The sequence below is a fragment of the Phaseolus vulgaris genome, chromosome 2, assembly GCF_051622355.1.
Source record: "Phaseolus vulgaris cultivar YP4 chromosome 2, ASM5162235v1, whole genome shotgun sequence".
NCBI lineage: Eukaryota > Viridiplantae > Streptophyta > Magnoliopsida > Fabales > Fabaceae > Phaseolus > Phaseolus vulgaris.
The window spans coordinates 42016266-42088354 of NC_143499.1; the positions used below are offsets into that span (position 1 = coordinate 42016266).

Sequence of the window (72089 nt, forward strand, 5' to 3'; positions counted from 1 at the left end):
TTACTCAACACAAAAAGATTTCAACATATTCTACAAATCAACAACTCGAACCTCAGAAATAAATATCTAAGCTAATTTAATGTATACAAAAATTTATTTCATATTTTTTTTAATAAAACTTTTTATAAGTCAAGCATATTAAATCAGTGCGAAATATAAAATGTTGGTAAGTTTTGCTAGAGAAATTAATTTAGGATAAATAACACTCAGATTATATTCAAAATTCACGGTTGAGGCTTGGAATTGGGTGTAGGAACATGTTTAGCCAATTTTAAGTCTGTTTACTTAATCTCTATTTTATTTCACTCTCTCATTTTCTTACATGTTTTTAAGTGGTTAAATAATTTTTTAGGTCTATCTACATCCACGCCCGCATGGAAAAAGTGAAAATAAACTATTTCAAATAAATTAAAAGTAATATTTTGGTAGATTAAATTGAGAATTAAAAATATTTTTTCACATTGAAAAGTTCTATAGATTTTAAAAGGTTTTACAAGAATTTCTTATTGAATTTTTTATTTATTTAAAGGATTTGTAAAATCATAAGATTTGAAATTTTTTTACGTATTTACAATCAATTTAAAGGATTTTATGGATTTAAAAAAATATGAACATATTGTATTTTACATTTTACAGTTAAATGTATATTTGCCTATTATTCTTTTCTACAAAATTATGTGGATCTTAATACATTTTAATGGCACCCAGTAGTGATATTATGGTGGATTATTTAAGACAGCCAATGTTTGATATCTTACTACACTATTATCAACTTACCTAAAACTGTACAATAAAACTTGTTGAACTACACGACCAAGCCAAGCTTCTAAACACACCCCACCCAACTCTCATCTTATCTCACTCATTCCCACCCTACCTAGGCCGAATCTACCAACACAAAAGTAGTGGGGCAGTTTCTTCTATACCTCCATAACTTTTTGGCTAATTCTCTCTACACTAGATCAATTTTTTATTTGAACCCATCATTTCTTTTTAAACCTCAAATTGCCTTTGTCATCTTTTTTGGATTTTCGCATCCGGGATGAAAAAAAAAAAAAACTTCCAGATTTTAACATCCATAAGACATTACGAATTGTCATATCCAGAAGATACATTTCAGTTCTGAATTTGTATATCCGAAACTGTCTTATTTGTGTTGTGGATATAAATATAAAAAAAATAAGAGTAAATTAGACATTTTCTTTGTAATGTTGGATGTAGGTCATAATTTGTCAGGTAGAATTAGCCTAACTTTTTTAGTACTCTCATAAATCAGTTAAAAATATCATTTTATCCTTATACAAATACATTCTAAACTATATATATAATCTAAAAATGTATTTTTTTTTCTATTTACACCTTACAAATTGAAAAATTTGTATTTCTAAAAAAAAATTCAGATTCAACCATCTGAAATCTTTTTTTTAAAAAAAAATAAAAAATTTCATATTATAAAATCCATAAGGTATTCTTGGATTCATAAATACTTTATGGATTTTATAATCTAAAATTCCAATTATATAATCCAAACATACCTTCCCAATTTTATAATTTATAATTTATTTTTTAAAAAAAATTATTACGGATTATAAAATGCAGAAGATATTTTCAATTCAAAACTATTTTTTAAATTCTATAATTCAAAATTTTTCTAAATATTTTTAATATTTTAATAAGTAGTGGGTGCCACAGAAAATTATGAAGTTGCAGGAAAAGAAAATTATGAATTTGCAGGAAGAAAGAACCCAAGAGGTAGTTGTCCCACCACCCTCACACACCATCAACCTAACCCAACGTTCCGAAAGACATAGAAAATCATGAAATAGAAAACAATTTTTAGATACCAAAATAATTAGTTGTAATAGTAACTAAATTAGAGACCATTTTATAAACTAAAAAAAAAATTGATTTCTAAATTAGTTTCTATTATTGTTAAATAGTTTCTACATTGGTATCTAATTAACAACCAAGATTTTAAAAACCAAATTTAGAAACTAAATGATTGGTAGTTAAAGCCTTGATTGCTAATTAGATACCAATTTAGAAACTATTTAACAATAATATTAAACTAATTTAGAAACCAATTTTTTTTTAGTTTCTAAAATGTCTCTAATTTAGTTATGTTAGATTGTTTCTTTCTACAACTCTATGTTCTTTTGCCACTTCTATATAAAACATAAAAAATATTCTTTTATCCTTCTTGTGCCACCCTTATGTTTTGGATTACATAATTCGAAAGTTAATATTGAATTCAAAAATAGTTTACGGATTATATAATCTGAAAGTCTGGACACACATTTGAATAAAAGCTTTCGAATTATATAATTCAGAAACTAATCTCATATTAAAAAAACTTTCGAATTAAATAATTTGGAAACTAATCATGAAAAAGGGTTCCAAATTATATAATCCAAAAATTAATTATAAATTTAAAAAAAAACTTCTAAATTATCTAATCCAGAATATTTTAATGACATTTTTAAAGATATGAAAATTTAGAGAAAAACATATCCAGATAGAAGCAGTCCACATATTACAACAATGTTGGCCTAATCAATTATAGTGAAACCAAAAAGACAACTAAGCAAGAAATTATATTTTTTAATTAAAAGCTAATATTTACAATTATATAATTCATAAATATATGAAATAAGTTATAAACAGGTTAAGATCTTAATAATTATCTTTAGTTAATTAAAAAATTACACTCTTTATTCACTTTGGATAAAGCGTTGTCATTTATTTTTATTTTGGAAAATTAATTAATTTAATTCATTCATTCATATATAATATACACACACATAAATTAGTTGTTGTATACAATGGTAATGGTTAAATATACCAATTGTAACATTGTTGTGAATGACACTATAGAGATAAATGAAGATGAGTTAAATATGGCACTGTATATATTAATGATAGAATTCAAAATAAAATTAAAAAAAAGTCTAAATTTTATTGAGCTATAAGTTTCCAACTTCTTTACTTGACACTTGAGTCTACCATGTTTGTACTTAAAGCACTATAAGCATTATCTGCGATGGCTTCGTTGATAACCTCAGAAGGATGAAATGCATCAAAATATGGAGATTTGTTTCTGCTCTCGCATGGCTTCTCATTAGGGATGCACTGTCCATCAGGCCCAACTTTGCAGCATACATAAGCATCAGGTTTATATTCTGCCACCAACCAAAGTTAATAATGTATATATATCTACTTTTACTTTTCAATTTTTCTGAAATGATCACAACATAGTTTTATATGTATGTAAATGGTGGGAGGTAAGAAGAAAAAATGGTTACCTTGTGCCATTTTTGCAGTGGTGTCGGTTGACAGGCCAGGAATAAGGACAAATTTAGCATCAGGGAATTGTTGATTGAAACGTTGAACTAATGCTTTAAGCTTGTCGTTTAAAAGGGTGACTGCATCATTTTCCGCTTCAACACAGAGTGATCCAGGTTTTCCATGTATAGAAACTTCGTGCGGAACGCAGCCTAAGGGGCCTACAGCAGACAAAGCAATCTTCCTTGCTCCAAGTATATACAAGACCTGCACATAGAAACAAACAATGTATAACATGTCCTTTGGTGCAGCGTGTTATAATTAATGTTGTACCTTTAAATGCTTTGAATATTCTTCGGTAAGAATCTGGGCAAACTGGTCGGAAGAAAACTTCTGACTTGATTGGTAATGGTCGGGCATGAAGTAGTTGTTTACATAATCATTGCTGCCTATATTAAGATAATATAAGCATTCGTTTAGGTGTTTGTTCGCTTTCGTAATACCCTGGAGTTGCTTACTGATATCGTAAACTATGATTTTGTGGTTTTGTATTTGCTTTTCCAACCCAATATGCTCACCCTGCAATACCGAATTAACTAAAAGTAGGTTTTCACTCTCAGAACACAACCAGAACTTCGATCAAATATATATTCAATAGGACACACTGCAAGTGTACAAAGCAAAACAGGAGTAGAAAAAAATAAAAATTCGAAAAATTTACGTGACAAGCACATGGTGAACTGAACATCCACCTAAATATGTCCCTGCATTAACCAAATCTCATGCCACAACCCAACTTAGCATAAACTTCCTAATTCCTCTCGGTCCTTACAAAATAGATAGTAGCGGTGATGTATAAATAGATATTTATATTGTGTATATATTACAACAAAAATAGATATTTAATGTCGATAAAAATATAACACTAACAAATAAAAACGCATGCTAAGTAGTCAATAATATTGAATGTGTGTGACTCTAATACTATCGATGCTAATTCATTAGATTCAGGAAGTTGTACCTTCAAACATTCCTAAAATATCCCTTTTAATCTAATTAATTTTATTCTTTACTGAAAAATAAAATAATAAAATTAGATTCAGACTTTAACTAGTGTTGACTTAGTGAACACTAATTCATTATTATTTTTTAAATTAAAATTTTTTTCATCAGTCAACATTCGTTTGCTAATGATAATAATTTATTTCTTTTTATCATAAAACACTTTTGTCTTAAAAAATATAATATAAACAAAAAAAATGTAGTGGACAGTGGAGATTAATGTTGATAAAGTATACATGTCTCAACGAAAGAGACAAAGAGAAGAGTGTGGATGAAGAAGATGAATGTGAATAAAAAATATAAGAAGATTTATACAGAAAGTAATAGAGAAAAATTGAAAATTTAATCACTACTAACATAATTTATGAATATAAATACTAAACATAAATAAAATTATTATCAACTAGATAGAAAATAAATCTTATTTATTTTAGTCGATATAGACTAAGCCAACAATAATCTAACGCAAATAAATAATTTTACTTATTAAGAAAAGTTAAAAAAGAGTTACGGTCGTTAAGTGAATTATCTTAGCGGCAGTTAACATATATTAATCCAAAACTACCACCAATATTTATTTATTAAAAAAAATAAAAAATAACATTTTGTGTCACATTAAAATGGACTCTATTAAGATATAATTTTAAAAAAAAATATTAGTGTTAGCTAAGCCGATATTAATTCAACACTAACACAAATATTTATTTTAAAAACTAATTTTACAACTTTTAATTTTTTTTAAAAAAATTAATTTTTTTTTTGCATTATAATCAATTTAGTTGACATTTTTTTTTATCTATAAATAAATGTAGAGCATTTTAGCATAGTCCACATTAATATTAATATTAATATTTGAAAGTTAATTTAATTTTTTTTATATTTTCTTATAATAATATGTAATAAGTACATATTACTTAGCAAATTATTAATATATTTTATAATTTACTTCTTATTCCATAATTTGTTATTCTTTGTTTTAAAACTTAAGAAAAAAATAGAATGTATGAAGCTTCAAAAGTTCTCCATCTTAATTTCTTGTAGCCATCTCAGTCATACCAACTATTCTAGTTCTCCACCTCCATGTTATCTGGGTTTTGGTTAATCCCATAACAATGGTTACTTCCATTGATACTTATTCCAACCATTTCGTTTATCTATGGTTTTCCTTCCTCGCTTGGTTTGACAGTTTCCTCTCGTGTCAGGAACAAATTAGTCTTCTCAGGCAAAGCTGTCGAGATGAGATGGAAGAAGAAAATGTTCAACGATGATGAGATATCACAAGGATTACATTGATGGCTTTAACGATTTTGGGATTTGCGAGCTTGAGAATTACCATATCGTGAGGGAAACACGGTCATATAGGTGATAGTTTTTATGAATTTATTTTTTTATTTTCTATAAGAGTTAAATCATCTAAAAATAATTTTTATTTATTTATTTATTATTTTCTACAGATAAAAATAATGATTATATACAACTTCGTAAGAATATCGATGAGTTTGTTCTCGATGCAAGTAGAAACCGTGATATCGAACGAAGAAGAAAGAAACATAAATGAGAGTATTGGATTGGATGAGTATATGATGGAAGTAACAATTATGATGGAGTTAACCAAAAATCCACATAAAACCGAGGTGTGATTAATGCGGGAAGAGGATGAAGGGAAGGTTAAGAAATAATTTAATTTAAAAAAATGAAATAAAGAAAAAGAATTAAAAAATATGAATAATTATTTAATAAGATGTTATTTAGAGAAAGTAAAAGAGTTTGACTTATACCAAATGGTTCCCGGACTCTTCGAGAATCCCCGCTGAACCTGATGCATAATTGACACCTTTGAGTATGTCTGAACCACTCCTATTTGCAAAGGGGGGAATATATTCCTTGAATCCCAAACGCTCACCTGCACTTAAAACATCTCACATTAATCTATTCAATTCCTTCCTTTCAACTTATCATTCTAACATAACATCTCTACTCTCAGACAAACTATGTCTGTGTTTTACCGATTATGTCAACGATAGTACGGCCGTTGGTAAATCTTCCAGTAGGGCCTTGTGGGAAATCAATCCCATAAGGCAAGTGATTAACTTTGGCCTCAGTACGTAGATTGTTGTTGTTTCCACAATCTGCTAGAGAGTCTCCAAACACGAAAAAACCAGCTACTTCCAGATTAGGCCCACCAATGCAATCTTGCATCAGCAGAAAAACACCCACTAACCATAACTTGCTTTTACAACCCATATCAAACAAAATCAAACACAAGACTTCAAACTTCAGATCCAAAGTTTTAGGGTTTCCACACAACTCACAATATATATATTAGAGAGAAGAGAGAGAGAGATAAAACAGAGGCTGGTATGATCCAATTTTGTGGACAAATTTGGTTGAAAATAATTTGTCTGAGTAACACATTGGAAAGCCATATATAGGTAGATTTTAGAGAGTCAATTTGATGCACACACTGTTAGAAAATGACTGGACCCTAAATCAACAAAAGAAGGTCTAACTAGAAGTTCGGCATGCCATGAGACTTAAATTGCCTTAACAATCTCACTTTTCTATTTTCACAAAATTAAAGTTAAAATCACTTACTTTTAATCTCCCAAATTTAGGGGGGTTGGGGTTTATAATTTGAAGACTTAAATGACTTCAATAACTTTAGTTTTTTTGATTTGCTATCATTGTTCATTACAATATAATTGCATACTCTCCTTGTTTCTTCTTCTTCTCCTCCTGAACGAACTAATTAAGGAAAGAGAATTTTCTCTAACCCTTTCTTGAACTAAATCAAATAAGGTGACATCAAATAAGGTGGAACTCTTTCCTTAGTTGAAAATTTTCTTCTTCTATAAAAGTATATTTTAAGTTTAATTCATCCTTACAAGACCGACTCATAAAATAAGGTTAAATTTGTATCTACTTTTATATTATAAATATTTTATATTTAGTTGATTTAAGATCTCTAACACATCCTCTTATGCGTCAAGATCCTGTGAGATTATATATTTATGGATTATCCAATAGTGGGTGGCCTGATAAATCCAATAAATTATCGTTATGATAGACTTTAAATGACTTTGATACCATATCGAAAAAATGAGCATTAAGTCTAACTCAACCTTATAAAATTGGTTCATAGTAGATAATTTACACTCACTTATATATTGTGAAATGTTTTTAAGTGTGTTTTGCCCCCCTTTTGTTTTAAAGTTTAGTTATAAGGATCCTAATAGGGTATAGTTGATGTTTTCTTTTGATATGGTTTACCATTCATTTTCATTATGGATGATTGGTTGGATGGTTTATAGATCCTGAAGATTGTAATAAGTCAGGTGTTGAGCAGATTGGCTTTGATCATTTTTATATAAAGATTAAAATATTTCTGAAGTGTCTCATTTTATTTTATTTATTTATTACTGATAAAAAAGCCCACACAAATTATCTAAAATTCTATAATACATATTTGTAAACACTAAAAAATTGAAGTTTTAGTGAGAGAAGTTGTGGAATTAATTTAGACAAAAGAACTTAGAAGTTTTTGTGAAAGGATAATAATACATTGACAACCCACAATATTTTATACAATCACATTATAACTTCACAACAAGAAAATCATGAAATAGAAACCAATTTTATAAATAAAAAATAATTAGTTACTATAGTGATTAAATTAGAGACCATTTTAGAAACTAAAAAAAAAATTGGTTTCTAAATTAGTTTTTATTATTGTTAAATAATTTTTAAATTGGTATCTAATTAGCAACCAAGTTTTTGCTACCAAATTGGTAGTTAAAATCTTAGTAGTTAATTAGATACTAATTTAGAAACTATTTAACAATAATAAAAACTAATTTAGAAACCAATTTTCTTTTTTAGTTTCTAAAATGGTCTCTGATTTAGTTACTATTACAACTAATTATTTTGGTCTATAAAAAATTATTTCTATTTAATAATTTTCTTGTAGTGTTTCCAACACTATTATTTTAATTTTTTTCATATGATTTAATTTCAAATTTATCTTTTATTATATATTTATTTATTTTTAAATTCATCACACCAAGAATTATATACAACTCTAATATTCTAAAATTATATTTTTGTTTGTGAAAAGATTGTAATAGAAAATTAGATAGAGCTGACAACAGGCGAATGAGGATTGTGAAGGCGAAGAAGATGTCTGAATCTGAGTGAATATATATACTGTGGACATCCTGTCTCTTACTCTCCCTTTCAACCCTTGGCAATGGAATAGGATTTCGCCGCCATCAATCATGCCTCTTATAACGATCAATGATACTGCTCTTCGGAAGATGAAAGGAGAAACAAATTTGTTGGAAAATTGGGTTGTACATGTGATTACTGTAGTTGAAGGATGTCAGAATGCCAGTCACTACCTATGCAACAACTACATGTACCTACGAAAGCTCTTTTTTTTAAAATAAATATACAAAAAGTTACTGTATAAATTATAATTTCAAATATGCAACGTACTAAAAACTCATAAAATATAAAACAAAGAAAACATTTGCAACATACTAAAACATCAAGTGACTTATAACTTCATCAAGCGACTTTTCATTTCCACCACATGCTATATAACTTAATATAGCTTCAATCCTAGTTATTTTTATAGAACTTATTATTATTGAGAACAACTATTTTTTTTAAGTTTTGTAAATTTTTATAACCATTGACGGTTATGTGATTGGTGGAATTAGCATTTAATTCATTATCCATTCAACATATAGCTAAATATTTTAGGATGTTTCATAACCGAATATCTCTTTTTTATTAGATACCGACAACAATCTACTAAGTGTATTATTTCTTACGTTGCTATTATTTAATTACCATTTCTTAACTTTGATTTCAAATTCTTGTGATTTGTATTTTCGCATCAATTTTGCATTTAACTCTTTCGAGTTAAGATAACTTTGATTTTTTTAAGAGAGTCAATTGTCTTAGACAATAAACACAATGATGATAATATATGATCTTCGTCGTTAATATGTACACCAATATTAATCTAGAATTAATTTGTTGAACATCAAGTTGTTTGTTAATAACCTTTTCACCACTCATTTTATATATATATATATATATATATATATAAAACTAGCTAAGGAGTTCAACATATATAAGCTCTCAAATTCATGCACAATATTGTTATTATTTTTTTTAAGACTTGTCTCAACACCTTATCACTAAAGCTCAAGACAATTTCACGATGAACATTTTCCAAAGGTATTTTTTTATTCTTCTAAGCCATAAAAACATGAAGTTTGGATTCACCTTCCAAAACTTTACAAGGCCTTTGTAAACCAAAATCACACATATTTAATTGTCACAATATGAAATCATTAACTCTGATCAACTTCTTAATCTCATACTTAGTAGAAGTAATTATTATTGAACAATTCCACATCCACACCAATTTGTTGTGGAATTTTTCAAAACAAGTTTATCAAAAAACACATAATTATCACATAACAAAATCGAAATAAAGGATTAAGAAGGAAGGGAATTAAATACAAAAAATTTAACATGGTTAAGTTAAACGTTAACAAACTTCAATTAATGTTTATTCAATAATTAAGTTACAAGTTACATCATGATTTTGAAGATATCTTTTGTATAGAACTAGACAATAACTAGCTTTATGCACATGTGAAACATATGTTTAGTGCTTAACACAAGACACAAAATCCATTGAAAATCGGATAATAGTAGATACAATTGATTGTATAAAAAGTTCTTTCATCATATAAACTTTCAAGATATTCTTCATCAAACAAGATACTCCTTGCTAATAGATAAAACTTTACTATCAAACACTATTATTAGAATTATTATCCACATACTATTATTAATAATAATATTACTAATATTATTATTGATATTAAAATTATTAATATTAATATTAATAGTAATACTAATAACATTAATAATAAACAATACTTATTTTGTTTAAAATCAAATTATCTTAAAAATTAACTTTTATTTATTTTTCTTTAATCAAACTATCTTTTCCTTTTTTTTCTCTCTCTCTTTTATTTATTTCATTTATTTCCTTTCATTCTATTTTTTTTCACTGATCAAACAATATAAAGAGAGGAAGGAAAACGAGTAAAAAATTGAGTAATTTTTTAGTTGTTTGGTAAAAAAAAAATGCAGATAAAGAAACATAGTAATATTCCTCTGTTGTGATTTAATTTGTAGAGTTTAAGTTTATACACAAACCTTTTATTTATCTGTTGTAACCTTGACTTCTTAAGCTATAAGTTTCGTGCAAGTTTTAAAGTAACTAAAACAAAATTAGAAATAATAAGTTAACTATACGTGACTGTTTCTTTGGTTAACCAAATCATTATATATTTGAAAGGCTACTATTTTGAACTTGTTTATTTCTGGTTTTACTTGCTTTCAACGTTTTGTGTTCTCATACTACATTCACTCTTCTACTCATCTCCAACCAAATACACTTTTTATATATATACCTCTACAACCTTCATTCATGTATTTTTACTATACACACTTTCAATCATTAATTCAGATTTAATAATTTTTTAAAATCATAATTAATATTAACAAGAAGCCAGACACAAAAACCTTAATAATTTTAAATAAAATTTCATCAGTACACATTACTAGCATTTTTTATTTTTACTCTTTGGTGGTACCTGGTTAAGCATTCCATGCATATAATACAGTAATTTTATGGTATACAAGAAAATTTAAGGTTTTAATACTGTTTGAGAAATTATCTCTTCTTCCATTTATATGTCAAAACTCATTTAATTAATCATAGGAACAAAACACTACTATACAAAAATCTTTATTTATTCCTTGTGCATCCTTCTAAAAACATCTTATACCTCATTACTTTTTTTTTTTAATTTTTAACTGTTTTATATATGAGTTTTGGATTAATCTTCTCGTATTTACTAGCATTTCTTTTTTTCTTTTTTTCTTTTTATAGTAATATTTTTTTTTATGTGGTAGAGATTATTGTTGTTACTTGAGGTGTAAACATAGTTGTGATGTCAAGTTTTATAGTGATGTCTAACATTAGAGTTTTTATATATAAAAAAAAACTAACACTACAAGAAAATCATTAAATAAAAACTAATACTAAAGACCAATAATTAGTTATTATTTGATTAAATTAGAGTCCATTTAATAAACTAAAAATTATTAGTAACTAAAGTAGCTTCTATTATAAATAAAAATTTATAAAATAGTTTCTAAATTAGTAGCTACCAAAGTTTTAGTTACTTATTACTTTATATTTTAAATTAATCTTTATTAGTCTTTTAGAGACTAATTTAGAATCTAAAATATTAGTCTCTAAAACTTAGGTAGCTAATTTAGTTACAAATTTAGAAATTATTTTATAAATTTTTTATTAATAATAGAATCCACTTTACATATAAATAATTTGTTAGTCTTTGAATTAGTATCTAATTTAGTTAATATAGTGACTAGTTATTTTTTATCTCTAAATTTGATTATTATTTAATAAATTTATTGTAGTTTAACCTAGATATATATGCATTATTTCTTGTATATACTCTAAAATATGATATTAGACAAACATTACTAAAAAGTCCTTAGAGAATTTAATGTCTTAACTAGAGAATTCAATATAAAAATTGTAAATTGTGATTCCAAGGATTTATCTATAAGCTCTAAAACACTTATATATGGTTTCTTATTGGGAAGGTGGACCTTGTAAGATAAGACAATACGTAATTGTAGAGTTAGGCTTCCAAAGTTAGCTTCATGGGGTGAAATACAGCTAAAAATGGTACATTTGTGAGTCAACTATAGTTAGTGAAATCTTAAATACTATACTTTAATGTGAGGTCTTCTTTTGAATATCGTGTGTTAAAATTTTGTAATTCTCCAAATCTTCAATTTCATGTATCTCCCGATTATTAAATACGTAGTTGGTTATATCTAATATGTGAGCTAAATGTTTACCAATATACAAACTTTAGTCTTTAACATAATTAAAAGAATATCAATCAAGTTCACGAAATATGTATTAGTTTAAAAGTATTCTTAAAAATATAATATAATATTCATATTTCATAATTGTGTTTTAAATATTAAAAAGGTGTTTTTATAATACGCATAGATAAAAGTTTATCATAATCATACATTGTTAGAAGAATGTCTATTTCTTATGCATTCAAAAAAACTATTACAAAAAGAGATATTTTAAAACAATCATTTACTCCATAATCAAAATATCAAATTTTTAAAATAGTTAATTTATATATAAAAGTAATTTTGAAAGAAATCACTATAAGAGAAATATATATTAGAGTTGGTCAAAAAATCAATACAGATAAAGAAAAGCCAACATTAATTAAAAATTAGCGTCAGTTGTGGATGACATAAACAATTATTTTTATTTTAAAATTTATTTAATTTGATATCAATTTAATCATATTAAATAAAATTAATTTTTAATATTAATTAATTTTTTGTCGGTTTTTTGTGATAATAATTAAAAAAAACACTTGTAATATTTTCATATTCAACAAAATAAAATCTCATTCTGAAAATTCGATTCCAAAAAACTCTTTCTGAAATGCATTTCATGCATTATGAAAAATTTATTATAAAAATTCTATTCCAAAAATCTTGTTTTGAAATTTCCCGAAAACTTATTTTAGAAGATTTACAAACAGGTATTTCAGAAGTTACTTTAAAAGGATAAAATTGTAGTTTTAAAAGTTATGTGGGTACAGTTAGAAATCATGGAATTGTAGATGAAAAAACTACATATCTATTGTATCACCCCTATAGAATGAGGCTTTTCTTCCTGCAACCCCATAATTACTAACTGCGAATTTTGGTTTTGGAATATATATATATATATATATATATATATATATATATATATATATTATTTTTAAAAATTTGTTCTATAATGCATCTCATGTTGTGGAAAGTTTGTTCAAAAAAGTTTGTTTCATTCCTGAAAGCATCTCACATATTCTATATTCTAGAAATTCTATTACTGAAAGTTCATATTCCATAATGCATTTTATATGTTCCAAAAAACTTGTTCTATAAATTCTATTTTGAAAATTTAAAAAAAAAATTGTTTGGAAAGATTTCTAGAACAGATAATTCATAAGTTATATGAAAGATAAAATAGCCATTTTAAAAATTATGGCACTTAGAAATTATTGGAGTGGAGGAAAAAAAGTTGTAGAATAATGACAATAGGGTCAAAGATCCATGGTCCTTTTTTTTCTTTTTCTTTTTCAATTACAATATTAAAACCATTTATCAATTATCATCATGAAGATGGAGTGAGTTCGTCATGTTTGTGAAAAGTAACTCGAACATAGTCACATCGTCTCTCTTTGGATGTTGGCACTTATAGTGCATTTGGTTATTCAATTAAACAAGTTTTAATACATGTAAGCAAAAACAAAATATGTTTGTAAATGTTTTGGTTTTCGACCAGGAAGAAAACAAACATGTGCTTATAGTTGTCTTTTTAAATTTTTCTTTGGTAGATACTCTTAATAAGAAGGGAAACCTTCTTAGCTCCGCCCCAATTAAAATGAAAACGTGTTTTCATTTTATATTTTATCCAAATTTATGTTAATTTTAAAGGAAAGGTTTTTTTTTAAAAAAAAAAGTAATCATCAACCAAAATAGTAAAGTAAATTTTTGACCTATAATTCTTAGGTCGTCTAACTTGTCTAACACAGACACATGAGGTTGGACCAAATTGGTACCTTCATACTTTCTTCCTTTACATACATAACTATGACAAAAATCCAAATTATCTTTGGTTTGCAAGCATTTTAAATTGTACATTTTAACACTCAAAAGTGTATTATAGATTAAACAAAATGTATAATGCAATCTAAAAATATATTTTAAAACTTAAGATGTATTATGGATGGTATAATTTTAAATATATTTTTGAATTTTAAAAATGTATTTTAAACAATCTAAAAATATATTTCACATTACGTAATTTAAAAATCTAAAAATAAATTCTAGATTACAGTAATTCAAATGTAATTCAAAAATGTATTTCAAACTATATAATATATAATATATAATATATTAATATATTATGTAATATGAAAATATAAAAATTATTATGGATTTCGTGATCTATAATACATTTTCAAATTACACAATTTGAAAATTTAAAAATATATTATAAATTATGTAATCTATAATACATTTCTAAATTATTTAATCTGAAATACATTTTTACGATTATATAACCGAAATATATCCTATGTAATTCGTAACATGTTTTTAATTCCACAATCCAATCATGAATATTTTAGACATTTCCAATACCCCATAGAAGTACAAGTAGTAACCATAGGAGTACGAAAACTAATTATTTCTTTTAGGTCAGAACTTGGAAATATGGTCTTGTGTTATCATGCTCAAATCAAACCGGTCCATCCAATCACTATTCAAATTGAGATCAAAACATTCAAAATTTTGGTCTTACATTATGTATAAAAAAAAATTAAATATATTTTTCATCTGTATTATAACACAAAATTGATTTTTTTTTTCTGATCTATATTTTAAAACATTTAAATACTTGTAGTATAAAAATTATTAAAATAATTTTTTTATATATAAAATTAATTTAATTTGATGTTTTAATTCATCAATCCATTGAAAATAATTATAATGTACATCGATCTACAATCAAAACAATAATAAATTTTAAAAAAATAACAATTTTTGAAAAAACTAATAATCATTTCACATTTTAAAAAATTTATTCCAATTATTTTTATACTATAATTTAAAGTTTCTGGTCTAAACAAAACTTAATTTCATGTTATAATATAATACAAGCACGAAACACATATTTAACCACAAAAAAAATAACTTAAATATATTATCTTGGATACGTAAAAAGAAAGAAGATTAATATTTTAATATTACTGAATTTATTTTAATTTCCTAAAAATCAAGATTAATATTTTAATATTACTGAATTTATTTTAATTTCCTAAAAATCGGAAAGATACATGCATCGTTGTAATTCATTAGGTACAACTTAATGTGGGATTCAACTGTATTGAAATATGAATTGAAAATGTAAATCTTTATTTTATTCTCTTTGTAGACTTTTAGCTCTAACAAATGGTACTTTCATCAACCTACTCCCTTCTAACTCACCACGACCATGAAAAAGGTTTATTTTTATCACCAACAAAAGCTGAGTAATATAGACATGGAGAAAGACAAAAAAATGAAACCAGAGGGCAGCGGAAACTGAAGTGTAAAATTTATAAAATCATTAGGGTTGAGGTTAATGCAGGTAAAACTCAATCAGTTCACTTTCTGAAAAACATTGCCGAAAAACACCAAACATGCACCTCCACATTCATCTGTCTAACGAGCAATCCATCTAACTTCAAAAATGAAACCAATGTCAAATGAACTTCTTTTCTATTTCTTCTAATTTGGCAGGTTTCTTTAACAGCCACTGCTTTATATTGCAGGCAAGAGTTACAAGAACAAACTGAGAGAAGCACAGATTCATAATAATTGCTTCAAAAAGGAAAGGATACTTCTCAGGAGGATGCATGGTCAAGTAAACTATGTGAAGAACAAAATAGCAACATAAAATAAGGAACATGGTGGCTGAGCCCATATAATTACTCAGGTGATTACTCTCTCTCACTCTGTGTTGAACAGGCGCATTGAGTATCAGGAAAAAGAGAGCAAGCAAAGCCAAATATGCAACAACCAAGTTATCCCGACATATCAGAGGAAACATGGAGAGCATGGCGAATTGTGTGAGCCACTTGAAAATAAAAGGCTCTTCAACAGCCAGAAGGGTTGCTGGAAGAAGTGGCAGCAAAATAGACTTCTCATGCACTGTAAGGGAAAAAAAAGGGGAACAGACAAATTTCTCATAAGGTTTTTCATAACAATCTTTTTTCATAATTCTGGAATATGAAAGAAAAGAAATACTACCAACCTTGAAAAGAAAACAAGTAAAACGAGAAAGAACTATTAAGCAGCGCATAAAGGAAACCTCGGTGGCTGGGAGACCTTATTTGTTGAATCATTGAAGGAAGACAGGTTATAACTGTTGCAGTGAAGCTGATAAGCTTCAGAGACTCGGTTGTGAACAGTCTTTTCCACTTGACGACAACTGAAGAGGCACACCAAAAGTTGGCCACGTAATCCTCAAATAATCCCCTTTCAAATGGAGCAAGACGCGAGAGGACCTGTGTTACAAGTGCCACATGCAAATAACAAGGGTCCTTTATAAGGATCAGAAAATAGTTGAGAAGGCATCTCTGCTGTTTAATTTAATGTATCAATCAACACCCACGGCTAAGTTTAACTTATACTACGGCCATATCTACATTGAAATCCCTCAGACTTTAGACCTATTGCTCTCTTATCAAACAATCAATTTCTAATACCTCATTTAAGGCTTCACATTCATAGCTTTAGTTGCAAATTTTCACTTTGCCAAATTCATCTATGAATATCATACTTGGCCAAAGATTAATTTTTCATCTTCATAATACTCCCTAAACTGTAGCCTGTATTAGTGGAACTTATACAAAATACTAAAGCAACAGAAGTTTTACTCTTGGAAGAAAGGTAACACAATTTCAAACCATAAGCATGCCTAGCATTCAAGAATGATAGAGATTCTTTCACGGAGGTGACTAATTTGTTGAAATGAAATTATGGCTTTTAAACATGCAGTAAGTGGTTGCATGTTTTCCAAATATCAAATAAAGAATACAATGAGTGAAACAGACAACATTGTTTAATTTGCAAGCATGCTGTGTAATGATGTTTAAACTACGGTGCATAATGATTTTTAAACTTTCCGTGCATTCACATACATTGATTATAAAATTATAAGAGAAATACAAAGCAGGAAGATCAGGAATCCTCACGAGAGCACTGAAAGAAATACTAAAAACACTTAAGGAGAGATTAAACAATCAAGTGTAATGAAGACACCACTTAAAAAAGTAGGGGCATAAACCACGAGGAAGATAGAAAAAATATCATGTGATTCCTATTCTGAAAAAATTTCACATGTATAGACTAGCAGCTTAAAATTCTAGCACTTTGCTCCAACCAAATAAACCTCAAATCTACATTCAACTCATTTCCCAGAACCATAAGAATAAAAAAAAATATCAAGGAGGACAAACAATGGTATCATCAACTGTCTAACAGACTCAACACAACAGGGGAATAAGTAGCTTACAAACTCCTATAATTATTACCTTACACAACATTGAAGACAGAGCGGGATATGAGCTATGCATTTGAGGATTAAATGTTGAGTGTTAATCTAGAAATTTCATAGATCTGCTCCTTTATTTGAAAGATTCACCAAATGACATTAATACTTCATCCGTGTTCTAGAATGCATGAAAACATCCCTTCTAATAGACATATTCAAGGCTCGTGTTACTTGTTTAGTTCTGATGTCCAACTTTTTTATTACTTTTATTCACAAGTAACTATCCAAACCAAGACAATTCTTAATTAGTATACTGATTACTGACTACTCAGCAGACAGCACAAAGGACAAATACTATTATCAAATTACTAAATAATAAACATAAAGAATTTTGAATGAAAATCAGGAAACAAAATAATTTTTAGGATAATTAGTTGATTCCACAAGTGGCACACAGGCCTCAAAGATGTAGCAAAATCAGGAATATGCACACATAAAGTCCAGATCATATGGTCCTACGAGATAGATAGGAAAACATGATCACACAGTCAAGATTATGTCATACAAATAAATTAACCAATTATATATCATCATTGAAAAGCTTTCTGACAGTACAGATACTAAATCAGTTTACAGTAGCCTTCAAGATGAAATCCATTCATGAGGCATTTAGTCTAGCCCAAGCCAGATTTCACCCAGGTCGGATGAATACCATAAGCAAAAGGCAGGAGCAACATAAATATTTTGACTACAAAATGCCCTACCAATTTCTGAACGATCAAATGAAACTTAAATGAAGGTAAAAATTCTAAAGCCTTTGTTCAAGGGAAACAAATACGATAAAGGTAAGAATATGAAACAAAAATACAAGTTCAGAATACAAATGCACTTTGTACCAGGCAATGACAACATTGTTACCTCTAAAATGGATTGTGTTGAATATAGATAAGGCCACCACACAGCTGCAAACGTTCCTAAAACAAACAACCCAAGTTTTAACACCTCAAGGATTGGATGTTTCCGCCTCAGGCATTTGCCTAGTAGATGGCTGAAAAATGCAGGTGCAAAATATGCACTCATCTGAAAAAAAATGATACGCATAAGGTAATTAGCAATCACTGCTGGAGAGTAAACCACAAAATGAGACCAGATGCAATCATCACTACTTTGGATACAGTACATTCTGTTCTTAGCTTATTAACAGCAACCTAATCCATTACTTTCATTTGCCATTTCCTGACAACTATATGCTATTTTTTTTTTATCAGCAATGAATTAATAGAATTTAAAAGAAACACTTTAGGGGTGTTCCAACCCTTATACATAAAAACTCCTAATTAAGCATTCAACAATTAGATCAAAGTTAAGCGATACACCACTTAACTCAAAACCTTAAACTAGTTAAAGATACTCAGTCCCAAAACCTGAATCTGCATAAAACCAGCACACAACAAAACCAAGCCTGGTGGCGAGGGAGAACTGCTAGAGAAAGCAGCATATGCCTCAAACCAAAGAAATAAAACCGAGTGCAGTGTTTTTATAGCAAAACCAGCATATCAACAATGCCAATACCTCCAAAGTTCATACAAGAGCTATTGCAAAATCACAAGCCATGATGACCTGGACCGGTATAGTAACCACCAGCTCAACCAAGCCAAGGGTAACCTGCCTGTCACCTATACCTTCACCCCTCCTTACAATGGCAGAACCGGCCTTTGATAAAACAAGCCTCTAAGCTTCCTCAACAACACCACCTTGAAAACGAACAAACTCCACACTCCATGCCTGTAACCGAGCAACTACCACAGATCCAGGGATTGCCTCTTGACAGCAGAGTGCTTCATCTATAACTCTTAACACATAGCTCAGGGTTTAAGATCCAATCTGAAAATGAGAAGTTAAAATTGTGTACTCTGTTTTTCAACCAAAGCCAAGAGTTGAGTTGTGCCCGGTGAAAGATCTCTTCCGCATCAGGCTTCCCCTGCTTGAAAATGACTAGGTTTCTTTGTTCCCATATTCCTCTCACAGCTGTCACCCACAAACCTTTCCACACAAGGTTTTGCTTTGTGTTCAAGTGTACCAGGTGAAAGTTTTCAAAGTGAACCTTCAAGTCCTTATGTTGGACAAACAAAATCCCCATCCACCTTAGACACAAAAACCACACCTGTTGTGCTACTATGCATTCCAAAAAAAGGTGCTACTATTCAGATTAAACTCAAAACTATATGCTATTGTCAACTAAGGATCATATTCAACTACACAACCAAAAAATTACTGTTATTATGACTTATCACTCTGATCCATACAGACAATAGCAAAGTCACAAAGTCATTAAATTGACAGTGTAAAATATTTAGAAATTCCAATTGAGTTTGAAGTAGTGTATAGGCTGATAAGTATACCAGCAAGTTAGGATTTAGGACATGCAAACTAATTAATAAATTATTATAATTATAGAAATAAGTAGCAGATTCTATATAATTCAGAATATCTTAAGTTATATATCTATAGTTAAGAACATTTTCATTTATTCTACTATCATCTTTATTATTAAAGGATATCAAATCTCCTCTATTTATATGAATCGCATGGACTGTGTAATCTGAAAATGAGCCCACTTGTGTCCTGTTTTGCTACCTTAACCCCAAATTTTTTGCATAATCATTTTATTCACCCAAGTCTAGCCAAGTTTAAATTAATAGCTCCTAGTCTTAAGCAACTTCAAGTGTTAGAACGTGAATTATGTCAACTAGAAAACATGTTAGGCCACCATTTCCCAAACAAACTGAAAAAAGATGTAACTCAGTTTTTTCTCCAATTCATTTAGATATTTACGGACCTAGTCATGTCACATCTTTTGGCTTCAAATATTTGGTAACCTTTATTGATGAATTCTCCCATTGTTTTGTACATAATGTATCTCCAAGCTTAGACTAACTCTTTGCAAAAGCTATTAAATGTATTTTTTTATGGGATATTTTCACCTTAAAAAATGATACAAATGCTATTCTCCAACAACCAAAAGATATTTTATGTCAGCAAATGTCACCTTTTCTAAGGATATGTCCTTTTTCTCGTCCTCTGTGGAAACTCTTACTTCCATGCAACAGGTTCTCCCTGTGCCAACCTTTGGTCCTTTAAAGATACCAACTTTTGTTAACTCCAGCCCAAATGAGAACCAAACCGATATTGCTCCACCACCTCTCCTTGCATACCAACACAAGACATTGAGAAGTCCGCATACTCTTCCCGAAGTCTCTCATGATTCAAATCTCTTAAAAAAAGGTATTTGATTTACTACTAATCCATATCCTATTTACAATTTTTTGACTTATCATCGTTTGTCTCCACCGCATTCTTCTTTTGTGTTTTCTTTGTTTGCCACCACTATTCCTAAAACTATTCGCGAGGCACTTGATCATCCTAAATGGCGACAAGCCATCATGATTGATGAAATGTGGACTCTTTCATGCAATGACATGTGGGAGATTATTATTCTTCTTCCTTTTGGAAAGAAAACAATTAGTTGAAGATGGGTCTATGCTCCTAGAGTTGGGCCTAGTGATTAAGTTGATCTCCTTAAAGCTTGGTTGGTAGCCAAAGGATATACGCAAATTTATAGACTTGACTACTGTGACATTTTTTTCTCTTGTGGCCAAGATTAGCTTAGTTAAACTTTTTTCTTGCAATGGCGGCTATTCGCTATTGACCACTTACCATCTTGTCATAAAAAATGTTTTACTTCATGTGATTTTGTGAAGGAAATTTACATGGATCAACCTCTTGGATTTGTTGCTCAGGGAGAGTCTAGTCTAGAGTGTAAATTATGTCACTCTCTCTATGGTTGGAAGGAATCAACCTGAGCTTGGTTCAGTATGTTCAATCATACTACGAAAGTTCTTAGATTGAAATGAAGTGATGCAAATCATTCAGTTTTCTATTGTCATACCTCTCTTGGGAAGAGTGTTTATCTAATAATCTATGTTAATGACATAGTTATCACAGAAAATGATACCACTAGGATCTTTCAACTGAAGGAGCACTTTTTAGTCATTTTCACATTAAAGATCTTGGTTATTTGAAATACTTTCTAGGTTCTCAATAAGAGGAAAGTGTTATTATTTCACAAAGAAAATATGTTCTTAACATTCTAGAGGAGATAGGTTGGCAAATTTGTTAGCCTATTGATAGTCCTATGGATCCAAATCAAAAGTAATGGTGGACCAAGGTGAAACTTTTTCAAATCCAAAAAAGATATAGGAGGTTGGTGAGAAAACTTTTTATCTCTATAGTACAATACCTATTATTTCTTATGCAATTGGAGTTGTTAGTCAGTTCATGCAAAATCCTCACATTGATCACTAGAATGTTGTAATTCGCATCCCCAAATATATCAAAATGGCTGGAGGACAATGATTGTTATATGGGGAGAAAGGGAATACTCAAACTATAGGGTATTGTGAAGTAAATTGGATTGGTTGTCCCATTTACAGGAGATCCACCACAAGATATTGTGGATTCATTGGAGGAAATATTGTTTCTTGAAAGAGCAAGAAACAAAATGCTATAGCCCAATCAAGTACAGAAGTTGAATATAGATATATGGCTTTGGTCACTTGTAAACTTGTGTGGATTAAACAACTCCTTCAAGAGTTGAAATTTTGTGAATTAGAGTAGATGAAGTTTTACTATAATAACCAGACAGCCCTTCATATTGCTTCCAAACCTATACTTCATGAAAGGACCAAATACATAGAGATTGATTGTCCTTTTATCAGGTAGAAGTTGTTGTGCAAAGAACTTTGTACTCGGTTTATCAGCTAGAATAACTAGTTGGCAGACATTCTCACTAAGTCCTTGAGAGGGCTTAGAATGAGTCTATATGTTTCAAGTTTGGTCATACAATTATAAGCTCTTGTTAGAGGAGGAGTGTTAAAATTATGATTGTTATTGTATTGTAGAGCTCTTATAAAGCTGCTTTTTGGGTGTATGTACCTAGTCTAAGGGTTGAGTGTTATAGGATTTTTTTTTTCCTTGTAATGTACTCTTCCTTCTTTTCGTATATAAAACAAACATCAGCTAGGAATTCAATAGTTTTTCATCATATGCAAATTCAAGTGAATCAACCAAGATAAAAACAAACATAATGTACAAAACAATTGGCATCTCAATTTAACACCAACTCCAAAAGGAATACAAGTAAAGAGGAAAGGCCACACTATCGCAATATTAGCACATGTGCAAAAAAATTCAAATAATATATCCTCTTGGGTAAGGTTGAGTAACCATATATGACTACATAGACCATGAAAAAATAGCTCAAAGTAAAAAAAAAAATCAAATGAAAATAGACCAATGCAACGATGAAGGAGACTAACCTGTTTATGATTTAGAGCTAGACAATAAAGAACAGAACCCACCAAATCTTTTCCAGAGAGGATAGCAGCAACAGCTCCAACAGAGAAACCCAAGCTGATGCAGTTGAACTGAACTACAACAAAATACAATATTCAAAACTACAGCACTACCAAAAGAGTGACTGAAAATTTTGTAAAGAACCAAAGGCATTGAACAAGAAAGACTCAAGAAATTTCTTTTGAAACCTGAAAATGACCATGATCAATTAAGATCAAGCAAGGGCTTAGCAATAGCACAGCAGTGTGCCATAGTAGTTCACTTTTATGGCTCCTTGAAGGTTGGTTGTAATGAACAACAATAAAATATACGACAGCCGGAAAGAAAATCAGGGCATCAGATGATAAGACTGTCCACCTCATGAGTAGTTTTCTGCAGATGTAAGCAACGGCTTAAAATATTAATAATGATAATATCAAAGTTAAAATACCCACTACTCCACGACTAAATTGAAAGTAAGAAAATTGTAGTCATCAATAGAAATCTAAATATTAAAAGATGAGCACCCTGCTAAATAATGATGAGTTTTACATTCATTTATATACTATAATCTGATTATCTTTCTAGTTAACGTGGGATTCCAACAAATGAAGTAACATGTTCATTTTGATTCCCCAAAATTTTGTTCCGGTTTCAATACAGTCGTTCATTATTCAAACTCTTTCCCCATTCTGCTACCTATACTGGGGACTAACATAAACGAGTATGAATAAATACAAAATTCAGATGCAGTTCCTTAAATACTTTAGTGTTATTTCCCCAATAGAATTTCTGTTTCGCCTCAATAAACTATGTTGATCTTTAATGCAAACCCTAATTATGTAGAACACCGGAGTGACCCGCCAATGCAGATTGGAAAATAGGACCAAAAGCACCTAATGAATTAGATCTAAAATTTTCCCTGTACCTAATTCAAACCCTGAATTGTAGACGAGATTTGAATTGAGACCATATTGCAAGTGAGGTACATGTCAAATTGCAATTACCTAAACACCATTTTACATAGAATTGGGAATGAAAAGCGGGTAAAATGCGCACCCAAGATAGGACTCATGACCTCTGGAAGTGAGAAGAGCTACGGAATCAGGATGGAAGAATCTAAGAAAAAGGCCATGAATGAAACTCTGGTACGCAGTCAAAGGTGGGTAGTCGAGTCCCCAATAGCTGAGATCATTGCTGGAACTGTTTCTATACCATTCCTTGACCGGAAGGTTAGTGGTAATCTCCATCCAATGCCTCTGAGCCTCGTAGTCCCCAAACTTCGGAGGGTTGCCAGCACCAGAGTAAGGGTGCAGTGACACCGCCACACGGACCAACAATGCAAACAACCCAACAGTGATGAATACAACTGCTGTTCCATTCCGAACCAACCACCACCGCCAATCAAAATCATGACTTGCAGTGTCTCTAACCTTCTTTCCCTTCCCCATTTCAGAAAATCGGCTCAGATCCATTCACAAGGTCAATTCCCTAAATTGAAGGAAAATTCAACACAAAACCAAAAAAAAAAATCCATTTTATTGAATTTAACTACCATACATATAAAATGTCATAAATTTGTCAACTTTTACAATTTCATAATAATTTATTTTTTGTCTATGAACATGATGCACCATTGTCCCAAATTTTGCACATACTGGCTCAATTGGGAGTCACATGCTCAAGATGATTTCGAATTAATAATGTAAAATATTATACTGAAAATACATAAAAATGAAGCAAACTAATTCACACAAGCAACCATATACAAGTATATAAAATTAAAAGATAAAATTAGTAAAAAGACATATATATTCGAAGCATAAATAATAATAATAATAATAAGTATAAATGACACTAAAAGGCAGAACGTGAGGCTAAATAAATACGAAGCTAAAACAGAAAATAGTGTTGATTCAGGATCCGAGAAATATAGTTTATAAATTAATTGAGGTGTAATTAATTACAAGTATCTTGTTAAGAATTTTGAGACCTTTTTTCTAATTATTAAATTTTCTATTTTGGAAATCCTATTTCTTACAAATACTTATTTTATGCAATTAGTCATGTTTACGTATTACGAGTTAAAAAAAAAAATTGGTGCCAATCAAGGCATCTTTTATTTTGCATAATGGAGTGCAAAGGGTAATTTAAAAGGTTTGCAGATTGTCAAAATATGAAGCTCGAAAATAGCAAGTATATTGTCACTCTTGCTAAGTTTGTTGAATCGTCCAAATATTTAAGTTCCTATCTGAATTGAATAATAAATATAACTTTATTAAGATAGAAATTATGAAAAAAATAGTTTTCTTCTTCTTTTTTTAAGTCTTTTACATTGTTCGAGGTGAAGAGACTCGTCAAATAATCATGATGAATAAATTTTCTATTAAAAAAATTATCATGTTTTTTGTTTATAAATCCTAGAAACATAAATTCAGTTCAAAAGGTTAAGAAGACAATTTATGTTCTTATTGTAAGAATTTTAGTCATAGTAAGAAAACTTGATTTATGCTAATGGAAAGGAGAAAACTCGCATTCATCTCGCAAGACTAAAAGGTTATCCTCATTGATGTCTATCTATCAAATAATTATCATCTCGGATTCTAAATTATCTTAATCGGGTTGAGTTTATGTCTTCTTTCTTTTCATCTATCCATTTCATTTCTATTCATAGTTAAGTTTTTGAATGTGTTGTGTTTTTCCATATTCATAGTCAGTTTCATTGAAGTTCAAATCCCGACAAACTTATGAAAAACTGAAAACATAAAATATTTAATGATTAACTTGGGATTACCTTTTTATTATTTGGTATATGCTATAAAAGAAAAAAAAAAGTAACAAAATTAAACTACTTAAAAGAATATAGAAGTTCAAGAAGGAAAGTAGGAGGTATCGGAAAAAAAAAACTAACTACTATTTCTTGTGCTTAAATCCTCAGTTAGTTATTTCAATAAATTCTTAGACTTATTAGACTTATTTAAAAAAAAAACTAACTGTATTTCTTGAGCTTAAATCCTCACATAGAAGAATGCAACTGCAGATTTAAAATTCTTTGTAAACACTTTTTTAACTAATGCACAGATTAAGATGTGTTCATCGTATCATACAAAATACTTGTCTAAAAATGACTGTAATTTTAGTTTTTCAAAATTAGATTAATTAATGTTTTTATTTTATAATAAAATGTGTTTTTTTCTAATATTTAGTTCCAAATAAATTATATTAATGTTTCAAAAAATTAATAGAGACTAATTTAGAACATAAGTAGTTAGTAGTTAAAACCTTAATAGTTAATAGTTAGATATTAATTTAGAAACTATTTTATAATTTTTTATTAATCATAAAAACTATTGTAGATATCAATAATCTTTTAGTTTATAAAATGATCTCTAATTTAATTAATACAATGACTAATTATTTTATTTTGGTCTCTAAAATTAGTTTTTATTTAATCATTTTTTTTGTAGTGATTTCTGATCCTCTCTTGTTCACTGCCTTCCGAATTCTTCTAACAAGTGGGTCTTGGTATACTTTGATAGGTGGATATTGGTTCTTTTAGGTAGATTTTGGATCTCACTCGTTGCTCTCGAATCTCTTGAACATGTTGATCTTGGATTTCTCGCAGAGTGGATATACCTGCAAGATGTTCCGATGATAAAGTAAAAAATCAATTAAATTAAATAATAATTTCTAAAAAACAATCTAGTTACCTGTTAATCAAGTTAACTGTTTATACTGTTTTTTCTTGGACTTTATCAAAATAATTGGACTTTTACTTGTTGTACTTTATATTTAGTGAGTGTATTCTTAACTTTAGTAGAATATTAAATTTTTTTTATTCTTTTGTTTTTTCCTAGTTTATTAATCAAAATCTTCTGTTTTATTTTAATGGCATGATATTTTGATAACTAAAAGATAATGTCTCAATCTTTCAGTTAGGTCCTTCGAATGTTATGAGTTTTACATGGATTTACATTTATATTTGTAATAGACAAAAATAATACATTGAGAGAGTGAAACTATTTTACTAAGTGACCTACTTAGAATTATTATGCAAAAGAATCTTAAATTGTTTTCATTTCAAAATGAGAGGGAAATGAATGATTTTTCACTTTTGTCTGTTATATAATATGTCATCTAGAAACTAATAAATATAAAATATACAGTACATTTTTGAGATTTTTATGAAAATCTTTCTGTTCCTTATACGAAATAATGTTTGTTTTAGTGACATATTTTTAAAAATATAATTATTTTACTCATATATTATGGGGTATATAGAAATATTTTTATTATTATTTTCTATAATATTATCTAGGTTTTTACTTAATATAAATATACTTTTGTTAGAATCTTGATTTCAGAAAAAAAAATCTAAAACATTTTTATTGTACAGAACTTATTAAAAATTATAAAATTTTGTAAATCTGGTGATTTATTTAAGATATTTTATGTTTTAATAAAAATCACTCATTAACAAACATTGACTAATTAGGAGTATTCACAATTGAAAACAATAGAAAATCAATTAAAATAAAGTGTGTTTAAATTTTTTGAATTTTTTTTAAACACACAATTTTGTTCAAATTTTATATTGAAAGTGAAAAACTGAAGAAAATCGCTTTAATATGCTTAGAATAAATTAACCACTAACAAATTTGATTTTATTATCTTATTATATTTTAATTAAGATATACTTATACTATTAAAATAAGATAAAAAAAATTGTAATTTTTTAAATTTAAGATTATGTAATTTATTTATAAATATAAATATAATAACAATCATTTAAAAATAGTACATAATATATATATATATATATCTTTATTTAATAATTTTTTGTTATAAAATATTTAACATTTTAAAAGAATTTTTTTACAGTATTTGTAGTAAAAAGGTATTTTATAATTTTAAAAAATATTTAATAATTCCCTAATTCAAAACCAATTTATTTTTTATATTCAAATTTAATAAAATTTGAGTCAAAGTTAATGAAAAATAAAACTAATATGTGTTATAGAAAAATATTAGATTATTCGTTGAAATTCTCCTTTCTTTTCTAAATTTCTAAAATGGATAGATGGATTTTTAAAAAATATTATAATATATCATATTTATTTTAAGTTTTCAATACTAAAGTAATTTTAAATAAATATAAAACTGATCAAATATAAACAAAATTCTTAAAAAAGTGACATGTGTCATTTGTTTCCATGTTAATTATTTAATATTCAAATATAATATTTTTAAACTAATTACAGACACTTTCTAATTTTATACTTTTAAATTTTCTGTATATATTGACATACACTCTTGTTCAAAAGTATTAGCAAAAGAAACTTTCACACTGTGTATCCAAATCCGTAAGTTACAACATATTATTCACTGTAATTAAATAAGTAATCTTCCATAGTTTCACCACAATTACACGTGTACTTAGGAATCCACATGAACACTTAGCATATATGAATATGTAAGAAAAATATTAGAGAAAACTTAAGACTTAAAAGAAATAAATAACACATTCCAAGAACATTAGATGTGGTTGTGACACTGCTTATAGCCACTACCTCACTAGTGAGTTTTCATCGTAGAGATCAGATCTGAGCTAAGTGTTGGATATCAAAAGGGTAAGCATCTGATGCAGATTGAGCACTGTATGCTCTTTGAGCCACAATTAGATTGCCAGCCTCAGTAGGATGAAAAGCATCCCAAAACAAGTATTCTCTCCTGTTTGGGCATGGAGTTTGCATTGGCAGACATGTAATTTGACCATTGTTCCTTCCTACCCCACAACAACCAGCATTTATGACACTGAAACCTGAAAGTTGATTCATGTCAATAGAATTGAGTTAATATTATTTGGTGCTAAAAAAGTGTAAAATCATGACTAGAAAATGTTTTGGTTAGAAAATAATTACCATAGGCTGCAGGGTTGCTTATAACATCTTGAAAGATACCAAAAGAGTTTATGTAGATGACTCTTGCATCGGGCATCTGGTTGTTGAATTGGTCAGTGAGAGTTTTCAATCTGGTGTTGAACATTTGGTTTGCATTATTGATTCTGTCAACACATGTGTTACCATCTGGGCTGTTTCGGGCCAACTCATTTGGGCTGCAACCTATTTGGCCTAATCCAAACAGCACCATTTTTCTTGCTCCATAGTTGTACAAAGTCTGAATGACAAAAAACAGTCAGTATTTAAGTTTTTCTGTTTTGTTTCACTTTTATTCCTGACATTATGGTTAAGATTAAACGTTTTTTGAAGCATTGCATGTTATAATAGACAAATTGAAGATGGAAAAGATGAATTGGTAAAGACAAAGAGAGCAAGAGACTAACTTTTAGTTGGTCAGTATATGCGCCAATAAGAACATCAGCAAACTGATCTGGTGTGTACTCCCTGCTGCTTGTATAGAATTGAGGCATGAAATAGTTGTTTAGATAGTCATTGCTACCCAACCCAATTGAATATATGCACTTGCTCAAGTAATTTGCAGCTGAGTCCTCATCTCCTAGTAAATTTACCACTTGGGACACTGTGTTTTGATAATTTTGCACTTGCCCACTAAAACTAATGCGCCCTCCCTACAAAAAAGATTAACAACTTTAGAAGATAAATACCAAACATTAACCATAGTGATTAAAAAAGTGATGTTGCATGAAGTAAATTTATGGGTACCAGTTGCTGTCCAGTTTCCTCTCTAATCCCAGCAGCAGCAGATGCATAATTGACTCCTTTAAGTACAGCATCGCCACTAGCTTCAGCATATGGAGGTATGAAATCATCGAATCCCAGAAGTTCAGCTGTCAAATTTCAACAGAATGTCAAATAAGAGAGAAACCTTTCTATATAATCAATTTTTTGTGCCAGATCTACTTTTTTCTTGTTCTTGTTCTTGTTTGTTATTACCAAATCAGTATAGTTGTTGTAAATAACAATCTGACAGTAAATTTTTTCTTTATTTCTACAATTCTACCTCTTTGTCAATGAAAAAATGAAGTACACCCCTCTATACGTCTTCAATTGCACATTGAAAGCTGGCAAACAGATCCATGTGCATGAAATTTTTATGAGGGGTAAGCTAACTCAGGGTAGTGCCAGAAAGCAGTGCTCTAGTCTGCTTCTTCACTGCCATCTGCACCTTGATCCATTTTTTATTTCACCAGTAAAAAAATCCATGCTTCTCACCCTCTCCTTCTAGAGAAAATATTAGGCGGTGTAGGTGTACATTTAATTTGGTGTCTGATTTTAGCATAGCACAGTTTGGCATCCCATAGACCATTATGCATGCACATGCCCATATTAAGATGTTTTCAGTTACACACTTAACTAATAGGTTAAAAAAAGGGAAGAAAAACATAAGATCTTAGGACCACTTCGCTGTCCTTGACTCGTTGTAACCATGTCTTTGACAATGATGTTTATTATGGGGGCATGCATGTGAATCTTAAGACCATGCAAACAAACAAGTATGCATTTCAACTAAAATGCTGTCATGCAATACTGATAAGGTAATGAAGAAAAAGGAAGCTCACCAATTCCATCAACAGTGGTTTTCCCATTGGAAAACCTCCCAGAAGGTCCACCAGGGAAGTCAATCCCATAGGGCAGGTAATCAGCCCTAGCCAAAGATTGAAGCTGGTTGTTGTTCCCATTATCAACCAAGGAATCACCAAAAATGAAGTAGCATGGCACTTGTGGTGCAGCATGAACCCCATTCCACAAGCCAAGAACCAGAACCAGTGCCAACATGCTTGCAGCTGTGAGATCCAAAGCTGCCATTGAGCAAGAAACGGTGGATTTGACTTGTGTGAGGAAATGAAGAGTGAGTGAGGTAGCTATGGAAGCTAGGGCACGCGTGAGTGATTGAATGTGGAAGGTGTGACATGAGTAGCAGTATATATAGTAGGGAAATAAATACAGTAGCACGCTGTAGAGTCTAGAGTGTATAACTTTTACAGTTGGGAGTGTTGGTTAGGTGCATTAAATGGACGCGGATATATTGTGAGATTGAATGAAATGGCTCCATTACCAATTCCACTGTACCACCCCACCTCATTCATGAAATCTGATCACTGATGTGATTCCACTTTAATGCAGAGTTGCATTTTGCAGAGATCAAAATTTGGACTCTTACTATTCAAAGCCACGTAAGAAAACTCTAGTTTGATTTGCATGAACAAACATAGCTAATATGCTAGATTCAATACCTTTCCTTAAAACTTTTCTTCAGACAATTTTTTACACTAGTTAATGCTCTTGATTTTATTTAAGTAACATCTCTTACAGTTTGTTATCCATAATTCGGCATAATAAATTCGATACAGAAACTTTAAAGGGATTAAGGAGATTTTGAAGTTAAACTGAAACTTCAAATATAAATATCAGAAATCAAAATTTTGTTTTAACCTCAAATTTATATACACTTCTAAAAAGTATTCCATTATAACTTTATAATTTTTTTGGTATCAGTTAGTTAAAAACACGAAAGCAGCAACTGAATTATGCTGGACCGATTGAGTAATAAATTAACAAAGTGAGATGTTGTGTTTGATTTTGACAGAATAGATGTTTGTGTTAATAATGCCCGTTTAGATGCCTTTCAAAGAATGTTGTGCTCTTTTATATACTTTTACATTAGTTAACACATAATTTTTAATATTATCTGCAAAATCTGAATATTTTTAAAATGAAATTAACAAAACTAAACATATCGATAACTAAGTTTAAAAACAAAAACAACATTTAATATCATCTTAAATTTTTAATTTTAATTTAATTTCATTAAATTGACTTATAAAATAAATAAATATGTGCTTTAAATTCTATTATACTTTTTATTTGGATTGATTATATATATAGAAAAATGAGTTATTTTGGTTTTGTTATCAGATTGAGTACTATGTAGATATATAACTACAATTACAGCATAATAATGAATAAAAGGTGAACAAAACTTGTAAATACATAACGTGTTTAACCATAATATAAATTATATATTTTTTAAAATTATTTTCTTAAATTATTTATTTGTCTCTATTCTTAAATTATATTATAGATGTTAGATACATATAAAAAAAAACAATAATACGTACCAATAGTTAAATAAAAATATTGGGATCAATCTCTAAAGAACATAAACTTGATCTTCTGAAAAACCATGCAATATACCTAGTTATTACCTACTACTCCCATATAGAGAAATGATAGTAGATTGAAGAATTGAATGACTTGGTCTAAGTCATACACCTAATATGCTTTGTTTCTAGCACTCCATTATTATTAATATTATTATTATAATTATTCATTTAAAGCATTTAAAGCAAAAGGTCCCACACTACACTGTTCTTCATGGATGGTTATCCAACATATAACATTTTGCAAGTTATTTGAAGCTATTGCCTTAATTTCGTGTGGATGCATGTCTTGTTTATTCAAACCAAACAATTATATAACCCTTGAACAAGATTGACATCAAAGGAGGAAAAAGTAAATTATTGTAGTAAACTTTATCAACAACTTTGGGTTCTCTATACTAAATAATATATATACTTTTTGGTGTGATGAATAATCTATTGGCACAAATTAATTAGTAAATAATTATGGATTTTATCACAATAGATTTGACTGTATTGAATATAATAAAGTCAGCTCAAAGAAAGGCCAGGTTTAATGTAATAAATAAAAAAGTTTCTTGATTTTAATGTTACGGAATGGAATTAACTCTTCACTAATAATGTCAGTATTTATTTTGCTTCTATCTTTTTGTTTGGTTCAAGGTTTACGTTTATGAAGACATTTAATTAATCTTTTTTTACACGTAAATCTTTATTTAATTAATTAGTCAATTTGGATACATTATTTAAGTTCTCTTCCTATATTCATTTATTATTGTTGATAAAAAAAGAGTCTATTTGTTGATTTGTGTTTGTTTTTGGTTATGGACAATGAATTATAGTGTGTTTGTTTTATGGGCAATGAGGAGAGAGGAGAGTGAATGCTTTTATGTTTGTTTAAGTGATTTTAAGAGGGAGGGAATAGATAAGGGAGAAGGTAGGAACCTTTTTCCATTCTTCAAGCAATATTTCTATTGATTTCAGGTAGAATTGTTACATTTTACTTAAATATCTAAAATTATAATATCAACAAGATACATAGTTATATGAAATAATAAATATATATAATAATAAATATATAATAGTAAATATTATTTTTATAAATTTTAATATATTTAATAAATTTATTTCAATTTAACACAAAAATATATTCTATTATATTTTTAATTTTTTTATTAAAAAATACAAGTAATTATAAATATTATATATTAGAAAAATTAATTAACTCAAACCTACACACAAAAATATATTATAATTTATTATTTAAATATTTTTTAATGACAATGATAAATTTGTAAACTTACATTTTATACCTTTAAAATAATTTCTAAATTTTCTCACAACTATTACATCACTTACAAATTTTAATAAATCATCCTCACAAATCTACTTTATGATCTCTCAATCCAAACAACCACATACATTCTTTCTAATTCTCACAAATCTACTATTTCTTCTTTCTACAAATCTCTTCCTCAATCCATTATCACCAGGAAGACAGTAAAACAAGAATAATTAATTTATGGTTTTAAAATAAACAGAAAATAAAATTATTAATTTCTATAATTGATATTATCAAATTTCTCTAAACAAGTTTTATTTTGTATTTGTCTTAATCAGCTGAAAATTAGGAATTTAGAAGTCATCTCATGAAGTGATATCAAAGAATGTGGACAGTAGACTTGTAGAAGGAAGATAAATAACCTATTATATATATATATATATATATTATTTTTTATTTATTTTTTATTTTATTTTATTTTTATTTTTTTGCAGCTCAACTGTCTTTCTTTGTTTTATTCTGGTAGTACAAATTCTACTATATAGGTTAGATGAATATACACAATTATAAAAATTATCATTTTTTGCTGTTTATATTTTAAATTTTACTTTTAAAGTTTTGGATGCTACATGAAAGAAATTATTGACCCTAGCTCTCCTTACGTTATTTTATAAGATAATCTATCATTTTATACTGTCTAAATTCTTTTTTAAAATTTCAAACTATAATTATTGGACTCAAGTTTTTTTTGTACGAGTCTTGTCTCAAAATACAAGTGAGAAAAGTATATAAAAAACATAAGAAGGTGAAATTGAATTGTCTGTTTAAGACTTTTTGAAATTTCCACAAGTATATTTCGTTAGACAATAGTTTTACTTGACAGATGTCTTGTATGCAGCTTTCTTGAGATGTTGCAACTTCTAATTTAACTAATGGATTTTCTATAAAAGTTTTTTTTTTTAAAAAAAAACTCTCTTTTTAATGTCAAATACAATTTAATAACATGCAATAAAAGAGATAACAAATAAGAAAGAATTTACATGGTATTTTTTATATTTTTTATACTGATTTGCCGATTAAGAAATATCATATTTAATTCTTAATTAATTAATTGAGTTTCATTAGATTGTCACTTATGTAAGATACAAGATGAGTACTACTTTGATATCGACCACTTCTTATTAAAACTAAGTATTATTTAAAATAAAACCACTCAGGACTAAGACTTAATATTATTTAGAATAGTTAAAATTGAATATTATTACACATTTATTTCTACCCAGATTAATATTATTTGAAACTCATTCATTTTCTTTATTTAATCACTTTCTCATTTTTTTTATCCCAAATTATTCTCAACCTTTTTTATCATATCCCCTCTTTGATATTTTTTCTTCATTGAACTCTTTGACTTAAAAAGTTTTATAATTTTGTCTTAAAGAAGATAGTCCCACCATGGAATATTGTGGTTGAATCACATAGTGATGACAACAATACCACTCATTAGCATGTGATTACAGATAGAATGAGTTGTTTCATGAATAATTCATCTGCCTTTTTGTGTGTTTCCTTTCTGTGGCAAATGATAAAGAGCCATTGAAATATATAAGACATGGTCACCATTTTTTTTATATGTAAACTAGACATGTCCAAATATATAGCACTCCAATGAAAAAAAAAACTAATCTAATATAAGAGTGTGTTACCTACTTTTATAAAAAGTAATGAAAATAACAGGAAATTAATATAATTTACTTTTTTTTAAAATTTAGATTTCAAGAGAAGAGTATTTAATATTCTTATAACATTACTATTTTTTTTCAGATAGATACTATAATTTTAATTTATCTTAATTAATATTTAAATTTTATCTCCTTTATAAGGGATACTTTGAATTTTAATTTTGTTCTAATCGATCATTATTAAATTTTACTATTTTTACAAATGAACACTTAAAATTTTAATTTTGTTATAGTTAATCCTTAAACGTTACTATTCTTTATAAATATTTTTCTAATATCCAATTAAATAATATATTTATTAATAATTTTCTTTTCTATGATTCATGTTTTATATTTTTTTGTTTCAATTCATTATACAAATCCTCAATATTTATAGTGGATTTATACAGTGAACTTTTGCTATTGTTGTTTTTTTTTTTGCTTTTATAGTCAATGTAAAATTCTAAGATTATAGGATTCACACAAATTAACATAATTATTTATAATTTAATATAAAGACAATAAGTATTCATTAAATTTAATAACTATAAAGTGTAAGCATAAGTTTTCAGTAAATCAATTAAAAACGTCATCAATATAATTTTAAAGATAATTATAATAAAAATATTTAAATTACATAGATAATATAATAATTAAAAACATTAAAACATAATAACATTTAGGATTAGAAAATCAAATAGATATTTTTAATAAACTATTGACATTTAATGTAAGTTATTTAACCCGAATATATCAGAAAAATTATTTATAAAATATTAAAAAGTTTTAAGAATTAATTAGGATATCATTAAAACAATCAGATCTTTGTTTATAAAAATATTTTTTTTAAAATTCAATTACAACAAAATTAAAATTTAAGTGTCCATTTATAAACAAAATAAAGTTTAAGAATCAAGGACAAAATTATAGTTTGAAATGCTTATTTGGACAAAAAAAAAATACTTTCCCATTATTCAAATTTGAGTTAATGTCTCTTTACATATTACTTATGCACTTTTGTCCCACTAGTAATTGTGAAAATTTAGTTTTCCAATTCAGATTCTATAGTTGTATAAATTCTATCCATTCTATATGATTTTAATCTACTTATTTTCAATTGTACCAATTGGGTTTTCAAGTAATAACTATATATTTTTATTTTCTCTATTAATTGAAATACACCAATGTAACAAGGATTTATAACTTTTGTTAAAAACTAAGATAGTATAATAGTATTTGAAAAATTAAAAGTCCAATATAATTTTGGTATAATTTAATGTATTTCAATACATTTAATATTTTAGTATCTTTTTCAAGAATATATCACCCACCACATGGGTGTAGTTATGACCCTTTGTAAAGGGAAATTTGCTTTAAAGTTTGTTCAACCATGTTAGACATGTGGTCCTACACTAATGTGCATAGCCATGACTTTCGTCTTCAATGTTCACATTAATGCCTTCTGACTTTTGTTTTCTTTGGAAGATTTTCTTTTATTTCAACTGTTATGATTTATACAGAAGAGAGTGTTCAATACTTCTAAAACTATTATTTACTTTTTGTCCTCTATTCCTTTATGAACAGTGATGACAAAAATTAAACAAAAACAACACTGTCATAACAACTTTCATGGGGATTTTTTTTTTTGTAATATTGAGCCAATTAAGTTCCAAGTTCAATAAATATTTGGGCACAACAATCTAATAAATTTATTTCTCATTTTTCAAAAGTCAAGATCATAGATCACTTATATGTTTAATTACTATCTTTTAATATTTAAATATATTTTTTTACACAGTAGAGAGATGAAACAGTAAAAAAAAGGAAATTATATAAATATTTTTATCATAATAAAAAATTAGTGTTTTACTGTTCCTGCAAAAGAAATCATTTCTTTTGTTTGGTGATAAAGAAAGTAACAAAGAAAAAAAAAATACTAATTTCCAAATCTTACATATTAATATAAGGAGAAAAAAAAAGGTGTAATTTTTTTATATTTGTCAAAATTACTTCACTCAATATGAAAGTATAACTTTGTAATTATAAAATTACTTTACTTTATTTGATTTTTGTTTTAGAAATAACAATTTTTTTCACTTCTATGTAGATAAATGAATATACTTTTCTCTCTTTTTTTCTAACGCCTTTTTTTTTCATTTTCCTTCCATAAAAAAACAAATGTTCAAACTTTTTTTTTCTTTTTCTCTATGCAAAAAATATACATTAAAAGTTAGAAGATGTTAGATAGTATTAAAATACAATTTAACTCTTATATTCCACTAATAAATACAATAAAGATTTTAATGATAAATGCAAAAACTTAACTTGAACAAAAGACAAAAAGAAAGAACATTAAAGGATAAAATTTATAGTTCAGTATTTCTTTTATCTAAAAGAGGTACATGACCCCTCCAACAATAAAAATAAAAAGCTCCTAAACAACATAACACAAATAAATAATTTTCTTCTCCATCATAATGAGATGTAAGACATGTTTCTTCTTGTTCAGAGTCATTTTATTGCTTTAGATCACCCAAGCACATTATATTTTGAATTTTGAAGTTACGTTACTTGGGTTATACATGATGAAACATGTTTATTTTTAATCGATAAGAAATAAATAAATAAATTAATTAGAATATTTAAGAAATACTTCAAACTTTATACAAAATAATAATGTATATACAATATAATATTGTAAACAAATCAAAATCTCTACATATTATATATCGTTGATGATACTTAAACTTTTGAATTAAAGATTCGTAATTTATTGTAAAAAATTGATTTATTAGGAATATTTGAGCTTAGCTATTTTTATTTTCATGCATCATAAAGGACATTTATGTTTATTCCTTTAGTCATATATGACCTTCTTTTTAATTAATATCTCTTAACTATCTGGTAATTAGTGTAATTCCTACAAGTTGTAAATATGATTTGTACGCTATTTAGACAAATCTTTACTAATTAAGACTAAAATCTTAAAAATTATTCATTAAATTTAAAGTTCATTGTTAATTCTAAAATCAAAGTAATTAAGACAAATGTTGAAGTAAACCTAATTCCATAGAATCAGAGTTCTAAACTTTAAAATAAAATTATCAATTCATTTGCTCTTTTAAAACCATGTTTAAAATAAGTTTGATCAATGTATAGGAATTAATGACTAAGATAAAAAATATTAATTTTAATATAAGACCTTTATGATGTTAACTCTTACCATCAAAGTTCTATAATCATTTTTCAATAGTAAGAAACTACCAAATTCAAGAAGAATACAAGAATCATGAAATATATATATATATATATATATATATTATGAAATTAGAAATTATATATAATAGAAGATGGTGTTATTATTGAGAGAGTCTTCTTTATACTTCTTGTTCTCTAAAAAAATGTGGAGAAATTAATGGTATCTTCTCTATATGTAAACCTAAAAAGTTTATCAAAACATCTTTATTTTTCAAAAAAAGTGAGCAATATTTATTACACCAGTGTGAATAAGAGGCTCAAATATTATAATAAATTAAGAAAATTATCATATTTATCAACATAAACTATTTTTTTCTTCTTAATGTAATGTCTTTAATGCAGGTGCTTATATGATTTGGAATATTAACATTGCTTATATGATTTGGTGAATTAAATATGTTGGGGATTTTTATTCAAAGAGCAATTGATTGTTTCCATCACTACTAGATATCTCTTTCTCTTAATCCAAATAAGATTATTTTTCACTGTATTTTGTTTTTTTTACTTCCTCACTTTCAATTATCTAATTGAATCAAACGCTAATAGTTGTATTTATATTTCCATAGAAATTAAACTGATGCCAAAAAAATTAGAATTTTTTGAAAAATACTATACTGAGAAAAATTCAAATTATTATCTACTAAAAGGTCAAATTTCACTGAAAAGTGGAAATTGTATAAATTTTGAAATTACTTTTTCACTTTATTTATCAATTTGAATTTAAGAATAAAAAATCATAATGAATTGTATCTGTTAGGTATAAATCTCAACAACAACAAACTACAGAGAATGTTATTATTAGAGCAGAAAATATATTTTAATATCTTAAAATACAATCATTTAATAAATTAATTCTGTTTAAGTAATATCATTAAATGCTTAAAATTACTAAGAAGATAATATCATTAAATTATTAGAATTAATTTCTACACCGATCTGAAATCTTCTCATTTTATATTTACTAAATATGATCCTTAATATTAATGTTCTCGTTGAATCTTAAATAAAACCATCTCAAGTTAATAATTTGGTTCAAGTATATTGGCTCCATTTTTTAATAGAACTTTTGTAAAAAAAAATCCAATATTTTTATTTCTAACGCGAGAGAATATTTTGTATATAAGTTGAAAACCGTTATGAAAATTTCTGACAATCATAAATTGTAACAATATTCTTATAAAGAAAATAAAACTTAGTATAAAGAAAATATAAACACAATTAAATATAGATACTGCAATTTTTTCCTTTTATATTATCAAGTACATACATATTTGTCCTTTATATTTTTAAGTAGGTTTAAATTGGTTCTTCACTTTTTTTTCTTCTCTAAATTTTCATTTCTGGAATTCACTTTGGAAATTAAATTTCAAAATTAATATGGTATATAAAAAAAAACTGAAGGTGAAAAAAAAAACATTTTAATAAAAATATTTTTTTTATGCGGACTGATTTGCCGGTCTGCCGATTAATACTTATGCGGAGCAAACCAATACATTCGGTCATCGTCACTTTTGTGAGGTGGACCAACCATTATTGTCACCCTTCTTTAAATATGTTACTCAACCCATCCAAATATAAACATACTGTATAACCATACCAATTCCAATTCACTAAATTCAAAGTATATTCACACTCAATTTAAATACAAAGGCACACACAAAAGTTTGTCAACTAATGTATTCACAAACTATATTTCCCATTAACCAATAACTAAATTACTCTTAAGCTACTGCACTTCTTATTCAAATTAATAAAACTCATTTTTTATTTCTATATAAATTCAATAATATAAACATAGCAATTTATTGTTGTTAATTTGACTCATGACTTATGAACCAACTTCATTACTCCTAAAATATTTCTTATTATCCATTAAAAAGTAAGTTGAAAAGGCCTTAATCCCTTGGTTAAGATAATGACCAAAGTGAATTTGACTCATCACAACATTAAAATAAGACTTCAATTAACTCAAATGATTTTTAGAATTTCAAAAGTATTTAAAATATTTTAAACTACAAATTTATCCCTAAATATTTTAATTTAATTGTAAATTGGTTCTTAATTAGTTTTTATTATTTGTAATATAATTATAAGGTTGAGACTCAACCCTACTCGACATTGCATGACTTGAATCAAATCTGACTAGACTTTCTTGACTTAGACTCAACCTGTCATAGGCCTAACATGACTCATCCTAACCTAGACTCATGCCTAACCTAGCTCAGCCTGACTTATCCTAACCTTGGTTAAGCTCGACCTAACCTAACATATGATCACCCTACCCTAACTCAGGTTGTCCTACGTTCAACCCAACTTGATCCTATCTTGATATGGGCTAGACCCGATCCCAACCTAACTCGACTTGATTTGGGCCAGACCAGCTTGACTTGACCTTTTCTCAACCTGACTTGGTTTGACTTGGAACCCACCCAACCCAACCTAGATTAAGCCTGACCCAATATTGCCCAACATGAGTTCAACCTGGGTTGAGCCCATCTCAGCCTAACATGACATGGCCCAATATGGATTTGGCATAACTTAACTCAACTTAACATGAACTGAACTCGACTCAACACAACGTAAGCCCAACCCTGCCCATACTGACATGGCCCAAATCAGTTTGACATGAATTCAACCTGACTTAGCTCAACATGCACCCAACCCGACTTGACTCGACCTACGTCGGATTTGTCTTGACCTTAGCCTAACATAGGTCCAACATAGCTTGACCTAACACCAACTCAATCCAATTCAACTCACGTGACTTAGATTCAAGCCAAATCAACTGATTTGGATGCAACTCGACCAATTTAACATGGTTCTGACCTTATCGATACTAACATGAATTTAGATTTGGATTGAGTAAATGTTTTTCATGTGTATAGTGATTCTTTTAAGTTATTTTTTTCATTTTCACTTTTTTAACAAGATTTTTTATTTTAAAATATGAACTATGAGTTAACTTGGCTCATGGAACTTTTACGGGTATTTTAGCACAGAAAACTTTTTTTTGATGCAAACTTTTATCCCTGTTAACTTTTTTGGTCCTAAACCATGTGAATCAAGACCAAATTCTGTAAGCTTGGTCAAATGGACATGTCCACAAAAAGAACATATACACCAGACAAAAAATAATGAACATTTCCAACCATTTTCTACACTGACTTAATGGATTATAAAATGTTATAATTCTTCCATTCAACGTCTTTTTTATCAACAATCTTTTTAGAAAATCGTATTCACTGTTTTCAACCTTTATGTATGATGAAAAAAAGGTATAAAAACCATCAAAACATAAATTTTTACGTGAAAAAGTTTCAACATTCAAACCCCTTACCATAAAGTGCTTACAATAACAAAATTAATATCATTATGTTCTAGCAGTTCGTAAGACTGCATTTTCTCCAATTCCAATTGCTTGGTCGGTTGTTTTTGAATTGCGTGTTTAGAAGAATTTGTGCTACGTCAATATGCAAAATGCATTGGAATACGTAGACATTAAAAGAACAAAGGAAAAAGTCAATTTTGAAACCTTTTTTTTTATAATTTGGGTGGAAGCAATAGAAGTAGAACCCTGATTTTTGAACCTGGGGAAGAGAACTCCCTTTTTATTCCACCAACCACAACGTAACTTCTCCATGGTTATGTTCTTTTTTTAGAAAAATATATTATTAATATTGAAATAACATAACAACTTAGATGGATATGTGTACACTTAATGACCATGTAAGATTCTTCTTACGATTTTCATAAAGGATACAGATTAAACTAAACATAAAAAGTTAACCTAAAAGTAAAATTTAGCTATACATATAAATATAGCTAAAGAGATTAAATGACATTAGTGTAATTAATACTAACTACTACATCATTCAATAAATTAATTATATTAAAATTATATTTTCAAAACTCACACGGAAAGGTGTTTCCATATATATTATACTTAAAAATATCATGTAATCCAACCCAATTGGATTGTGTTTTATTTATAGTTGGGTCAAATATCATGGATAGCTCGATACTTAACTAAGTCTCACTATTATCGATAAATTGTGTTATATTTTTTTTACAAATATTTTCTATACCCAATCATTTTTAATCTGCACCCAACATATTTTTTTAATTTCCAAAAATACCCTTAATTTTGGAAATAAAAATTTGGAATTGAAAATAATATATTTTAGAAAAATAAATCTGGAAGTGATTATTGAGTTTCAGAAATAAAAATCCGGAAACAAAAATTAAAATTCTATTTCAGACAAAAAAATCCGGAATTGAAAATAATATATTCCGGAAATAAAAAATCCAGAAAAGAAATTATTGTATTTTGGAAATGAAAATCTGGAAACAAAAATGAAAAACCCATTCCAGATAAAAAATTCCATAATATAAAATTTCGTTCCGAAAAAAAAATCCATAACACATATTTCAGAATTTTTTTTTAAGGACAGTTTCGTCTTTTCCGTGAAATCGAGTGCAGTGATATGGTGCAGGAAGCAATTGTCTTTTTTTTTTTTTTTTATGTCTTCACTTAGTTTAGATATATTTGTTATGACTTAATTTATCGTCTTACTTTATGATTGTGTTTTTTTTATGTAAGTTGTTACTTAAAATTTACAATTTTTAATATTTTTTTTTTTTTTCAAAATCTTGATCTAATTGACTCAACTTAATCCAACATGCTCAAGACTAAGTGAGGTTGAATTGAGTTTAGCATAAAAAAATGTATAAACTCAACTCAATCCCACCCAATATTTTTTTAGTGAGTTGGGTGAGATTGCCCAAATTCTACCCAACTCAACCTACAAACACCTCAATACAAATAATTTGATTACCAACTTATTTTTATTCATTTTTTTCATAAAATTTGACATATAAATAATCAATTATACCATTTAACACTACAAGAAAATCATCAAATTGTAACTAAATTTAGAGACAAAAAATAATTAGTATATTAACTAAATTAGATACTAATTTAGAGACTAAAAAAATATTCATATCTAAAGTGGTTTCTATTATTAATACACATTTATAAAATAATTTCTAAATTTGTATATAAATTAGCTACTTAAGTTTTAACGACTAATATTTTAGATTCTAAATGAGTCTCTAAAAGACTAATAGAGACTAATTTAGAATACAAAGTAGTAAGTAGCTAAAACCATGGTAGCTAATGGTTAGATACCAATTTAGAAACCATTTCATAAATTTTTATTAATAATAAAAACTACTTTAGATACCAATAATATTTTTTAGTTTATAAAATGGTATCTAATTTAATCAAATAGTAACTAATTATTGGTCTCTAAAATTAGTTTTTATTTAATGTATTTCTTGTAGTGTAACTATAACACAAAATCCTATGACATAAATGTATAAGAAGTTTATTAATCTCTTTAATGTTTAATAACTTACAATCCTATTTTCTCATATAACAATTTTCTAAAAACAAAAGCAAGAAAAAGGATAAACTACCAAATACAAGATAATTCTTCATAAATTAATCTCACCATAAGTCATATGCGTATGACTATAATAAAAAAATCACATTTTATTTTCTAATTCACACTTTATTGGTAGATCAACACATAAATCTTAGTATCAAATGAATACACAAGAAGGAGTTTAACTTACGACTTTCAGAAGACTTATATTAAGTATGACATACCAAAATGTAGCATTTAACTCATTCTAAGCACCTTAAGTATGCAAACCCTCAACATCATAGGTTAGAGTAAATTTAAAGCATTCAATATGTGGCTACATGCATGTGTTCCAAATATGAAATAGACTTTCCATAAATTTATTGGCACCTGAAGTCTTAATATATATGATTTAGGCACTTAGTGAAGTTAGAATATCTTTATGAAACATATGTCTTTCTACTTGATACATGCATTCAAACAATGATTCACATGTCAACTTAGGTTTCTATGCTCAACTAAATTCATGCAATATATTATATATGTATTATTCACAAGCATTACAATAGAATTTCAATCAATACATAACATCAATTTAAACCACAACATCACAATATTACATTAAATAATTGAACTAAATAATGGTTTAGACTCCATAAATACCACTTCAGTGGCTTACAAAAGAATACACTGAAAACATGTTACTAGAACCTCCTCACTCCAATTATGTGGTATCGCTTGATTGTTATGCACTTATGTTACTAGAGAAAATAACGAAAAGATTTACCTTAAACCAATAAAAATCGATCACTTGGTAATGAGCTTAGAGAATTGTTACTAACTCTCTTGTTCAAGTTCTGGTCATGCTTAAGCAAAGATAACTATCACTCACGGGTTTAATTGGTTGCACAAATGATAGTGATCTGCGTTCAAGTTTAGCACTCAAGCAAAATACGTAGAAAAAACAAATTTTGCAGAAAGCTCAAAGTCAACCCAAAACAATTTTTAATCAATTCAATTATCCTACCAAGTTTAAAACATAGTTTTGTGCCCCACCAAAAACACAATTTAGCTCATCATCAATTCATCAGCAACTACAATTATACAAATAAACCAATAAATCAATCTCAATTTAAGGTTTTTTTTATCAGCAAAGAAAGGGGATCACTTCAGGGGTGTCCCAACCCGTATACAAAACCGGAAACAAAAAATCAACATCAATTTGCTACCAAAGTACACTTACTGTAGTAGCAGACCACAAACCCCCCAACCCACTAAAGGTCCACAACAGACCCAAACAGAGCAACAAAAAAAAGTCCAGAAGCTCCATGTTTGAATTGCAGTACTACATATGGTCCAACCAGCCACACTAGCACGGGTTAAAAAATATGTTGCACTTGATAGGCTTTTGCTGAAAACACCAACCAACAACTCTTTCCACAAAAACCAACCCAGCTTTGGCAGCACATCAGCACCTTCAGGTGCACCATTCGGAGCTCCAGACATAGGCAAACCAACCACTTGATTTGGGTCTACCCTGCATCTACCAATCAAAACCAGAAAACCTACCTCTCCAAACAACAGCATCATCCAGTAATTGAGCCCTTCTTGAAGCTTGAATCAAAGACCATATAAAACCCCTTGAATGATGCATAGGAAGCCAAGCTAAAAGGCATAAAAAACATAGTTGAAACTTGCTACATTTGATGGCCCCCTGCAACAAACTAGTGAGCTTTACCTGTAGTCAACCAGTACCTCTTTCCACAAAAAAATAACCCAGCTTCGACAACACATCAACACCTTCAAGTGCACCATACAGAGCTCCAGACATAGGTAAACCAACCACTGCATTTGATTTGAATCTGCCCTGCCTCTTTGGATAAAAAAATCAGAAAAACTACCTCTCCAAACAGCAACATCATCCAGTAAATGAGCCCTCCTTGAAGTTTGTATCAAAGGCCATATTAAACCCCTTCAATGATGCATTTGAAGACAAGCTAAAAGGCATAAAAACCAGAGGTATGTATTGCCACTGATGTCCCTTATTGAGGAGATAGACGTTGGACATTTCCCTATTACCTCATCCTCCCCTAAAACAGTCCACCATAGCTAGAGAATCTTAACACCAACAATTCCATAGCATTTCCTCCCCTACTGTGAAGATACACCAACTTGACTCCAAACATGCTCAAACTTCACCCCCAAGCACACCAATCGACCCCTTTAGTGCTTCTTGTCAACCTTTGCTACTTAAGCATTAATTAGGGTACATAAGCCAATATGAAAAAAGCACAATTATAAGATTTTACCCTATATTTCTATCATAACCAAGGTAGCAATTGGGTTGAGTGAAATATTTCTTCAGCATCCGGAACCCCTTGTTTAAAGATAACCGCATTTATATGTTCCCAAATACATCTTACAATAGCCACCCACGTACCTTTCCAAACTTGATTCTACTTAAAATTGAGATGCACTAAGAGAAAGTTCTCAAAGTGAAATTTCAGGTCATTATGTTGTGCTAGAACAATACCAATCCATCTAACAAAGTGTCCATACTCTTTGTGCAAAAGTATAGTCTAAGAACAAATGTTGGGTCATTTCTTCCGAAGCTTGGCAAAGCGCACATACTGAGGAGTTAACTGACACACCTCTCCGAATAAGATTGATTCTAGTTGGAACTCTATCTAACAGAATCCTCCAAGCAGTGATTTGTGCTTTTGGCATTGCATTTGCTTGCCATAATATTTTAAAAATATCATTTGAAGCACCGCTGACCTGGGTATACATACTAGCATAAGTTGACTTCACCGAGAAAGCCCCTAATGAATCCCCTCCCCAAACTACATAGTCCTTAGATTCCTTGTTCAGAGCCCCCTTTGCTATGTATCTTAGCAAATCCTCATCCAATACAGATTCACATTGGAACCTCACCCTTCTCCATTTAAGCTACCATTACCACCCAATCTCTCCCCACTTACCAACCTCACCCACCGTTAACCCCTGATCCAAAGACAATGAATGTAGTCTAGGATATAAGGTTATGAGATTCATTTTATCTACTCAAGCATCCTCCCAGAATCTGACTTTGTCCTCAGATCCAATTTTCCAAGTGATGGCCTTTTGAAACCAACCTCCTTTTTCTCCCTGACCACAAACTACATCTAAGTCTCTCCACCACCAGGATTGGTAATTCCGGTGGCATCGACTACTCCCACTTGCCAAAAACGTACTTAGATGCTAAAACATCTTACCATTTCCCTTTTTCATCACTCTGCAGCCTCCACTTCCATTTTGCCAAAAGAGCATAATTAAACTTTATGACATCTTTACCCCCAACCCTCCTTCCTCTAGAGATTTACATACATTCTCCCAACTGACCCAAGAGATTGATTTGCGATCTCCTCCCCAACCCTCCTTCCTCTAGAGATTTACATACATTCTCCCAACTGACCCAAGAGATTGATTTGCGATCTCCTCCCCAACCCCAAAGGAACATCCTTTGGATACTGACTATCTTATCACACAACGAGCTGGGGCTTTATAAATAGAGAAGTAGAAGAGAGGAATAGTAGTAAACACCGATTTAAGCAAACAAATTCTACCGGCCAGAGATAGATGTCTAACTCTCCAACTACTTAGTCTAAAACTTATCTTGTTGACAACTGGTTCCCAAAATTGCTTTTTCCTTCGGTTATCCCCTACTTCTAGCCCCAAGTATTTAAAAGGGATCTTCACAGGAAAGCAGTTAAGGGATTTTGCATAAATTTCAAGGGTGCTCCTGTCAACATTAATACCTGCCATTCTTGATTTATGGAAGTTGATCTTTAGTCCAGAAACTAGTTCATAACACCTAAGTATCGCCTTAATCGTAAAGATATTGGTGTAGGAGTTTTCACACATGAAAAAAAGTGTCATTAACAAATTGAAACAAGCATATTTCAATCTCATTGCACCCCACTTTTATACCTGAGAGCAATTTTGCCTTAACCGCTTGCCTCCCAAGCTCTGACAGACCGTCAACAACAATTAGGAAAAGGAACGGTGCCAACGGATCACCCTGTCTCAGACCCCTAGATGGTATAAATTCCTCTGTCGGACTACCATTGACTAGAGCTGACACCGATGCAGATTCCAAGCAACCTCTAACCCATTTTGTCCATTTACTATGGAAACCCAGTTTGTTCAACATATCATACAAGAAACTCCACTTCACCGAGTCATATGCCTTCTCATAATCCACCTTCATACACACCCTTGTCCTCCTTTTCCTCTTCAACTCCTCAACCACCTCATTTTCCATAAGAACACTATCGAGCATTCCTTTATTCTTTAAGAAAGCTGATAAGTTTTCATCTATAACCAAAGGGAGGACATCCTTAATGCGGCATGATAACACCTTAGCAATGATCTTGTAAAGAGTGCCCACTAACGAAATGAGTCTAAATTGATATAATTTTGTGGGGTCACTTATTTTGGGGACTAAAGTAATGAAGGAAGCATTGCATCCCTTCAGAATACTTCCCGTATGTAGGAAAAACTGAATAGCTTCCATAACATCCTTCTTAATAGAATCCCAATTATTCTTAATGAAGAAGAAGTTGAATCTGTCTGGTCCTAGGCTCTTTGAACCTTCACATTGTCACACAACTTCTTTACTTCACCCTTAGTGAAGTCTAGAATCATACTTAGACTGGTTTCCCTAGGAATAGATTTGAATTCCACGAAACCAAGATTAACACCAAAATCTTCTGTAGCCTTAAACCTGTCTTCAAACAACTTCTTAGCTTCCTTTCGAACAACTTCCGGTTCCTCACACCATTGGTTATCAACCTCAACCCCTTTGACTTCATTTCAGAGTTTTCTCCACCTAATAACTGAGTGAAAGAATTTGGAATTAGATTCTCCATGCTTAAATCAGTTTGCTCTCGCTTTTTGCCTGAATAATGATTCAAGCTTCTTATAAATCACTCTTAACTGGCTAAGAAGCTCCAACCTTCTCAACTTATCGTTCTCTTCCAAATCACAACTTAAGATACCTGACAATTGCTATCAATCCAAGTATTAAGTAGAAATGAGTGTAAATTCACTACAATTATGAAGATGTGGTGCAATATAACCAAGCAATACAATCACAAATTAAACTAGTTCAAAGAATATTTTTCTCAATTGATAAACTAATAATGAGCTTAAACACTAACCAAAAAAGAAATCGATAATTTTTCTATAATGAAAAGGTACTTACTCCAAATTATTATTATTTTTGGATATAAATGGTTAAAGACAAGTCAACAGCTACACGATATATTAAGAAATAACGTTTAAACTTAACTCAACTTTACAAAATCAACTCATAAAGTGAGGTTTGCATCCACTTATATACTATGAAATGTTATTATATCTAGTTGATGTGAGATCTCTAGTACACGCCCCTCACTCCGAGATCTGTCAACTCGTAAGTGAGACTATATATTTTTGGGTGATCCGATAGCAGTTCAATAGTGGGTAGCCATAAGGCCAACAAACTCTATACACTCTAAATGACTCATATTAAAAAGTGGAGTTTAAGTCTCACCCTAACAAAACTGACTTATAAGGTGGATTTGCACCCACTTATATACTATGAAAGATTTTTATCTCTAGTTGATGTGTGATCTCCAACACAATAAGATCTAATTTTAAAAGAGATGAGAAATGGAGTTAAAATTTGAGAGAAGGATGGAGAAGGAGCAAGTTAAAAAATAGAACAAAAGAAAGAAAGAAAAAGACGGAAAAAGGTAAAGAAAGGAAAAAGGCATGGGCCTTGGACCTAATGTCTTGCATACTGTAGAAGGCTGCTTCTTCCTGCACCTCCATACCTTCTTCTCTCACCTCCATATATTTTCGTATTTCCAAAAATGCCCCTCTGTAATATTCCGGATTACATAATCCGGAAGTCATTTTTCAAATTTGTAATTAGCTTTCGGATTATATAATCCGGAAGTCGTTTTTCAAATTTGTAATTAGCTTTCGGATTATATAATCCGGAAGTCTTTTTTCAGATGCATGATTACTTTACGGATTACATAATCCGGAAGTCTTTTTTAACTTTCGGATTATGTAATCCGGAAGTCTTTTTTTAAATGTGTTTCTGGATTACATAATCTGGAAGTTATTCTATGGGGGTGGCACAAGAAGGATAAAAATGTATTTTCATGTTATGTATGGAGGTGTCAGAAGAAGATATGGAGGTGCAGGAAGAAACAGTCACTATAGAATTCTAATTTAATAGTTAGATTGATTAAATTTACATTATTCTTATTATTTTACACACACGTGTGTGTATATATATATATATATATATATATATATATATATATATATATATATAATATCATAGGCATAAGTAGGAATATGTTATATCTTCTCACTGCTTCAAACTTTCGAGTTGACCTATTTTTACGAAAGAGAAAATTGACGCATATTTGTAGCCGATGCAGAAATTTCAGTTCATGAATTTCCTATGATTAGGCCAAGAAAAGAGGAAAATAAAACCCGAAAACAAATCAAATCTAGCTGAGGTTCATATCCATAGTCTCATGTTTGAGCAAGTGTGGTGAACATTTTGTTATTAAAATCCTACGTGAACGTAATTTTATTCAATTCATATAATTTACATTATTATTTAAACTTCAAAGCGTTGATATGGTGTAGTATATAACCATACTATAACATGCATGGCTGGTGTTTCATTGGATGAGAATAATTAGATTAATCTAATAATTTAATGCATTATACTCTTTAATGTGTTCTCTTTCAATATATACATGATCTCCTTTTTCCCTTTCAAACCAATTCCTTGTTCCATCATGGCCACAACCCTTTTGATGACTTGTACAAAACCACGCTATGTCAAACAACGTGGAGTTGTGGACACTAATGTGAAGTGAAATCATCTTAAGAGATCTGCATTCTCCTAATTATCAGGTTAATTACACCCCTCCCTGTAATAGGCCTCTTTTTTCCGTTCAATTTCTTTACAATAATGTTTCAAGTATGTTTATTGCTGCCTCTGATTTAACTTGCTTCTGATGCCTTAAGTCATTTTATCCATTATTGTGAATGTGTTTTCTGTTCATTTATCCATTCATTTTGCCTTGCCTTTTCATTTCAATGTCTACGCAAAATTTGTTCTAGGTATGTTACGGGTGTTTTGTTCCCTAAAACTTTTTTTTGGTTTTGGTGGTCATGAAATTGCTATGAATTTTAAATACATTTCAATAATTTGTTTACGATTCTATTTCATTTATAAAAAGCCAATTTCCTCCTCCCCCTTGTCCTGTTATTTCTCTAATGTGATCACAAACATTGCAATTATATATTTGCCTGACGGTTGTTTTACGCATGTCATCGGTAAGAATGATTCATTTGTCGATAGAAAAGTTGTTTTAGCCTATGGAGGCATTCAACTTTGAGTAATGATAGTGGATCAAAGCATGCTTGTTAGTTCTCTTGAGTGCAATTTCCCATTTGGCAAGGAATAGGAATGTAAATGAAACTGGAAAAAAGGTAACATTGATTGGAATGTGCAACTATTTCCGTGTTTGTTACAGAATGTGACTGAGCATTGTTGATTGTTGAATATTTGGAAGTAGGAAAAATAATTTTACCTTTTGAGTGAGAATTCTGTCTTTGTAGGAATCAAAAAGTGAAAAGGCTTGACATGTTTCAGTCCAAGCGTACGCCAGCAAACACTTATAACTACGTCCCTTTAACACCAAGGTCTAGATTGGAAAGGCTTCTGAGGGAAAGAGAGCTAAGGAAGTCCTTCAAGAACACTCTACCAACTGATGAAGCAAGAGATGGCAACAAAGAGGGAGAACAATGTTGTAGTGATTCAAGCATAAGTGAGAATGAAATTTCAGGTGTTCATAAGGAGGAAGAGGCCACGGAAACGAATAAGCAAGATGAGAGGCCAAACAAACAACGTTTGTTGGTGGTAGCTAACAGGTTGCCAGTGTCTGCTGTTAGAGATGGTGTGGAGTCATATCAACTTGAGATCAGTGTAGGAGGGCTAGTCAGTGCACTTCTAGGCAAGAAAAAGTTTGTCACCTTGCATTAATTGTTTTTACTTTGGTGTGTTTTGTTGATCTGTTTCTGATTCATATATCTATTGTAAGTTTGTAACTCAGCTATGCTAATTAATTACCTTTCTTGAAGATCTAATAGAGGTCACAAGTCACAGCAATGATAGTTATCTTCACAACATTGTAATAATAATCCATTGATCATAGGAATGGATCGAACTTTTCTATTTTTCAAGTGAAGGTTGTATGAAGCTTGTTGTTTCTGTTGAAGGTGTAAAGGAGTTTGATACCAGATGGATTGGGTGGGCTGGCGTGAATGTGCCTGATGATGTTGGACGGAGAGCATTGACTAAAGCTTTGGCTGAAATGGTATGAAGCCTTCTTTGCTTTATGTGTCAAATTTATATTACCAAGCATGAACATATATATGGCCTCTCATCAATGTAGTGAATAATGATAATCTAGCTACTCTTCTCTTTGCAATATCAAAGACACAGAAAACCATCAATATCTTGTCCTCTTGATTATGTGCTGTTGACTGCAGCGATGTATTCCAGTATTTCTTGATGAGGAGATAGTTAATCAGTACTATAATGGCTACTGCAACAACATCTTATGGCCTCTATTTCATTACCTTGGGCTTCCGCAAGAAGATCGACTTGCTACCACTCGTACTTTCCAATCCCAATTTGATGCATATAAGGAGGCAAACCAAATATTTGCTGATGTAGTACATCAGCATTATGAGGAAGGAGATGTTGTTTGGTGCCATGATTACCACCTAATGTTCCTTCCAAAATGTTTAAAAGAACGCAACGACAAAATGAAAGTTGGTTGGTTTCTCCATACACCCTTTCCTTCCTCAGAAATACATAGGACTCTACCATCCAGATCAGAGCTGTTGAGATCAGTTCTTGCAGCTGACCTAGTGGGGTAAGTCATTCATGCATCTCCTACTTGATGATCATTATCATACTACATTTACAAGCTAAGTTCCTTCGATAAATAGAAATCAAAAGCACGGACAAGCAAATTGTAGTCAACAAAGTAAGATGTACACACAGTGATAATCCATAAATCTCTCTAAATTCATCTTCCACCTTGATACTTACTATTCTTGCTTGTCCAATGCACTATTTAGTAAAAAATATCACGTGGTAAGTTCGTATGTTGCCATGATTTTTGAGTCTAGACATTTTATCCAATGATGTGATTTTAATATTTACATTGGTCTGCATTCCAGATTCCACACCTATGATTATGCAAGGCATTTTGTTAGTGCTTGTACTCGTATTCTTGGGCTTGAGGGCACACCTGACGGAGTAGAAGATCGAGGGAAGCTAACTCGAGTGGCTGCGGTATATCTGCATATATTAATTTCCTTTTCTAATTCTATACATCGAACTGTAAAAACTGGAATTTCATCCCGTGTTGTATGTTTATCAGCATTGAATATCTTTACCAATGAGTATGTAGTCTCTGATTTCCTTCTCATGATGACAATGTTTTATTTTTTGGGAGTGTGAAACTTCAGTTTCCTATTGGGATTGACTCTGAGAGATTCATTCAAGCCCTTGAACTCCCAGAAGTCCAGGAGCACATGAAAGAACTGAAAGAAAGATTTGCAGGCCGAAAGGTGAGAACCGTATATGCCAAAGTTCCAAGTTCAACAGTTTGAGAAGTGGAGGTTATTGCATGGTTTCTTGGTTCTGTTCTCTAAAAATGTGAATAACGTGTTCTTTTTAAATGGAAAGGTAATGTTGGGTGTCGATCGTCTTGATATGATAAAAGGAATTCCTCAGAAAATATTGGCATTTGAAAAGTTCCTCGAGGAGAATTCCCACTGGCGCAATAAAGTTGTCTTGCTGCAAATTGCTGTACCTACTAGAAAAGATGTTCCTGAATGTATGCTATTTCTCTAGAGAAGTTTGAAGCGTTTTGACCCATTGATTGAGACTCTTTCTTTATGTATTTTGTTTGTCATCTTATTCTAGTTATTGGAATTTTAAATGACTGACACACTCTTCACTTAATGCTTTGACAGACCAAAAGCTTGCAAGCCAAGTGCATGAGATTGTAGGACGCATCAATGGAAGATTTGGAACACTTACAGCTGTTCCAATTCACCATCTGGTTGGTGTTTTAAACATTTACAACTTAGATTTCTTGCATGGTATTTGACTGTGGAAGGATCACCAGTGTCAATGCAAATATCTATTATTTGAAATCTCGTTGAAAGCACTAAATTTCTCACACATCACTATATATGAGCGATCCTTGATACAAACTAGTCTGTGCTCTATACACTGTCCATTTGATCATGATGTTTCCACCCAAAAGCTGTAAATGCAAATATTTGGGTTTGAGTTAGTACCAATTTGTTATTCTCGATCTGTGTTCTGATCTGCATTCTCTACTAGCTGTCTTACAACATATCATTATCTAAAACATATTCAACACATCTCATTTCTTCATTTCTCATTTGGTCAAGTTGTATAAGACAAGTGCAAAAGGAATAAAAAAGAGGACAAACATTCCGGTAGATGATCGAAGTAACCACTAAGCAGATCCTATGAAATTCACCAGGAATCATAACTGAAAAATAGGAATTTCATTTTACAAATCTTAATTTTTACATAGCAGCCATTTAATAACAGACTTGGCTGACAAGTAAAGAAAACATACCTACTATAAAGTACCCTGATGGGATTTTAGTTCTTTCAAAATTTCCATAAAATGACCTAGAATAACCCAATAAAAGTATAAAACATTCTTTGCCCAAATTGCAATAAATCTTCAATAACTGGTCTCTTTCCTCCAAGGAGCTTACAACACATTCTTTCCAGGTTACCTGGATATATTTTACAATATTTGGGGCTTTTCTATTAACAATCACTTATTTCTGTAATGTTGTCAAAAAAAAATTTCGGTTCCTTAAAAAATTTAATTTATATATTCTTTTTCTTTCTTTTGGAAATATTCAAGTGACTAGTGTGACCGTTCTTTGCACACAGTGGCTCTGTATTTTGTCTTGTTCATTATCTGTCCTTCTCTTGATTGCTTAAAATTTTAGGCAAAGTAATTAATATTGCTAATCTTTCCCAGAAGATGTGACAAATGAAAGGAGGTCACCCGTTTATTTTTAGATAGTTCAGAAAATATTTGTTAGGATTATTATGTCGACCATGTGATGATTTCTGGACCATTTCTTTCAATGATTACAGGATCGATCACTTGACTTTCATGAATTATGTGCACTCTATGCTGTAACTGGTACTCATTTTCTGCCATAACATAAGATTTAGTACATGTGGTACTTATTTATTCAAAAGTAATAATATTTTTTATATCCAAGCAGTTTCACATTTCACTATTTATTGGATATGTGAAATACTCAATCTGTAGGACGTTCTTTTGTGTTATTAGTAAGGAAACTTCACTACTTTTGTAAAGAATTTCACTTTTCTTTCATATGCTCCTCATTTTATTTAGACGTCGCACTTGTTACATCTTTGAGAGATGGAATGAATCTTGTCAGCTATGAATTTGTTGCGTGTCAAGCATCCAAGAAGGGGGTTCTCATTTTAAGTGAGGTAATTCAGTTTTTTAATGTTCTCATTTGTTTATTTTGGCTCCCTCTCTTTTATTTTCTGATTGTTCATTGTTCTTCATATTTGAGAAAGAAGCACTTTTTGTTTTACTAAGATCACCATAACTTTCAAATGATTCTTCCATTAAGCATGTTAATGTTGAGGTATTTCTAAGAAATGTGCAACAGTCTAGTTTTATCTCTTTATTTCGTAAAACAACGGTAAAACCCTTTTTTGTAGAAAGGTAGGTATATCACTATTTAGCTGATTATCTCAACTAGGTTGGACCCAAGCTGCATAAATCATTTGCAGCATACCAATATTATAAGAAATAAAGAAAATAAATACAGTAAATAGACCAAAACTCACTTAATTAACAAAACTATAAAAAGGTAAATGAAACCTATCCCTACAAAAATCATAGCGAATGAAATCCGGAATGGAATCCCACCAACTATTACATTGATGACTAACTCCAAAGTTGGCAAGTTTATCCAGACACAAAATTGCCTTCTCTACAGATATGTGATGCATGAAAATTCATCCACTTAATCCTACACAAAGTCTTATTCCATTGATTGCTTAGCTGCCAAGGCACAACGAGTGAGCTAGAAAAAGCCTGAACCACTCTTTATCCACGGATTATACCATCCCCTATCCATATCAAGAAAAGAAAAGCAACCAGCAACAGCAGCAGAATCCCAAAAAGTTCCCCCAAAAGCAACTTAACCAAGTGAACCTTTGGCTGCTCAATCAATATTGTATTTAATCCATGAACTTATAGGAGGAAGAATTATAATTACTTTTTATTTAGAAGTGGACTTTAAGCTTAACTCAACCTCATAAAATCGGCTTATAAGGTGAGGTTTGCACTCACTTATATACTATGAAATGTTCTAATCTCTAGTCTATGTGGGATCTCTAACACACACCCCTTACGTTGAGGCTACCAACTCGTGCGTGAGACTATATATTATGGATGGTCCGATAACGGTCCGATAGCGGGTGACCTGATAATCCTGACAAATAATCACTGGGATAGGCTCGAGATGACTCAGTTACCATATTAAGAAGAGAACTTTAAGCCTAAATCAACTTTATAAAACCGGCTTATAAGGTAAGGTTTGCACTCACGCTTCACTGTCAGTCGCCCTAGTTTTTGCCGGAATCTCGTCAGAGCCGCCCTCGTTGTTGCCGGAATCACGTCGGAGTCGCCCACGCTGTCGCCAGAATCTCGCCGGAGCTGTCATCGTCAAAATCTCGCCAGAGCCGTTGTTGTTGTCGCTGTTGTCACCAATTGGATGGCAACTAGATCTATGGATCTGTCTCCTACCATTGAGCCCATTCGTCTCCTACCACTATGCCGCCGGCAACTGGTTTATGGCCTCTTCGGCTGCCACTATGCTTAGTCCATCTATCTATACTAATCATGTCAATGTTCACCTTTCTATTGACAAATTGGATGGAACTAATTATGACACTTGGGCCTCAAATATTAAATTATGGCTTAAGAGTCAAGATTATGTTGATCATCTTACCCAATGTGTTCGCACTGTTGCTGCAAATGAGGCTTCCCGTTGGTTGAACATTGATGCTCAATTATGCATTGTTATTAAATCTACTATTCACTAATCTTTAAAACAATTTTTGTGTGTTTTTGAGACGTGTTCAGGAGTTTGGGAAAAGGTGAATTATTATACACCAATGATACTCAACCCTTTTATACTTGCCTTTCATCTATTTCTTTTGTGTCCATTCCAAAGTCTGTAGGTGATGCTTTAGCTCATCCTGGTTGGCGTCAAGACATGCTTGATGAAATAAGTGCGCTTTAGAATAATGGAACTTGGGACCTCGTTCCTTTACCTTCTAGGAAATCGGTTGTTGATTGCAGGTGGGTCATTGCTATTGAAATTGGTCTTGATGGTACTATTGACCGTCTCAAAGCTCGTCTTGTGGCAAAGGGTTATACCCAAATTTTTTATTTAGACTATGGTGATACTTTTTCTCCAGTAGCAAAGATGGCTTCAGTTCGCTTATTCATAGCCATGACTGCTTTTCAACAATGGTTTTTTTATCAATTGGATGTCAAAAATGTCTTTCTTAATGGAGATTTGTAGGAAAAAATTTATATAGAGCAACCTCCCAGCTTTGTTGCTCAGGGGGGGTCTTCTAGATTGGTATGTTGTCTCCACAAATCCTTATATGGTCTCAAGCAGTCTCCCAGGGCTTGGTTTGGAAAATTTAGCACAGTTGTTCAACCGTTTGGTATGACTCGCAGTGAAGTAGATCATTCGGTTTTTTATCGTCACTCGAGTGTTGGGTGTATCTATCTTATAGTATATGTTGATGACATTGTTCTTACGGGCAATGATCACCATGGCATCTTACAAGTAAAACAACACCTGTGTCAACACTTTCAGACCAAAGATTTTGGCAAACTCATATATTTCTTAGGGATTGAGGTAGCACAATCAAACAATGGTATTGTTATTTCTCAGAGGAAGTATGCATTGGATATTTTGGAGGAAACTGGATTAACAAATTCAAAATTTGTTGAGACACTTATGGATCCTAATGTCAAACTCTTACCTAGTTAGGGGGAGCCTTTCTCATATCATAAGTACAAAAGATTAGTTGAAAATTTGAACTATCTTACTGTCACTTATCCAAATATTTCATTTGTTGTTAGTGTGGTGAGTCAATTTCTTAATTCACCATGTGTTGATCATTGGAATGCAGACATTCGTATATTGAAATACACTAAAGGTTCTCCTGGAAAAAGGCTTGATATATGGTCACAATAATCATACTAGAGTTGTATGTTATTCAGATGCTGATTGGGCAGGGTCTCCGTTTGATAGAAGATCTACTTCCGGATGATTGGCACTGGATGTTGGATCTCCAACACACGTTGAGGCTACCAACTTGTGGGTGAGACTACATATTATGGGTAGTCCGATAACGACCCGATAACGAGTGGTCTGATAAGCCCAACAAACAATCGCTTGGATAGGCTCGAACCTGACTTTGATACCATATTAAAAAGTGGACTTTAAGCCTAACTCAACCTCATAAAACTAGCTTATAAGGTGAGGTTTGCACCCACTTATATACTATGAAATGTCTTAATCTCTAGTAGATGTGGGATCTCCAACACTTTTAATTCCAAAAAATTTAAGCACCTAAAATTCCTGTATGTTAGATTTCATAGTAAAGGAAGAAAACTTACCAACTGTGTATAGACAGACACCATGATATATTTTGTTTATGAAATTGAAATAAGGAACTTAGACATTCTTAAAACAGCAAGTTTCCTTTTGAAACGTATAGCATCAATAATATGGAAAATTGCAGATTGAAGTACCAAACTGACAAACTTAGTCCATGACCCTTTTAAAACATTCAGCACATTCAGAGTGCTACTATGATCAAAGTGTATATTTAAGCAAGAACCAAGCCAATCCCAGAATCTAGCCACAAATGAACGTACTGAAAAAACAGATGGTCCGCAGATTTCATATTTTTTAGACAATGACAACATTTAGAAACAATGAACATGATTCCCTTGATCGAGTTGTCCTCAATAGGTAATTGATTATGTAGCAGCCGCTGGATCAAAAAAGATTTAGAAGAAGGAACATATTCATTCCAAATAGCCATGCCATGTCCTAGTGTAGAAATACTGCCAAAAACGGATGTAAAACTTGTAAAAGAAATTTCCAGCCAATTTGTGTCAAATGCATTTTTAATGTCAAATTTCATTATCATGTTAGCTAACACTCATTAGGAGAAATGAATTTCGGAGCCATAACAGCCAACCAATCAGCCAAAATCTTGGTAATGGTCTTAAACTTGAATTTAGCTAATGCAATAGGTCTAAAATTATCCATCTTGTCAGCTCCAGGTTCTTTGGGAATAAGAACATCAGCATTTCACTTGTAATTAGGGGTTGACAATCCATATTTAAAGAATTGTAGTAGTGATACATAGACATCCAAATTGACTGTGTCTGTATTCTCAATGTAATCATCATTAAAAAGCATTTGACAACATGATCCTCCAATGCTTTTCTATCTGTGACACCCCAGTCCTCAGTTTTGAGCATAGAAATATGCTTGGTGGCTTATTTAATCATAGTAATTCTGTGAAAATATTTAGTATTACGATCACTCCGAACATGCCAGAAAACATGAGCTTTCTCCTTCCAAAGCTCGTATTCAATAGATAAAGCCAACTCTAAATTTTTCAAAGCTTGTTGTTCCTGACTGCTATGACCATCATCCATGATATCAATATCAATGGAAGACTGAATCTCCTTCAATCTTTGCATAGCTGAATTAACTCTATGTTGAACCTTGTCTAAAATCTCACAATCCAAACTCTGAGTTTCTTGTTGACTTCCTTTAATTTCACGAGTAAAACATACATAGGAAAGCCACTCCATGAAGTGTCCCAGGCATCCTGAATGACAGATTCACAATTTCGATGTTTAGTCCACATAGCTCTAAATTCGAAGGAGGATTTCCATCTGCTAGTGTCAATTTCATGCTGCATGAAAATTTGAAAGTGATTCAAGAAACATATAGGAAAGTACAGCAAAAGACCATACTCCAGGCATCCATCCCTTCAGAATTATAAACCACTCTACCAAGTCTTTTGTCAGTTCTAGCTCTACCATGCCTACTGTTAATCCATGTGAGTTGAAAACCACAACTAGGAAGACTAGTTAGGTGATTATGATCGATCCACATATTGAATTCCTCAACAGGAAGATTGGCCAAGGTATTGTAACCATGATATTCATGACTACCCTGCCCCACATTATAATCACCTAGAAAGGACCAAGGTCCAGGATTAGACTAGACCAAAGTCAACAAAGCATAATAGAGGGCTCTTGTTTTGATATAGGTGTTGGGGCATCTTTAACAGCTACATTGTATTGTATAGCATTAACTGTAGAAGAGAAAGCAATGAATTGATCAGAACTTGCAATTACAGAATGATCACAAAATTTACTAGATAAACACCAAAGGGAAGAAGATCCCTGATTTTGTGCAAGTAAAACATGAAAAAAAAAATGCAATTTAATGAATAATACTTTCCCCGCCTTAACTTGGTCAAGCTTGCAAGTGTTAAGAACTATATACAAGTTTGTGTTTCCTTTATTACTATATTCATATATAGCACCTTAATCTTATCTTTTTCATACCTTAATTAACTAGAAAGAAAAAAGAGTGGCCTGTTGCTCTCTCCTAGTGGTACTTACACTAAAAGCAAGGTTAACATTGTAGAAAGACATTTGCAAGAGAATAAGCTTGGATGACATGAAATAATTGTTTTTGATGCAGGGTATTATGGTTGCTGACAGACTGAAATTTATGTAGTTACAGAAATTTTCCCTTGTGTTCTTGTAACCAATGATGCATTACTGATGTATATTAAGTATAATGTTCATGTTCTTCATTTTATGACCATTGTTGTGAATGTAAATGTACAAAATGATTAACCTCTTCAAAGCAATATACTTTCTGTTTTTAGCTTTTTTATGTGTATAACCATGAGTGTTGGATGCAAAAATAAAAACAGAAAGATTTGTGATGAAGTGACAGATAGACAAGGATAGGGTTTAATAATAGGTTCTAGTTCAAGACTTCCGTAGATCATATAGAACATACCCTTTATAAAGTTAATACTTGTTAGGAAATATAATTTTTTAAAGATATAAACAAATTTTTATATCTACAATTATTTTATTGTAACATAATTTACTCCCAAAATCACCAGGTGACTGAGCTTTCAGTATTTATCAAATATTTTTAAATTCTTTATATGGTATCAGTTTGCAGGTGCAGCACAGTCTCTTGGTGCTGGTGCTATCTTGGTAAATCCGTGGAACATCACAGAAGTTGCTGCTTCTATTGGTTATGCGTTGGATATGCCAGCTGATGAAAGAGAAAAACGGCATCAGTTTAATTTCAAACATGTGAAGACTCACACATCACAAGAATGGGCTGCAACTTTTGTGAGGTTAATCCTATAACACTGCTTGCGCTTTGTTCTTCTCGGGTCAGTTTTGTTTCTTGTTTTATTTTTCTTGTAAACCAAGCATCCTACCTGCAATAGTTAGGATAAGATGGAACAGTTACAGATGACAACTTGATGCCTTGAGCCTGCCATCCATTACATTATTTTCACAAGGACTAGCATGACAGAAAAAGTTGAGAAATTTTGTTTTATGATATGCCTATGTAATATCATTCAATTTGTTTTATGCAAAGTAGATAAAAGAAAAGGCTTCACCGGTTTCTTTATTCTTTTGAACAATCCAATTTTAGGTAAGTTGTCAATTGCAAATATAGTTGATCAAATATTGTCACTGGAAAAATGGAAATTCCATTATTTGAAATAGCCATATTAGCTTTGTCTATTGCTCAAGATTTTGACCTGACCTTCTAATGATGATCTGTGCCACTTTTGCTTTTCATGATTATTTATTCTACAAGGTTTTTCTTTTTGCACAGTGAACTGAATGATACCATTGTTGAAGCTCAGCTTAGGACAAGACAAGATCCTCCGTTGCTTCCCAACAAAGTGGCAGTTGACTGTTACTCAAAATCCAATAACCGATTAATCATACTGGTAAGCTGTTAGTTGGATCATCAAACTCTGAATAAAGGACTGTTCCAAATTAGTCATCCTATTTGGCGCAGTAAGTATTATGCTTACATTTGGATACCGAAACTAACTTGATATTACATGTACAAGTCTACCGCACATGTTAAATAGAAACAGAATTGAGGACTTGTGTGTTTCCACTAGTTTTTGTGAATGATAACTGCACTGCAGGGTTTCAATGCCACTTTGACTGAACCAGTGGATTCCCTTGGACGGGCTGGTCAAATTAGAGAACTGGAACTTAAATTACACCCAAATCTGAAGGAAACTTTAAAGAAGCTATCCGATGATCCACAGACAACAATAGTACTTCTCAGTGGGAGCAATCGAGCAGTCCTGGACAAAGTATTATCAAGAAAAGTCCATGTGTTTTTTTCATTTTCAGCAACATTTGCTTTTGGACTAACAACTACTTCATGCAGAACTTCAGTGAATTTAATATGTGGTTGGCAGCGGAAAATGGGATGTTTTTGCGACTCACTTCAAGTGAGTGGATGACAACCATGCCTGAAAATTTATGCATGGATTGGGTTGATAGCGTGAAGGTAGACTGGTTGCATGAATCCAAGCGTTTCTCATATCAAGTTCCTTTATTTTTCTAGTCTGAATTTTTTCATATTTTTATAAAATTCCAGCATGTCTTTGAGTATTTTACTGAAAGAACTCCACGGTCTCATTTTGAGCTTAGGGAGACTTCAATAGTATGGAATTACAAGTATGCAGGTATCTGACAATTTTTGTTCCCATATTCCCTTTTATTTTTCAACCTACTAATTTTCTTCTAATAAGACTTTTCTGTTGATACACATCATCACTTTACTCCCTTCCTAGAAAAGTGGGAGCCTTCTATGGTTCATTGCTAACTTATTGTGACTGCAATTAATATTAGATGTTGAATTTGGAAGGATTCAAGCAAGAGATTTGCTTCAGCATCTGTGGACAGGACCAATATCAAATGCATCTCTTGATGTTGTCCAAGGTGGTCGATCAGTTGAGGTGCGCACAGTTGGCGTGTCAAAGGTATAATAAGCAATTTCAGTTGGCTATTAGAGTCTCTCACCTATCCTTTTCTGTTCAGAAACTTTATTTCCTCTACATGCTAGCACCTGACACTTCTTTTTATTGTCTTCCTACTTGGTATTTTGGAACAGGGAGCAGCTATTGATCGTATCCTTGGAGAGATAGTCCATAACAAAGGCATGAAGGCACCAATTGATTATGTCCTATGCATTGGGCACTTTCTAGCCAAGGTGAGTGTACTTCATTTGATTTTCTATTCTTAGTTCAGCTGTGGCTTTGTACTTTCAGAGAAGTAGCACTAAAAATGACTAGAGTGTTGCCTTGTAACAGTATCGTGACTATCCTAATGTTAGAACATCAATTGATAAGGTAATAAATTATAATATTGAACACTGAAATCACACGTAATACAGAAATACATTTACTTTCCCGCAGAAAGAAGTCTCCCTACAGATAGTATTCAATGTCCACAGCCTGAAAATAACTACACACTCCCTATTTACATAACTTACTGCTATATATGTACCCCTAATAAATAACTGCCAGCAGGTATTTTCCATGCATAACATAGCTACCAAAAATATAGGCCTTTCTATGAATACAGATTTTCATACAGAACTACTTTCTAAAAGATTTGATAAATACAAAACTAATTTTTTATCACATGTACTCCTAATAGTTAACTACCTAAAACCCATAAAGAATCCTTTCCAAAATAATTTGGATCTCAGTTCCCATCACCCAAGGACTAGACACATTTTTCAAAGCTGGAATGTAAAAATTAGAATGAAATTCTTGGAGAATATTGATTTTATATTGATCTTACATCAAACTAAAATTAACTGTGTATAAATGAGCTGTTTCAGGACGAAGATGTGTATAAATTTTTTGAGCCAGAGCTCCCTTGTGAATCACCTCCAGTGCCAAGAGCTATGCTATGCAAATCCAATTCATACAGACCATCATCTGTGCAAAAATTAACAGCCAACAGAGCCGGGATTAAGACAGCTCATTACAAGAAACAACGTTCGTTGTCAAACATAGAAAAGAGAGAAATTGACCAATCGAGACCAACATATCGTGATAAAATATCACAGCATGAGGGTTCCTCAGTGCTTGATCTAAAAGGTGATAATTACTTCTCTTGTGTTGTTGGACGGAAAAGATCAAGTGCACGTTACCTTCTTAAAACCTCAGATGATGTTGTCAACCTCTTAAGTGACTTGGCAAAACATTCTTCACCAACAACTTAGCTGATTGTCTTTTATATTGTTTTTTGTTGGTGAAGTGTCTATTCTTGTCAATTGATTCGGCAATGCTCTGTATATCTCATTGCTAGGCATAAACTGACTAATAATTGAACCTGGGACAGGCACGCAGTAAGCGTACCTTGACAGTTACAAGACCATGTGATTTGAATGAATGCAGACATTGGCAACATACTCTTAGCATATTTGTATCTCTCAAACCTAGGTTTGAAACTTCTGCTAAAAAAAATACTTGTTTATGGTTTTCTTTAAGAATTGCTTTTACTTTTTCCTCAAAGCACGATTAACAGAAAGCAAAAAAAAGTGCTGGTTTTTGCCTTGGACTGAGAATTTTACACTGAAGTTTACTCTAAACTGCTTTTGACATCATTATTCCTAAAAATTGATCACTTCCCTTCAGATCAATTTATTCATAAATCAAAATGTTTTTATGTTGTGAATTTTTTACTAAACATCTGAGGCATGTAATGAGGACATCTCAATTATTTTCAAAGATTTTCAAATCAATGTCCACAAATTTTCTGCACAAGTTTAATACATCCTATTACATTGTGTTTTTTTTATCATCTAGTTAGTTTTAAGTTTAAAACCAATTCTTGTCCAAATTTAAAGCAGTTTAAATTAAATTTTTTTAGTTTATTTTATTGATAAATACATTTCATTTTACCCCTTTCGTATGTTTTCACACAAAAAAAAACATTTGTTTTAGAGATACATAAAAACAAATTTTAAACCATTCAAAACTAAGTTTATAATATATTAAAATCATCAAACATAATTCAAAGAATACGTTGGCTAATACAAAGACTATTATAATTATATACATATGGTTGTGTGCTAAAATAATTTTAAAAAATTATGTATATTTGGTTCTGTATTTATTTGGTATCAAGTTGTATTATCGCATGAGGATCATCGTCACTGAACCTGTAATCTCAACTTTCCACCCTATAAAAAGGAGACAAGGTAGCAATGATATCTCATGGTAAATAGCATGTAGCAAGATTTGTTGACAAAAAACCAGTCGAATACCCTTGGAACTTAAAGCCAGTAACAAACAGAAAAATAATGCTTCTATTTTTCAATTGATATCAATAAATGAGAATACAAAACATGGAATCATACACTTATTCAGTGACATACAAATATTTAGAAAAATGGCCGCCTAACCAAAGCTTTCACTGTCTCATAATGCTCTTGAACCAAGTTTTATACTTGGTGTGGTATTAATGAAGAAAATAAGATCACCTATTTCCTAGCTAATGAATGGTTGCATCAAGAAAACAATTAGCCAAAGAAAAATTAATTCAGTGCAAGTTTAAGCTGGGGCAGAATGGTGTTGAAATGATGAGATAAACCTCAAATCAAGTCCTAAACAACTTGAATTAATTCCCAGGTGCTATTCTTCTAGTCTTTGTGTGCTTTGGCACATATGCATATTGTCCAAAGTCCACGGTTTTTTGCCTATGAATTATGATAAACAGGTCACATAGGAAAGTCTAAGGGATAATAAATTCAGTATTAGCAAAGAAAGATTACCTATTATTAGAAGTGTTCGGAAGATCTTTCACCGGAGCACGGAGACCACTGACACGAGTGCCAGAAGTGCATCTAAAGGATGATATCACAGAGACAAATCTTTCCATAGACTTCTCAGCTATTTCTGAATACTGACCCAGATGGGAAATGTTTGTCCCGAATTTTTCTTCACTACTATTCTCTGTAAATGGTCCTTCAACATTGTGATCACAGCAACCTAAATTCAAGAAACATCAAAATTCAGAGAAACTTCACCAAGATATTTCCTACATGATTGTTTAAAAAACATGCAGAGTTGTTTCTTGGTGATATCATTTCCGAACCCTAACTTAATCCATTTCCTAAATCAAATATCTTTCTTATGGCTGAGCTTTTTTGGTGATTAGGTAATCTCCATTTCTTCTTTATTGACCATCTCCTTTCATCATTTTCCTCCTTCCCTTGCATAAGAAGCATGATTTATGAAATTCATTTCCAACTTTCACATGAGGGTTAATAGTTAATACCGATAAATCAAGTATCTTCTCCAACTCAGACAACATCACGGGTCAGTACTTTATTCTACTAAAACACACAGTCGATATTAAATTATTTAAGATAAGCTACAGTTTAGATATTCTACTAAGACACCAGTCTGTATTTTAAAAGATAAGCTACTGTTTAGAATCAATAAGACTTTTAATTTTTTTTATTTTTTTAAATAAAAGCTTTCATGTTAGGCATCACTCAATAAGACTTTTAATTATCCATAAGCCAAATTGGCAAGAAAATGAAACTGAAAATGAAATTTCTCAATGAACTGGTCCATCAGTATGTATAGAATCTCCTGTGGAAGTTGTAATGTCAGTCTTAAAAGATTATACATCAGTGATATCCACCACTTTGGACAGCGAGTAAAATGGAAGCAAAAGAAAAAAAAGACATAATTGGTGGAATAGCAAGACAATTAACAGTAGCTATTTCACTTGTGAAGGTGAAACCCACTAATATTTCTTCAAATTGATTTATACCGTTAATATGAGGAGGTGAAGCACGCTGCGTTTGCCTGAGGTGCAAATTTTCCTGGAAAAAGTCAAGCCATCAGTGGAAAACTAAAAGTGAGTGCTAAAGAAAACCAAAGGTTCAAAGTTAAGAAATCCTACATGTTGAATATTGTCATTAGGGAATATCTTCCTTTTCAAGTCTTTATTTTTCAAATGGTTGTTACATAAATCACTGTCAGATATGGCACTTCTTCTGTTGTCAATGACTATGCCAGAGGATGGGTAATCTTGTTTTTCATCACAAACATTCTTTTCTACTTGCTTGTGCTGAAAATAAGCACTCCTTACAATTACCTTTCTTGTCTCCCTGGTTTTTCCTTCAACTATGTCATGGAATCCCTGGTCTTTATTCTTCAAATGGCTATTACATAAATCGGTGTCAGATATGGCATTTTTTCTCTCATCAATGACAATGCCAGAGGACTGGTACTCTTGTTTCTCGTCACAAACATTTTTTTCCACTTGTTTGTGCTGAAAATAAGCACTCCTTACAATTACCTTTCTTGTTGTCTCCCTGGTTTTTCCTTCAACTATGTCATGAAATCCCTGGTTTTTATTCTTCAAATGATCATTACATAAATCACTGTCAGATATGGCATTTTTTCTCCCTTCAAGGACAATGCTAGAGGACTGGTACTCATGTTTCTCATCACAAACATTCTTTTCCACTTGCTTGTGCTGAAAATAAGCACTCCTAACAATAACCTTTCCAGTTGCCTCCCTGGTTTTTTCTTCTACTGTGTCTTGGACATTAGTGCGTCCATGCTCCTTGTGCAAACCCAAACACGGTTTATGAATTGGCTGCCTGGGCTGTTGCAGTACTGCATGTTCAGGGCTTTTCTTCTCCTCACCCACCATAGAAACTTAATTCATGCAAACAATGTAATGAGTATCATCAACTAACACATGTAAAGGCATCAGAAATTAGATTTTCCCATCCAAAAGACCAAATCAAACCAGCAAATTTATAGCTTACCATGGTATGGAGACTCTGTAAATTCAGAAATTTTTGTGGCAGAATCATATTCAATCTAAAGAAGAAAAAGGGAAAAATAAGTTAAAAATTATCTAAAAGAGTTTAAGTACCTACAATGAGCAGAATTTTCACTATTACAGTTCAATATTCAGGCAACTTACATGGCTATTAGGATGACAGGCACTTCCCCAATTCTCAGAGTGAATGAGTGATGCAGTACAATTCTTTGTTTCCTTAGCAGCAGTAGGTGACACCCGAGGTGCTCTGAATTTCCTTTTTGCTTCAAGAGAAGCAACACCTTTCATGGCTAAGGAAAAGTTACTCTGAGGAGGAATAAAAGAAACACTGCTACTTACAAGTGGCAGTATGTCGTTAAGAAACATTGACCCTAAATGCCATCATAATTCAATGCCTCAAGTTGATTGTTTTGAATGTTATATTATTGTTTTCAATGTTCTGTAGTTATTTTTATCAAGTTTAGAAGGAATAATATTTTCTTCTATTTAAATTATGAGGTCATTAGACCTATATATACATGAGAGCTTGCTAGTTATTTTAGGAAATATGGACAACTAATTCTAGAGAAACAAATCCCTATGATTGTGGGATTGTTTCTAAATACATAATCCTAATATTAATAGTAAGATACAGCTGTGATACAAAATAAAAATATAATAAGGATAAAATATAAAACTTCCTAAACAGTTTTGACACTCCCCCTCAAGCTGGTGAATAGATGTTCTCCATTCCCAGCTTGGATATAATTCTTTCAAAGTTACTGTAGTTCAGTCCTTTGGTGAGTATGTCTGCAAGTTGACTCTGAGTGGACACATATGGGGTGCAAATCAAGCCACTGTCTAACTTTTCCTTGATAAAATGTCTGTCCACCTCGATATGTTTAGTTCTATCATGTTGTACTGGGTTGTGGGCTATGCTAATTGCAGATTTATTGTCACAATATAACCTCATAGGTTCATCCCATCTTATCTTCAAGTCTTCCAATATAATCTTCAGCCATAGAAGTTCACATATTCCTTGGGCCATTGCTCGAAATTCTGCTTCAGCACTTGATCTAGCTACTACACTTTGTTTTTTACTCTTCCAAGTCACTAGATTTCCACCAAGGAAGGTGCAGTATCCAGTAGTTGATCTCCTATCCACAACTGACTCTGCATAATCTGCATCCGTGTATGCTTCAAGACGAACACTTTTGTTTCGTTTGAACAAAATCCCTCTTCCTAGAGTCCCTTTTAAATACTGCACAATTCTAAGGGCAGCTTGCAAATGTGCCTCCTTTGGTTGGTGCATAAATTGACTGACTAGACTCACAGCAAAAGCAATGTCTGGCCTAGTGTGAGATAAGTAAATAAGCCTGCCCACGAGTCTTTGGTACATTTCCTTGTCCACGGCATTATCCTCCTCCGCACTTCCCAACTTTATATTTGGATCAACTGGAGTACTTGCTGGTTTGCAGGCTGTCTTTCCTGTTTCTCTAAGCAAGTCAGTAATATATTTTTGTTGAGATATGAAGATTCCTTTCTTGGAATGGGCCACTTCAATTCCCAAAAAATATTTAAGTCTCCCTAATGTCTTAATTTCAAATTCCGTGGCAAGACATTGACTTAACGTTTGCTGCTCCTCTTTGTCATCTCCAGTTATTATAATATCATCTACATACACCAATAATATTGTTACTCCTCCTGAAACTGAATGTTTAATAAATAAAGTGTGATCTCCTTGGCTCTGTTTGTAGCCCAAACTTGTCAAAACTTTGGTGAATCTTCCAAACCATGCTCTTGGGGATTGTTTCAGCCCATATAGAGCCTTTTTTAGCTTACAAACGGTTCCAGCAGCAACCTGTCCATCATAGCCAGGGGGCAACTCCATGTATATTTCTTCTTTAAGGTCTCCATGTAGGAATGCATTCTTCACATCGAACTGCTGCATATCCCAATCATGATTTGCTGCTAATGACAATATTACTCTGACCGTGTTCATCTTAGCAACCGGAGCAAATGTCTCCAAGTAATCCACTCCATAGGTTTGAGTGAATCCTTTGGCTACTAACCTTGCCTTGTAACGCTCAATAGTCCCATCAGCCCGATACTTTACAGCGTATACCCACTTACACCCTACTGGTTTTTTTCCAGTTGGTAAGGTGACAAGCTCCCAGGTCCTGTTCTTGTTTAGTGCCTCCATTTCCACATCCATGGCTTGTTTCCATTTCCTGTCAGATAATGCTTCAGATACAGAGGAAGGTGTGGGTGTAGAGTTTAAGTTTGTGAGAAAGGTTTTATGGGTAGGAGAGAATTTTTCAAAGGATAGGAAATTTGATAGAGGGTAAAGTGGCTGTTGGGTGCAGGTTCTGGTTCCCTTTCTAAGGGCAATAGGAAGATCCAGGTTTTGATCCTCCTGTGCTTCTGAATTTTCCAAAATAAACTCATTAGAATTATTGGAATTTCTAGGATTAGAAACTGTTACCTCATGTAAAGATGGTAGGTTGGATTCTTGGACATGGATAGATTCTGGAATGACCTTTCCTCTTCTTGAATATACCAGATTTTTTCCGAATTTCCCACCACCATTAGGTGCAGATTCAGCTGCTGATTCAGGTGCCTGTTCAGGAGCTGATTCAGGTCTTGCTGCTGGTTCAGGTGCTTGTTTTGTTCTTGTCTCAGTTTCAGGGACAGCAATGCTATTTGTCCCAATTTCAGGTCCAAATGCCATATTTGGAAGCATGAGAGGCTCATCTTCCTCTCTTACATTCTCCCCTTGAAGATGAGGCTGGAAGTAGCTCTCTTGTTCGTTGAATGTGACATCCCTTGACACAAAGAATCTCTTTGACGGGGGGTGAAAACACTTGTATCCTTTTTGTGTGGTTGAGTACCCTAAGAATACACATTTGACAGCCCTAGGGTCCAACTTTCCCCTTTCATTACTATGAACATGCACAAAGGATACACACCCAAATATTCTAGGTTGGAGTTTATTTGTAGGGTTTAGGTGTGGGTAGAAGGAGGATAGGACTTCCATGGGGCTTTTTGATGCTAAGATTTTAGAGGGTAACCTATTGATTAGGTAGGTGGCCGTAAGAAGGGCTTCCCCCCAAAATTTCTTAGGGACATGATTTTGAAAAAGTAGAGCTCTAGTTTGGTCTAATAAGTGCCCATTTTTTCTTTCTGCAATCCCATTCTGTTGGGGTGTGTTAACACATGAAGACTCATGAATTATCCCTTCCTTTTGGCAAAAAGAGTTTAGCACCAGGTTAAAGTAGTCCTTAGCATTATCAGACCTAATTCTCTTGATATTAACTCCAAATTGATTTTTAATCATAGACACAAACTGAACAAAAATGGAGCTAACCTCAGATTTATGTTTCAATAGGAAAACCCAAGTCACCCGTGTACAATCATCTATGAAGGTTAAAAACCACTTAGCACCTGAGATATTAGGAATATTAGCAGGACCCCAGACATCAGTATGGATAAGAAAAAAAGGGAAAGGACTCATTTTATTACTAATGGGAAAAGGTACACGCTTGTGTTTCGCAAGCTCACACACCTCACAATGGAGACTCTCCACATTTAAATTCTGAAACAAGGAAGGGAAGAGCACTTTTACAACTTGAAATGAAGGGTGTCCTAGCCGACAATGATATAGTTGAGCTTTCTCTTTATTGGTCATGGTGGATTCAGATATGAGAGAGTGACTATTGATACCAAGATTAGGATCCTCCATGTAGTATAGGCCATTCCATTCTCTAGCATGTCCAATCGTCCTCCCTGAGTTTTTTTCCTGAAATACACAATAGTTGTTATGAAAAACAACGTTACAAGAGAGATCTTTTGTGAGTTTCTGTACAGAAATCAGATTGGTGGACAATTTAGGGACATGAAGGACATGTTTTAATGTTATAGATGGGCTTATTTGGACTTCTCCTTCACCTGCGGCAGTTATACATGTTCCATCTGCTGTGGAAATTTTCTTGTTGCTAGGACATGGGATATATGTGGAGAAGTATTTAGGTAGAGGGGTCATATGGTCAGTAGCACCTGAATCTAGTATCCAGAAATGAGTAAAGGGTGTATCTGAAGCAGTAAGTCCAAAAGAAAATGGAAAC

At 31.1% G+C, this 72089-nt stretch overlaps 5 protein-coding genes across 10 annotated transcripts in view; 1 reads left to right on the forward strand and 4 right to left on the reverse strand.

The window, feature by feature from the left end:
• Positions 1-2936: 2936 nt before the first annotated feature.
• Positions 2937-6748, reverse strand: LOC137812184 (GDSL esterase/lipase At1g29670). The gene is made up of 5 exons (XM_068614098.1): positions 6351-6748; positions 6123-6247; positions 3616-3861; positions 3303-3549; positions 2937-3179 (listed from the first exon to the last, which is right to left on the reverse strand). The coding sequence occupies exons 1-5, from the start codon at positions 6586-6588 to the stop codon at positions 2983-2985; spliced, it is 1053 nt and encodes a 350-aa protein (XP_068470199.1). The 5' UTR covers positions 6589-6748; the 3' UTR covers positions 2937-2982.
• A 9037-nt stretch (positions 6749-15785) lies between these two features.
• On the reverse strand, positions 15786-24918 carry LOC137812187 (putative dolichyl pyrophosphate Man9GlcNAc2 alpha-1,3-glucosyltransferase). Of its 4 annotated transcripts, none has more exons than XM_090298876.1 (6): positions 24044-24918; positions 23194-23377; positions 22969-23081; positions 18509-18670; positions 16349-16601; positions 15786-16245 (listed from the first exon to the last, which is right to left on the reverse strand). In XM_090298876.1, the coding sequence occupies exons 4-6, from the start codon at positions 18668-18670 to the stop codon at positions 15797-15799; spliced, it is 864 nt and encodes a 287-aa protein (XP_090155002.1). In that variant the 5' UTR covers positions 22969-23081; positions 23194-23377; positions 24044-24918; the 3' UTR covers positions 15786-15796. The 4 variants fall into 4 exon arrangements, with proteins under 4 accessions (XP_090155002.1, XP_068470205.1, XP_090155001.1 ...); XM_068614104.1 differs by having other exon boundaries at positions 22969-23076; positions 24044-24833; XM_090298875.1 differs by having other exon boundaries at positions 22969-23076; positions 24063-24521.
• A 3418-nt stretch (positions 24919-28336) lies between these two features.
• Positions 28337-30875, reverse strand: LOC137812188 (GDSL esterase/lipase At5g45670). The gene is made up of 5 exons (XM_068614105.2): positions 30525-30875; positions 29668-29792; positions 29328-29573; positions 28906-29161; positions 28337-28805 (listed from the first exon to the last, which is right to left on the reverse strand). The coding sequence occupies exons 1-5, from the start codon at positions 30769-30771 to the stop codon at positions 28582-28584; spliced, it is 1098 nt and encodes a 365-aa protein (XP_068470206.1). The 5' UTR covers positions 30772-30875; the 3' UTR covers positions 28337-28581.
• Positions 30876-51479: 20604 nt separating this feature from the next.
• On the forward strand, positions 51480-64579 carry LOC137812189 (alpha,alpha-trehalose-phosphate synthase [UDP-forming] 1). Its single transcript, XM_068614106.2, has 17 exons — positions 51480-51864; positions 52130-52227; positions 52403-52791; positions 53102-53216; positions 53393-53494; positions 53613-53763; positions 53903-53991; positions 55083-55131; positions 55351-55451; positions 61288-61475; positions 61970-62087; positions 62295-62468; positions 62546-62668; positions 62759-62846; positions 63013-63143; positions 63275-63373; positions 64010-64579. The coding sequence occupies exons 1-17, from the start codon at positions 51495-51497 to the stop codon at positions 64394-64396; spliced, it is 2772 nt and encodes a 923-aa protein (XP_068470207.1). The 5' UTR covers positions 51480-51494; the 3' UTR covers positions 64397-64579.
• The window catches only part of LOC137812190 (5'-3' exonuclease family protein), a 20634-nt gene continuing 12520 nt past the window's right edge, over positions 63976-72089 (reverse strand). Inside the window, exons 9-14 of one of the 3 annotated variants that reach the window (XM_090298879.1) lie at positions 68131-68267; positions 67970-68024; positions 67093-67856; positions 66961-67012; positions 65951-66167; positions 63976-64109 (exon numbers count right to left, since the gene is read on the reverse strand). In XM_090298879.1, coding sequence (XP_090155005.1) covers positions 64106-64109; positions 65951-66167; positions 66961-67012; positions 67093-67856; positions 67970-68024; positions 68131-68267 — 1229 coding nt within the window. In that variant the 3' untranslated portion in view covers positions 63976-64105. Of the gene's footprint in view, positions 64110-65467; positions 65876-65950; positions 66168-66960; positions 67013-67092; positions 67857-67969; positions 68025-68130; positions 68268-72089 lie in introns of those variants that run through there. The other 2 variants (XM_090298878.1, XM_068614107.2) reach the window with 2 other exon arrangements.

Coding starts and splice junctions, on each gene's coding strand:
- LOC137812184 (XM_068614098.1), bottom strand. CDS start 6,588: ATGGGTTGTAAAAGCAAGTTATGGTTAGTGGGTGTTTTTCTGCTGATG. Junction 3,862..6,122: donor AAGAGTCCGGGAACCATTTG/GTATAAGTCAAA, acceptor TCGGTATTGCAG/GGTGAGCATATTGGGTTGGA. Junction 3,550..3,615: donor AATATTCAAAGCATTTAAAG/GTACAACATTAA, acceptor TTCTATGTGCAG/GTCTTGTATATACTTGGAGC.
- LOC137812187 (XM_068614104.1), bottom strand. CDS start 24,459: ATGGATCTGAGCCGATTTTCTGAAATGGGGAAGGGAAAGAAGGTTAGA. Junction 18,671..22,968: donor TAGCTCTAAATCATAAACAG/GTTAGTCTCCTT, acceptor ATTTTTTTTCAG/ATGAGTGCATATTTTGCACC. Junction 16,246..16,348: donor TTACTTGTTTTCTTTTCAAG/GTTGGTAGTATT, acceptor TTTCCCTTACAG/TGCATGAGAAGTCTATTTTG.
- LOC137812188 (XM_068614105.2), bottom strand. CDS start 30,771: ATGGCAGCTTTGGATCTCACAGCTGCAAGCATGTTGGCACTGGTTCTG. Junction 29,793..30,524: donor AACCACTGTTGATGGAATTG/GTGAGCTTCCTT, acceptor GAAATTTGACAG/CTGAACTTCTGGGATTCGAT. Junction 29,574..29,667: donor AGGAAACTGGACAGCAACTG/GTACCCATAAAT, acceptor TCTTTTTTGTAG/GGAGGGCGCATTAGTTTTAG.
- LOC137812189 (XM_068614106.2), top strand. CDS start 51,495: ATGTTTCAGTCCAAGCGTACGCCAGCAAACACTTATAACTACGTCCCT. Junction 52,792..53,101: donor CTTGCAGCTGACCTAGTGGG/GTAAGTCATTCA, acceptor TCTGCATTCCAG/ATTCCACACCTATGATTATG. Junction 53,217..53,392: donor AGCTAACTCGAGTGGCTGCG/GTATATCTGCAT, acceptor GTGAAACTTCAG/TTTCCTATTGGGATTGACTC.